A 72,089-nucleotide genomic window follows, 5' to 3' on the forward strand; every position below is an offset into this window, starting at 1 on the left:
TTATGCGATGGCCGTCAGTCCGTCAGTCTGTCCGTCAGTCTCTCCGTCCGTCAGTCCGTAAACACTTGAAACTTCTTCTCCGAAACCGCTGATGGGATTGCGACCAAATTTGGTACAAATTATATTTGTTGTGTTGTGAACAAAGTTTGTTCACGGCATTAAAAAAAGGTCTGGGTCCAAGGGGGTTTACCGGGGGTGAAAGTGGATCCAGGTTTGACCCCCCAAAATAGGAATTTGCTTTTTCCTTTGAAACTACAAACACTATTTCGATGAAACTTTACCACAACCTTCATCATCCATGATCTACCAATGTTTGTTCAAGGCCTTAGAAAAAGTGGGGTCTTAGGAGGTATTTAGGGGCATTACCCCCCAAAATAGGATTTTTTTTGTTTGTTTGTTTAAAGTCTTCTGATTATGTCAGTATGATTCTGCATGCTGCCCTGTCTTCTAGCAACCATTGAAATTGGTTTTAAATACCGTTAGCCAGTGCAGTATACTGTTTACTCCACCAGGTGAGCACCAGGGGTATTTCCCCTATGTTTAAAAATGTTGGGGATAACAACCTGGAAAAAGGGGTTCATCATATTGGTGAAATTTGGGGTAGACGACATCATGAGGATGGATGGGGGGTGACTAGGTACATTGAAGCCTTGGAAGGAAGAAAGATTGGTCCCACAGGTGAGAGAAAAGAGGAACAAATGAGTGCAGGTGAGCTGGGTTTCTTTTGTTTTTGCATACATGGTCGATGCTCATGGAATAACTAGAGCATAATGGAACCAGGCATGTTCTTTTTACTCGTTAACCAAAGGTGTGCTTCCCCTTCACTCCAACGCACCTGTGCACAAGGCCGCCGTTTGTGACCGTGGCTTCAGATTCTGTAGCACCTGCTGTCCAGCCATGACCGATGGGACACACACCTAGCGTCTGCCACCACCAGTGACTTATTACCTGTTTTGACAGTTGAAGTCCCACCTGCGTAACTGGATATTTGATGAGGAACTGAGTGAATGAACCGAGACAGGACTGAACGAGCACATCCTGCGAACTTATATTGATGTAGTAAATCGACGTCACGTGACACCCGATTGAAAAGTAAATAGCATCGATCAGCCGTCGTTGGGAATCCATCTAAGTCAAGTGACACCCAATTTAAAACTAAATACCATCGAGCAACCATCGTTGTGAATCCATCGAAGTCACGTGACACCCAATTTAAAACTAAATACCATCGATCAGCTATCGTTGGGAATCCATCGAAGTCACGTGACACGTCATTGAAAACTAAACATAATCGAGCAGCCATCGTTGTGAATCCATCGAAGTCACGTGACACCCAATTGAAAAGTAAATAGCATCGATCAGCCGTCGTTGGGAATCCATCTAAGTCAAGTGACACCCAATTGAAAACTAAACATAATTGATCAGCCATCGTTGGGAATACATCGAAGTCACGTGACACCTGATTGAAAACTGAATACCATCGATCAGCCGTCGTTGGGAATCCATCGACGTCACGTGACACTCAACTGAAAACTAAACATAAATCGATCAGCCATCGTTGGGAATCCATCGAAGTCACGTGACACCTGATTGAAAACTAAATATCATCGTTTAGCCGTCGTTGGGAATCCATCGAAGTCACGTGACACCTGTTTGAAAACTAAACATAATCGATCAGCTATCGTGGGAATCCATCGAAGTCACGTGACACCCAATTGAAAACTAAATACCATCGATCAGCCATCGTTGGGAATCCTTTGAACAGCCATCCTATGTCAACAGATTAGTTTGATAGGGAATGGGACAATGGGTTGATTATGTGTCTGCATTGTCCCATGTCAATCCCATGGCCATAAATTGAGTTTGTTTGTCTTTTCATTGCTAAACCTTTTCTTTTGTGCCAAAGGCTCATTAGAAATGAATATATAGTTTGTGTTCATGGTAATTGAGGTGCATTCCCCCACCCCCCTCTTTCATTTAACCCCCATTCTTATAGGACACACCGAGGGAGCCATTAAAACTCACAGCCGGACGCCATGGGAAAGACACTTTCAAATTGCCCGGGAATTGGACATTTACAATTCAGACAACTGAGCGAAGGTACATGTCGGTTTACTGGTCGTGGTGTGGAAAAAGTGTGTGTGATGTACCGTGTTGCAAAAGGTGTGTGCGATGCAACGTGTGAGCTTTGGGATGTACCGTGGACGGTCTATGGTGGAGCATTTGGGATGTAAAGGATTCGCCTAACATTGTATATTACGTACATTGTAAGGTATTTGGTATGTAAAGGATCGAGCTTAGTAAAAGATACATGATTTGGGATATAAATAAGGGATCAAGTGTACTGACGTATAGGAATTGGGATGAAAGGGATTTGGGATGTAAAGGATCGAGTTCAGTAAAATATATAGGATTTGGGATGTAAGGGATTTGGGATGTAATTGATCGGTTATATTACTAAGGTATAGGTTTTGGGATGTAAAGGATTTGGTATGTAAAGGATTTGGGATGTAATTGATCGGGTATAGTCCGAAGGTATATTATTTGGGATATATTTGATCGGTTATATTACTAAGGTATAGGATTTGGGATGTAAGAGATTTGGGATGTAATTGATCGGTTATATTACTTAGGTATAGGTTTTGGGATGTAAGGGATTTGGTATGTAAAGGATTTGGGATGTAATTGATCGGATATAGTACGAAAGTATATGATTTGGGATGTAAGGGATTTGGGATGTAACTGATCGGGTATATTACTAAGCTATCGGATTTGGGATGCAATTGATCGGGTAGTAAGTACTAAGGTATAGGATTTGGGATGTAATTGGTTGGTTAAACTCCTAAGGTATAGGCGTTGGGATGTAATTGTTTGGGTACAGTCCAAAGGTATAGGATTTGGGATGTAAGGGATTGGGATGTAATTGATCGGGTATATTACTAAGTTATTGGATTTGGGATGCAATTGATCGGGTAGTAAGTACTAAGGTATAGGATTTGGGATGTAATTGATCGGGTAGTAAGTACTGACGTATAGTATTTGGGATGTAAGGGATTTGGGATGTAATTGATCGCGTCGTTCTAAGGTATAGGATTTGGGATCTGAAGGATTTGGCATGTAAAGGATCAAGATTAGTGATAGATTTTAGGATTGGAGATGTAAAGCTTATCCCCTTTTTGTGAGCAGTTCCGGAAGTTTTAGCGGTGTTTTTGTTGTGGATAAAACTTTAATTCCTTCACACGCGCGTTTTGTTCTTTCACCGAAAGACTCAAGATCGTTTGCATCAATCAGCACGCACCGGGGATAGCCGGCTAAAAGGCGTGTATCCGTGTATTTGTTTAGGCATGTTTTAACGGAATAACCAAACGAGCTGCAGACCATTTTCCACAAAAAATGGGTTCTGAAGGAATTCTCGAATTCGTTCCATTGTGAATGTTTCCTGCATCCTTCCCAGGTGTGATGAACACGACACGGACTTTGGTCGTTTCGCTGTGGGATGTCATTTGGACGAGGTGCTGGCGATGAGTGCGAGGTGTAAAGCTGTGAACTCCCCCCCATTTAGAGCCCCGGGTTGTCGGGATTCCCGCAAATTGGAGCGGAATCTTTAGAGCTCATGGAGCTGCACTGTCTATGTCCCACGCCGGGTCTCCATTCGTGTCCCGTCTTGCGTTTCCTTCCATGTTGCACTCCATGTACGCTAATGGCCCCGTTCGGCGTGTCCCATTCCATGTCCTGTCCCATATTCCATGGACGGCCAGATTCCCATCCCGCGTGTCCCTTCCCTCGCCCCGTGTCGTGTTACATCCCACATGCCATTCATTGTCACATTCCGCATCCCTTCCCTAATCGCATTCCATGTCTTGTCCCATGGACATTTCTCATGTTCCAATTCCATGTTCTATCCCATGGACATTTCTCATGTTCCAATTCCATATTCTATCCCATGGACATTTCTCATGTTCCAATTCCATATTCTATCCCATGGACATTTCTCATGTTCCAATTCCATATTCTATCCCATGGACATTTCTCATGTTCCAATTCCATGTTCTATCCCATGGACATTTTTCATGTTCCAATTCCATGTTCTATCCCATGGACATTTCTCATGTTCCAATTCCATGTTCTATCCCATATACATTTCTCATGTTCCAATTCCATGTCCTGTCCCATGGACATTTCTCATGTTCCAATTCCATGTTCTATCCCATGGACATTTCTCATGTTCCAATTCCATGTTCTATCCCATGGACATTTCTCATGTTCCAATTCCATGTTCTATCCCATGGACATTTCTCATGTTCCAATTCCATGTCCTGTCCCATGGACATTTCTCATGTTCCAATTCCATGTTCTATCCCATGGACATTTCTCATGTTCCAATTCCATATTCTATCCCATGGACATTTCTCATGTTCCAATTCCATGTTCTATCCCATGGACATTTCTCATGTTCCAATTCCATATTCTATCCCATGGACATTTCTCATGTTCCAATTCCATGTTCTATCCCATGGACATTTCTCATGTTCTAATTCCATGTTCTATCCCATGGACATTTCTCATGTTCCAATTCCATGTTCTATCCCATGGACATTTCTCATGTTCCAATTCCATGTTCTATCCCATGGACATTTCTCATGTTCCAATTCCATGTTCTATCCCATGTACATTTCTCATGTTCCAATTCCATGTTCTATCCCATGTACATTTCTCATGTTCCAATTCCATGTCCTGTCCCATGGACATTTCTCATGTTCCAATTCCATGTTCTATCCCATGGACATTTCTCATGTTCCAATTTCATATTCTATCCCATGGACATTTCTCATGTTCCAATTCCATGTTCTATCCCATGGACATTTCTCATGTTCCAATTCCATATTCTATCCCATGGACATTTCTCATGTTCCAATTCCATGTTCTATCCCATGGACATTTCTCATGTTCCAATTCCATGTTCTATCCCATGGACATTTCTCATGTTCCAATTCCATGTTCTATCCCATGGACATTTCTCATGTTCCAATTCCATGTTCTATCCCATGGACATTTCTCATGTTCCAATTCCATGTTCTATCCCATGGACATTTCTCATGTTCCAATTCCATGTTCTATCCCATGGACATTTCTCATGTTCCAATTCCATGTTCTATCCCATGCTCCATGGGCAGACAGATTCCTATCACGTGTGTCCGTCCCCTCGCCCCACGTCGCGTTACATCCCACATGCCATTCATTGTCACATTCCGTGTCTCTTCCCTAATCGTATTCCAAGTCCTGTCCCATGTTCCATGGACAGCTAGATTCCCATCAGGCGTGTCCCTTCCCTCGCCCCACGTCATGTTATATCCCACATGCTATTCATTGTCACATACCGCATCCGTTCCCGAATCGCATTCCATTCCATGTCCTGTCCCATGTTCCATGGACACTTCCCATGTCCCATTCCATGTCCTGTCCTATGTTCTATGGACAGCCAGTTTCCAATCCCGCGTGTCCCTTCCCTTGCCCCGTGTCGTGTTTCATCCCACATGCCATTCATTGTCACATTCCCCGTCCCTTCCCTAATCGCATTCCGTGTGCTGTGCCATATTCCATGTACACAGTGGCCCTTCCCATTTCCCATGCCCCATTCCATGTCCTGTCCCATATTCCATGTACACAGTGGCCCTTCCCATTTCCCATGCCCCATTCCATGTCCTGTCCCATATTCCATGTACACAGTGTCCTTTCCCATTTCCCATGCCCCATTCCATGTCCTGTCCCATATTCCATGTACACAGTGTCCTTTCCCATGTCCCATTCCATGTCCTGTCCCATATTCCATGTACACAGTGTCCTTTCCCATGCCCCATTCCATGTCCTGTCCCATATTCCATGTACATAGTGTCCTTTCCCATGTCCCATTCCATGTCCTGTCCCATATTCCATGTACACAGTGGCCCTTCCCATTTCCCATGCCCCATTCCATGTCCTGTCCCATATTCCATGCACACAGTGTCCTTTCCCATGTCCCAATTCCATGTCCTGTCCCATATTCCATGTACACAGTGTCCTTTCGCATGTCCCATTCCATGTCCTGTCCCATATTCCATGTACACAACGTCCCTTCCCATGTGCCATTCCATGTCCTGTCCCATATTCCATGGGCACACTGTCCCTTCCCAGTTCCCATCCCCCATTCCATGTCCAGTCCCATATTCCATGTACACAGCGTCCTTTCCCATGTCCCAATTGGTTCATCCACCGGTATCTACCTGGACACCATGAGCAGTGTTGGACAGGATGGTCGGACATTTATGATGTAGAGCAGTAGTGAAGATCCTCACATTTACCTTTCACACCTCATTGACACTCACACACCTGAGCATTAAGCTCATTGTAATCCGGTGATTATAAAACATTAATATCGGGTGGCAGCATCACCTACAGGTATGCATATACTCACCTGTGAGCCATGCAGCCTGGGTTTGAACCTCGGACAAGCTAGCTACAAACTGCCGTCTTGGTGTCTCGCCCCGGTGACCTCCCTCAATCAACGATGCTACTCCAATTCATCTGACACATGGGAAAGAATAATAATAATAAGAAGATGAAGAAGAAGAAAAAGAAGAAGAAGAGGAAGAAGTGAAGAAGATTGACCCATGGGGTTCCCAACTAAGCTTGTTGCGGCGGATTTTGTCCCACAGACGAGCTAAGTACCCACTTTGACGGACTCCTCAAGCACAGGTGATGAAAAAGACTTACCTGAACTACAGGTGAGCTCATCGCGCGCCCTCTAATCGGCGTGACACGCAACACCTGCCATGCGGACACCGTGATGGGATTTGTTGAGAGGGGTCCATGGTCTGGGAGGGAAAACATGGCAGCTCCTTCCTTTCCTCCGACATTAATCCCCAAATGAGGATAAGCCCTCTTACTGCGCATTATGTAGTTAGGGGGTAGCGAAGCATTTGATAGATATTTTTTTACATTCACCTGGGCTTCATGGAGGAGTTTGTCCCGTTAAAGACAGGTTTGTGAGGAAACCTGAAATTTCCAAGATGGCCGCCGCGGACATGTTGGAGGGGATATCGCATCACGGAGCACCCTTCCCATGTTCCATATGGGACATGGGAAAGTCCTTGTATGCTCCACAATGTGGAGCATGTGCTCATGGGACATGGGAAAGGACACTGTGTACATGGAATATGGTATCGCATCACGGAGCACCCCGTACATAATTTGCACGTTGGAGGGGGTGTCGCATCACGGAGCACCCCGTACATCGTTCGCGCGCGTTGCTATAAGCCGGATGTCCATTCTGCTAACGTTTGCGCATGTGCATTTCAAACAGGTGTGTGAAGGTGAGAAACGCAGTCGGTGTTAATTGCGACATATGAGGTCCTCGTTGTCTTCGGGGTCTCACCCTGCCCGACCCGGTCCTCTCGCATTCTCATACCAACTGCTCGCCTCATTTCAAATGCATACCTGGTTGGGCAACACCTGTGGCACGTCCTGCCCCGCCGGGGTGTGAACCCGGCTTGCATTTTACGAGCTCCACCATCGTCAGGTGATGAGTCCCGAGATCGATCATTAACTCACTCCTGCATGGTGCATCCTTCAACGAGTCACGTGACGACGACTGTCCTGAGAGGAACGAATGAATAATGACCTGCTCGCACCACCCTCACTGACCGCGACATCACCAGCTCAGGTGGTTGGATGGACCTCCTTGGTTCCTACCTGCTCAGGCACATGATCTCTCCCTTTTGGCCTTTCCCACTTCTGAGCCTCACCTATGACCCCAAGATGCCCGTGATGTGGTTCATCCGATTGTTGTCCCATTGTTTCCCCATTGTCCCCCATTTTCACCGTCGATCTATGCTCTCCCATGAGCTTCCAATACCTGTATTAAAATCCTAAATTAGATGTTTTTTTGTTTTTTTCTCGTACTAATCATTGTACAATTTTTTTTTGTGTTTACTCCAGAAATTAACCTTCAAACCGCAAACACAAACAGGGACAAACGGCTGTGGAGGACGCAGCGTCTTGTCCCGCGATTGGCTGAAATGCACGTGACGTCACCTGCAAGTTCCGTAAGACTTGCCCGCTCTGTCTCGAGTTCCATCAGCGGTAGAGAAAGGACTCTGAAAGTGCCGTCACGTGCCGGTGCAGCGCAGGGTGCCGCATTGTGGAGCATACAAGGACTCATTACAAACCATCCAATCACAAGCAGTCATTACGAACGTCTTTTGGCTCTCGAGGTCTTTTTAACTCTCAAGCAGGTTCTCCTCAAGGATTTGCCTGTATTTGGCTCCATTCACTTTTTTCTAGAAGTCTCCCAGTCCCTGCTGCTGAAAAGCATCTCGATAGCATGATGCTGCCAGCACCATGATTCACGTGAGCGATGGTGTTAGATGGGTGCTCGGTTTTCACCAGACCGTGTTCCTTTTTTCTCAGGAGTGGCTTCCATCAGGCCCACTTCCAGAAAGCCTAGATTTTTGAACTGCTGCAGGGACTGTTGTCCTTCCGGCACGTTCTCCAATCTCTGTAGTTTGGTCAGAGTGGTCATTGGGTTCTTGTTCACCTCCCTGACCAAGGTCCTTCTCTCCAGGTTGCTCAGTTTGGTCGGACGGCCAGCTCCAGGAAACATCTGCGTAGTTCCATATTCTTTCCATTTCCTAATGATGGAGCTCACTGTGCTCTTGGGAACTTTCAACACTCCAGAAATTGTTTTATACCTTTCCCCGAGATCTTTTCCTCCTCACAATTCTATCTCGGAGTTCTACGGACAGTTCCTTGGACTACATGGTAGAGTTTCTGCTCTGACATGCACTGCCGACTGTGGGACCTTATATAGAAAGGTGTGTTCTTTCTAAATGAGGTCCAATCAATGTAATTGGTCACAAGTGGATTCCAACCAAGTTGTGGAGACATCTCAAGGATGAGCAAAGGAAATTGGATGCACCTGAGCTCAATTTGGAGTGTCATAGCAAAGGGGTTGAATACCTATTTGCTCAAGAAATGTCAGCTTTTAATTTTTAACTAGAACGACACTCAGTGGAGAGCAAACCTCCGCCTGGTTGGCCCTATCACCCAATGGTGAAGAATCACTTTAAAAATTCTAGTAGCCGGATCCGGATCTGAATCTTCACCAAAATCTAATCATTTCGTCCTTGTGACATACACTAAAGCTCTGCCAAATTTCATCTGAATCCGTCTACAACTTTTTGAGATATTTTGTTCACAAACAAACAAACGGACAGACAAACAGACAGGGGTGAAAACATAACCTCCATCCACCTTTGGTTTCGGAGGTAATTATTTTGTGAGGAATTCTAAAAATAAACAAAACACTCCACTTTAACATTATGGGGTATTGTGTGTAGATCAAGGACAAAAAAAAACTCAATTAAAACAATTTTAAATTCAGGCTGTAACAACAAAATGTGAAAAATGTCAAGGGGTGTGAATACTTTCTGAAAGTGCTTCACATACATATATGACTTATATGTATTGGACGAATTATATTTATTGGGAGGGTTGTTGTAGGGTAGTGGGGGGGTGGGGTATATTATGGGAGGGTTGTTGTAGGGTATTGGGGGAGGGGTATATTATGGGAGCGTTGTTGTAGGGTAGTGGGGGGAGGGATATATTTTGGTAGGGTTGTTGTGGGGTAGTGGGGGGTGGGGTATATATTTATGGGAGGGTTGTTTTAGGGTAGTGGGGGGAGGGGTATATTATGGGAGGATTTTTTAAGGTAGTGGGGGGAGGGGTATATTATGGTAGGGTTGTTTTAGGGTAGTGGGGGGAGGGGTATATTATGGGAGGGTTGTTTTAGGGCAGTGGGGGGAGAGGTATATTATGGGAGGGTTGTTTTAAGGTAGTGGGGGGAGGGGTATATTATGGGAGGGTTGTTTTAGGGTAGTGGGGGGAGGGGTATATTTTGGGAGGGTTGTTTTAGGGTAGTGGGGGGAGGGGTATATTATGGGAGGGTTGTTTTAAGGTAGTGGGGGGAGGGGTATATTATGGGAGGGTTGTTTTAGGGCAGTGGGGGGAGAGGTATATTATGGGAGGGTTGTTTTAAGGTAGTGGGGGGAGGGGTATATTATGGGAGGGTTGTTTTAGGGTAGTGGGGGGAGGGGTATATTTTGGGAGGGTTGTTTTAGGGTAGTGGGGGGAGGGGTATATTATGGGAGGGTTGTTTTAAGGTAGTGGGGGAGGAGTATGTTATTGGGAAGGTTGTTTTAGGGTAGTGGGGGGGAGGGGTATATTTTGAGAGGGTTGTTTTAGGGTAGTGGGGGGAGGAGTATATTATGGGAGGGTTGTTTTAGGGTAGTGGGGGGAGGAGTATATTTTGGGAGGGTTGTTTTAGGGTAGTGGGGGGAGGGGTATATTATGGGAGGGTTGTTTTAGGGTAGTGATGGGGAGGGGTATGTTATTGGGAAGGTTATTTTAGGGTAGTGGGGGGAGGGGTATATTTTGAGAGGGTTGTTTTAGGGTAGTGGGGGGAGAGGTATATTATGGGAGGGTTGTTTTAAGGTAGTGGGGGGAGGGGTATATTATGGGAGGGTTGTTTTAGGGCAGTGGGGGGAGAGGTATATTATGGGAGGGTTGTTTTAAGGTAGTGGGGGGAGGGGTATATTTTGGGAGGGTTGTTTTAGGGTAGTGGGGGGAGGGGTATATTTTGGGAGGGTTGTTTTAGGGTAGTGGGGGGAGGGGTATATTATGGGAGGGTTGTTTTAAGGTAGTGGGGGAGGAGTATGTTATTGGGAAGGTTGTTTTAGGGTAGTTGGGGGGAGGGGTATATTTTGAGAGGGTTGTTTTAGGGTAGTGGGGGGAGGAGTATATTATGGGAGGGTTGTTTTAGGGTAGTGGGGGGAGGAGTATATTTTGGGAGGGTTGTTTTAGGGTAGTGGGGGGAGGGGTATATTATGGGAGGGTTGTTTTAGGGTAGTGATGGGGAGGGGTATGTTATTGGGAAGGTTATTTTAGGGTAGTGGGGGGAGGGGTATATTTTGAGAGGGTTGTTTTAGGGTAGTGGGGGGAGAGGTATATTATGGGAGGGTTGTTTTAAGGTAGAGGGGGGAGGGGTATATTATGGGAGGGTTGTTTTAGGGCAGTGGGGGGAGAGGTATATTATGGGAGGGTTGTTTTAAGGTAGTGGGGGGAGGGGTATATTATGGGAGGGTTGTTTTAGGGCAGTGGGGGGAGAGGTATATTATGGGAGGGTTGTTTAAAGGTAGTGGGGGGAGGGGTATATTATGGGAGGGTTGTTTTAGGGTAGTGGGGGGAGGGGTATATTTTGGGAGGGTTGTTTTAGGGTAGTGGGGGGAGGGGTATATTATGGGAGGGTTGTTTTAAGGTAGTGGGGGGGAGGGGTATATTTTGAGAGGGTTGTTTTAGGGTAGTGGGGGGAGGAGTATATTATGGGAGGGTTGTTTTAGGGTAGTGGGGGGAGGGGTATATTATGGGAGGGTTGTTTTAGGGTAGTGGGGGGAGGAGTATATATTGGGAGGGTTGTTTTAGGGTAGTGGGGGGAGGGGTATATTATGGGAGGGTTGTTTTAGGGTAGTGATGGGGAGGGGTATGTTATTGGGAAGGTTATTTTAGGGTAGTGGGGGGAGGGGTATATTTTGAGAGGGTTGTTTTAGGGTAGTGGGGGAGGAGTATATTATGGGAGGGTTGTTTTAGGGTAGTGGGGGGAGGGGTATATTATGGGAGGGTTGTTTTAGGGTAGTGGGGGGAGGAGTATATTATGGGAGGGTTGTTTTAGGGTAGTGGGGGGAGGGGTATATTATGGGAAGGTTATTTTAGGGTAGTGAGGGGAGGGGTATATTATGGGAGGGTTGTTTTAGGGTAGTGGGGGGAGGGGTATATTATGGGAGGGTTGTTTTAGGGTAGTGGGGGGAGGGGTATATTATGGGAGGGTTGTTTTAGGGTTGTGGGGGAAGGGGTATATTATGGGAGGGTTGTTTAGGGTAGTGGGGGGAGGGGTATATTATGGGAAGGTTATTTTAGGGTTGTGAGGGGAGGGGTATATTATGGGAGGGTTGTTTTAGGGTAGTGGGGGGAGGGGTATATTATGGGAGGGTTGTTTTAGGGTAGTGGGGGGAGGGGTATATTATGGGAGGGTTGTTTTAGGGTAGTGGGGGGAGGAGTATATTATGGGAGCGTTGTTTTAGGGTAGTGGGGGGAGGGGTATATTACGGGAAGATTATTTTAGGGTAGTGGGGGGAGGGGTATATTATGGGAGGGTTGTTTTAGGGTAGTGGGGGGAGGGGTATATTATGGGAGGGTTGTTTTAGGGTAGTGGGGGGAGGAGTATATTATGGGAGGGTTGTTTTAGGGTCGTGGGGGGAGGGGTATGTTATTGGGAAGGTTATTTTAGGGTAGTGGGGGGAGGGGTATATTTGGAGAGGGTTGTTTTAGGGTAGTGGGTGTTGGGGTCTTTGCGGACATTGTGACCCATTGTCGGTGATCTACACACAAATAAGGGTCCATTCATTCTCGTGTACCTATAGCACTATTCACCATTAACTGCTCCGTGATTGGTCGAATACCGTTTTGTTTTCTTTGGTACAAAGTTGTTTTTAAAATGAACTATTTGTCCTTAAACTGCTTCTCCGTACGTGACGTAGTTACTTACCTCGTTGTTACCTTTACTATCAGTACAACACACTGTGATAACTTATCAGCACCCATGTTTGTCGACTCGTTGTACTCTAACTCTAACCCGCACCGAAATCCCACGATAGCGGACGCTTAACCCCGGGGTATCGCATCACCGATTCACGGACCCGACCTGGAACCCCTCGGAAACATTCCCGCCGGCTCGAGGATCCCGCATAAACCCCACGTCACGCGTCCCGATCTCCGCGCTTGAAACTGGGTGGGGCGTTCGTGTGGGTGGGCGGGGACTCTGAAGTTATGGGCGGGGCCACCGAGCATTCTCGGCCAGTGTCGCGGCCGTCACGTGACGCGTTGCGAGCACTATATAATCGCCGATCCAGAATGTGTTTTCACTTAAAGCAGCAGGAGGTTCGACGCGAGCGAGCCATGTGTGCGGTGGCTTGAGTCGAGGCTCATATAAGACTTTGGGATTTATTCGCCGTGGACAAGCCGGTGGACGCTGGACAAGAGCGAGTCGGACAACCCTGGTCCTCCTGATCCATGGACTCTTCCCTTGGCGCCGAGTTGCTCCCCGTATCCCGGCAAATGCCCTGAGCCTCTGTCTTTTGGGACCTCGTGGAGCCGCAGGTAAGACCTGGACGCACAATCGGGTCGAACTCGTTTACAAAGTCTTTACGTGAAGTCGAGGCTCATGGGAGAGTTCCAGCTAACTAACTACAGGGACCAAGTTGTATCCAAACTTGTGGTTTAAATTAAATAATACAGAACCGCTCCATCTGATCGAGCTGGAGCTTTTATTTATTTATTTATTTATTTATTTTTGTGCTGGAGTTTCTCCGTACCTGTGCAGGTATAATTCACCTAAGCCACGTCACGTGCACATTCCCTGTGCGCGGGTCCACCCCACCCCCCCGGTGTCCAACAAAACGATCTGGATTGCTCTCTCTCGGTGTTCCCATCTGAGCACTTCACTCATGACACTTGGGGACCCCAGATTCGAATCCCAAACGCTAACGGCCCGAAACCTGGATGAACACCGGTCGCAGATTGTTCGAGCATTGATTGTACATTTACTTGCTCAAAGTCGTCTCGTGTCTGTGATTGTCCGCGGGACATGACCGAACAAGAGTACCTGTTCACCTGGGAGCAGCCAAAATGTAAGGTATGATTGTCCCGAGGCTCCGGTCAGAGTCTGGCTCTTGTAAAGGACATTGGGAGACATGATTGTACCTTTCCATGAAATACATGGATGTTGGGAGTCGACGCGGGACGTGTGCAGCGATTTGGATCTGGGTTTCCAGAGTCGTGACGTCATACACCTGGAGTTTGCACCTTTTTGCTCTCTCTACTCGAGCTCGATCACCTTTCCACTCGCACCACTCGTGGCAAATGGAGGGAATTGCTGAGGGATAGTCGGTACAGTGAGGCGTGACCTGGAGAGCACGTGACCGCACCACCTGGCAGGTAGGACTCGGACCTCGGATCGGGAATGTCGGAGCGAGTTCTCCCATACGGTAAATGGTCTGCAGGTTGAGGCTTTTGTGACGTGCACCGTACCTCGGCGATATACGGGTCTTGCCCACCTGCACGGTCCACGTCGGTGTGGCCGTGGCCAGGTGATTGGTTAGTCGCTCTTCTCTGACATTCACGTCATTCCTCTCGCATCACCTGTGCTTTTCATTCTCGTCTTGTGACGCACATGATCCCTTCGTACGTCATCGCAAGTGACGGGGCAGTACGAATCCGTGGATTTGGTTTGTTGGTTGCATCATCTCCGTGGGATCGTGGTGGCTATCTGTATTTCGAGTGGGTTACCTGCACACAGGTGGCTACTCATGCGAAAGGTATACCGCGAGATGTTTAACTTGCACCTGAGGGTGACGACAAGACAGCCAGCTTAACGCTCATTGGTGTAACCGCACTACTGGCGAAGCACCAGGTGAAAGTCGCATCGGTTAAATCGAACCCTCACTAGACTGCTTGTAGGTGAGTTTGTTACCTGTGAGGTGCTGTGGCATCCATTTTGTGGGCTATTAATGCTCTGTTCTTTTGGATGCTTGGGGTGAGCTTATGACGAATTACAAACCTGTGATGTGTAAGGAGAGGGCTTGGGGAGGAGGGGCTAATATAGGGTATACACTTTGAAAAATGGTGAGGGGGGATACAAGTACAAACCTGTGATGTGTGTTTGGTGTAAGTATAACCATGTGATGTGTATAGTGAATGTACAATGTTGTGATGTGTAAGGGGTGTAGGTAGAATGTTGTGATGTGTAAGGGGTGTAGGTAGAATGTTGTGATGTGTAAGGGGTGTAGGTAGAATGTTGTGATGTGTAAGGGGTGTAGGTAGAATGTTGTGATGTGTAAGGGGTGTAGGTAGAATGTTGTGATGTGTAAGTACAATGTGATGTGTAAGGGTGTAGGTAGCGTGATGTGTGAGTACAATGTTGTGATGTGCGAGTACAATGTGATGTGTAAGGGGTGTAGGTAGAATGTTGTGATAGTACAATGTTGTGACGTGTAAGGGGTGTAGGTAGAGTATTGTGATGTGTAAGTACAATGTTGATGTGTAAGGGGTGTAGGTAGCGTGATGTGCAAGTACAATGTTGTGATGTGCGAGTACAATGTTGTGATGTGCGAGTACAATGTTGTGATGTGTAAGGGGTGTAGGTAGAATGTTGATGTGTAAGGGGTGTAGGTAGAATGTAGTGATGTGTAAGTACAATGTTGTGATGTGTAAGGGGTGTAGGTAGCGTGATGTGTAAGTACAATGTTGTGATGTGCGAGTACAATGTTGCGATGTGCGACTACAATGTTGTGATGTGTAAGGGGTGTAAGTAGAATGTTGTGATGTGCAAGTACAATGTGATGTGTAAGGGGTGTAGGTAGCGTGATGTGTGAGTACAATGTGTGATGTGCGAGTACAATGTGATGTGTAAGGGGTGTAGGTAGAATGTTGTGATAGTACAATGTTGTGGTGTGTAAGGGGTGTAGGTAGAGTGTTGTGATGTGTAAGTACAATGTTGATGTGTAAGGGGTGTAGGTAGCGTGATGTGCAAGTACAATGTTGTGATGTGCGAGTACAATGTTGCGATGTGCGACTACAATGTTGTGATGTGTAAGGGGTGTAAGTAGAATGTTGTGATGTGTAAGTACAATGTGATGTGTAAGGGTGTAGGTAGCGTGATGTGTGAGTACAATGTTGTGATGTGCGAGTACAATGTTATGTGCGAGTACAATGTTGTGATGTGTAAGGGGTGTAAGTAGAATGTTGTGATGTGTAGGGGGTGTAGGTAGAATGATGTGATGTGTAAGTACAATGTTGTGATGTGCAAGTACAATGTTGTGATGTGCAAGTACAATGTTGTGATGTGCGAGTACAATGTTGTGATGTGTAAGGGGTGCATGTACAATGTTGTGATGTGTAAGGTGTGTTAGTACAATGTTGTGACGTGTAAGGTGTGTAAGTACAATGCTGTGATGTGTAAGGGTGTATGTGCAATGTTGTGATGTGTAAGCACAATGTTGTGATGCGTAAGGGTGTATGTGCAATGTTGTGATGTGTTAAGGGGTGTAAGCACAATGTTGTGATGTGTAAGGGGTGTATGTACAATGTTGTGATGTGTAAGGGGTGTATGTACAATGTTGTGATGTGTAAGGGATGTATGTACAATGCTGTGAGGATTTTAATGGGTGTAAGCACAATGTTGTAGGGGTTTTAAGGGGTGTAGGTACAATGCTGTGGGGTTTTTGAGGGTGTAAGTACAATGCTGTGGGGTTTTTAAGGGTGTAAGTACAATGCTGTGGGGTTTTTGAGGGTGTAAGTACAATGCTGTGGGGTTTTGAAGGGTGTAAGTACAATGCTGTGGGGTTTTTAAGGGTGTAAGTTAAACCCTCGAAGGCGATGGTTGAACAGTACTTGATGTCGGACTGTTTGTGGTTTTCCGCCTCCATCACTCCCTCCTCTTCCCTCACATCTTGTGTTCGAAAGTTCCTCCTCGACCTCGTGTCGGTTTTCCTTCGTCCCACCAGTACAACCACCATTCCACCACCATTGAGGAGCATGGCTAAAACGAGGGCTTTGTGCATTGTGGTTGGTTTTGGTAAGGATCGACAGAGTGGTGGTGGAGATGGTGGTGGGGGGGGGGGGGGGAGGGGCGGAAAGGTGGTGAATGAAATGTCACCTACTCGAGCATGATATTTAGTTCCCATGGTAACACTTTGTTACATCACTACTGAGGTATTGCCGGACAACTATACCAGTTCATGGTTTGAGTCGTCCAACGAAAGTGCACACCTTTGGCCCATTTTGGGTTACCTGTAAGACTGAACCAACGCTGAGCCACCTTGCCTGTTGTTTGACCCTCTGCCCAGTCCGTGGCCTTGTTGTAGTTATCAGGTTGAGGTAGTGTGCCGCCTTTAGGGAATGAATAAATGTGAAGGTGTGCAAGAGTCTTCAGGGAATGAATGTTTATTTCCCTCACAATTGTTGTGCTTAGGTTGCCTTTGTTTAGCCGGAAATTGCTCTCCGGCCCCCTATCCCTTGCCCCCTTATCCCTTGCCTCCCACCAACCTTTTCCTCCTATGAAGCTTGTTTATGGAGATGTTGTTAAATTTGTTTTACTCTTTAGTTTATTCCTCTGCTGCAGCCATTTGTAAATAGAGTTGATGTTAGCCCACCAATCAGGAACTTGAGACCTTTCCTCCTTGGCCAGCGATGCCCCTCATCCTCCACCCTCTCCCATCCCCCTCCTCCTCTGTTTGTACCCACGGCCATGTTGCCCCTGAAAATGTATTTTTGACCAAAGGCATGACCCAATTGACATCCAGCCCATAGTTTCTTCAAACTGCATTCTCTCACAAAGGTGATCTTTCTAGGCCTTAGGCCTGTGGCCATTGGCCACACCCATGATGGACGTACTAGAGCTGGTGTTTGTTTCTCCCTGCAGGACAAACTGCCTGGAACTTCGTTCATTTGGAGAGGATATCCAGAGTCGTGGGAGGGGCGGGCAGGGGAGGGGTCGGGTGGGCGGGTGGGTGAAGACACCGCCATGGAGAAGGCCGTTGGAGCGTTGACCTTCGAGCTGCACCGCAACTCCGTGTCAGACGACGACTCGGGCTGTGTACTTGAGGAATACACCTGGGTTCCCCCCGGGCTAAAGGCAGAGCAGGTACCTTGACCCCACCGGTCTCTCGCCCTCTCGCCCCCTCTCTCTCTCTCTCTCTCTCTCCGGATTACTGCATTGGACCCTTGGGCTGCCCCATTGATGCTGTAATTGCGAGGTTGATTTTCGTCGTTGTGTAAACGCGACTTAGCCTAAAGCTCACTGCAAATGGTTTTTAATTGTGGGAAAAATACGGGATTCTTGTCTGGGTTAAACAGCCAAAAGCAAAGTGATGAACGTCAATGGAAGCTTTCGCTTCGGGGAGGGAAAGGTCACCGTTTCGTTTGGATCTTCGTTTTAGGGCCGTGGTCATGTAGGCCTCAACTATTCGATCCATTTGAAAGGAAAGAGGTTGCAGCGTTGACCTCGGATCTGGGCATGCAATGATGAGCTTACAATTTGGGGTTCTTCTTCTTCCTCAGAGGTTCTTGGCTAGCAAGGTGTTGAAACGCTGAGACCATCTGAAAACCTCAATGCGATTTGGTCTTGGCCTTGTTCGTTGGGTGTCCCGACTTGTTTAAAATCATCGGGAGACTGGATCAATGGATCATGCTCGAGGGTAGGAAGTTGTTCATGTGCGGTCCAAGGAGCACCACCTTTTATGCCTTAAGAAATGCGTAATGCTTCCACCTTAAAGCTTTCTTACAACTTGATTCCACTGGAAATTGAGACGATGCATACTTATCCCCAGGAAGACTCTAAATCCCAGACTTATCCCCGGAGAGATGCTTGGCCTCAAATCGGAAACCAACAAAACTCCCGGATCTCTGTGCTTCCTATCTTCGGCACCCTCTGTGGTGGTGTGGTGGTGGTGCTGGTGGTGGTTACTTCGGCTTATCTGTCTGACATCAACTGCCCATCCTCCCATCCCCACCCCTAGAGCTTGGGGAGATGGTGAAGGGTAAGGGGTGGGGGGTCTTTTCCTTTTGCCTCCCCTGACCCTCGAAATTTGGATCAAATCTCTTCGGGCCGAAATTAGCTTTGGTTCAAGGAGAGTTCGCCATGCGCGCAAATGTAAAACGCGAATGCGGGGAAGCGGCGTCTGAAAGAGAATGGGATTGTTCTTTTGTCCCAGAACATGACCTCCTATAACTGTCTTTCAAGGTGGTCCTCTTCATGAGTCCAACTTTGAGTGGAACGTCCGTGTGAACAAGCAAGCATTGCGTTATCGGAGTAGGAGCAACAGGGATCTTCAGGTAGCCAAGGCTTGGATGATTTGAAGTGATGTACCTACCACACCTGCAAATGGAGTAGAGATCGTTTTGGGAGCTTTAGTCATCCCATATCTATCGTCATCTTCTTAAAACGAGGAGTGGTGGACCATTTTGGATACCAAAGTGGTTCAACGAGTCAGGTGATATCGTGCATCCTCTGCGTCCAGGAAGATGTCACGCGATGTCTATGTCCAACTAGGCCAAGGCCTTATTATTATCCTTCAAGCAATCTCGCCATTTTATGGGCCTGGAGGGTCCTCGTGATATGGAAGCGAGAGCAGATTTTATTAAAAAATCCAAACTCTTCGAACTCCTTAGCGATTGAAGAATCCTTTTGAAGTTTGTTTGGTGGAATCAACGGATCGACTTTAATCGTGTTTATTTGCCTCGCTGCCATATGGATACGGTTTACGGACTAATGGTACGAAGATGCTTGCGCTCGACTCCCAAACCACAAGAGTCGAAGGCGGCACGGCGACGGCACACCGGTGTTCCTCGACGCACGCACCACGAGAGTTGAACATCGGGCATTTGGAAGCACTTGGGCCCGCTGTCTAATCGTACTCTTAATTGGTCGTTTTGCTTTGAGAAAGGCTTTTCCTCCCTAAAGGTTGGCAAGACTTTGCCTGAAAGGTCAGTGGGGTCTTTTTATTGGGTGTCGTCTTGGTGCGTCTTTTCCTGATCATCATTGATGGCTGTCTAGGAACCAGGAACCAGCAACTGGACAGCTGTAAACTGCTTCCCCCCTTCTAATCCCCCACCACCCTGCCCTCAGCCGCATTTAAAAGTTAACTCTCATTCCAGGTTGGGCCATGGTAAATGGACCGACTGTTCCTGACCAAGGCCGTGTTTGGCCATCAGTGGCAGTAAAAATCCACAAATTGTTATTGCAGAGCCCAGAAACAAAGGGGCCTTTGGTGGAAAGGAGTTGCTGGACGTGATCGGGTGTTCACCCAGTGCAGCCTGGTTAAAGTTTATTCTGAGATGTTGGGAGAATTGTGGTGGTTTTTGTGGTGGTTTTTCTTGGTAAACGACGACAAAATCATGGCATTCTCCATGGGAGAGCGATGGCTCCTACTCCAAGATCCTCCTCCACCAAGCTTTAAAGAAGACGCTACTCCATAGGACATCAACAGGACCACTGATGGTTAGCAAAGGTGAGGGCAGGTATCCATCTATTGTCCTTTTGTTTATTATTGAGGTGAGAGAAGGAACCCATGAGAATTTTTGTGGTGGACAAGATGCAAAAAATTGTTGTAGTTCAGAGTTGAACAGGAAGGGATGATACCGTTTGGTGGTGGTGAACTGAGGAATGGTTGGGCCTGGGAGGTAACAAAGGAACAATGGTTGTTGTAGGTGCGAGGAAAGGATGTCAGTTGTGGTTGTGGTTGAGGACGATGAATTGGGGTATGGAGGAGTTGGAAAAGGAAATTATAAGTTGTAGTTGTTGAACAGATGAGGCATAAAGGTTTATTGTTGTTTTTATTGTGGGAAGAAAACCAAAATGCAAACCAAGTGTTTACCCTTTGCACCTGAAAGGTTGTGGCCCTAATGCGTAGTGATTGACGGTCCCACAACCTCTTTGTGAAGAGGTTGTCGGGCCGTTCACGTCAAATTGAAACGAACGTTACCTGTTTGATTCGTTCCGTGTTGTTTGATAAAGGCCGCTTGTAGCCGTTATTTTTTGGACGAATTCCTAAGCAACTGTATTTGCCTATTTGGCGAGCACAAGAACAGGCCCTCCTTATGATCGAGAGCGTAAAAGGCCGTTTGTTACGTGACCACGGAGCAGGCCAAATTGTCCACAACGAGGCAGCGCGGGTCTCGTTTACCTTTTTGCGCAGGTAATGAGCTGCTGCTCTGGGAATTCGGTTGCCCCACGTATTCTGGACAGCCTGGTGTTGGCTTAGCGGTTAGGGTGCCGGCTTGGGATGCTAGGATCCTGGGTTCGAATCGCGGTCGATCGCTGAATTAACGCCAGGTGGGTTGACTCAACCTGTTCTTCCTTCAGAGGTCGGCAAATTGAGTACCTGTTCACTGGTAATTCCCTGTGTGTCGCAAGAGGCGACTAACAGGGTTGGCGGCCTGGAAAGACATCCGGCCATAAAACATTGCTTCAAAAAAGGCCAACCCCCTCTCTGTGGGGAAAAATGGCCTCTAAAAGCGGTTCCACGTATTCTGGACGATGTCGCACGGTTGACTCGCTCGCTTCCACCCGCAGGTCCATCAGTACTTTTGCTGTTTGCCGGAGGAGCGCGTGCCTTATGTGAACAGCGCAGGTGAGAAGTACCGCGCAAAGCAACTGCTGTACCAGCTTCCACCGCAGGATAACGAGGTGAGACGTCGGTTCACGAACTCGAGCTGTGGCTTTCCAGGGCAATTAATTTTACAATTGCAATCATTTATTGCTCACTTCCTGTCTTGCACCTGCTTTGACTTTTTGTGTGTTGTTACCTCCGCCACCAAAGGTGGATGGAGGTTGTTTTCACCCCTGTCTGTTTGTCTATCCGTTTGTTTGTTTGTTTGTTTTTGTTTACAAAATATCTGGACGGATTCAGACGAAATTTGGCAGATAGGTAGCGTATGTGACAAGGACAAAATGATTCGATTTTGGTGAAGATCTGAATATGGATTCGGATATGAGAATTATTTAATTTTTTAAGTTATTCTTCACCATTGGGAGATAGGGCCAAAAACCATACATTGCGGGATATCTCAAAGTTATGGATGGATTTGGCCGAAACATGGTGGACAGGTTGTGTGTGTTATGAGGAAGAATCGATTCGACTTTGGTGAAGATCTGAATATGGATTCGGATTTGAGAATTATTTAATTTTTAAAGTTATTTTTCACCATTGGGAGATGGGGCCAAAAACTATACATAGTGGGATATCTCAAAGTTATTGATGGATTTGGACGAAACTTGGTGGACAGGTTGTGTGTGTTACAAGGAAGAATCGTTTCGATTTTGGTGAAGATCTGAATATGGATTCGGATATGAGAATTATTAAATTTTTTAAGTTATACTTCACCAATGGGAGATAGGGCCAAAAACTATACATTGCAAGATATCTCAAAAAGTTCTGGACGGATTTGGACGAAACTTGGTGGACCGGTTGTGTGTGTGACGAGGAAGAATTTATTATATTTTTGTGAAGATCTGAATATGGATTCGGATATGAGGATTATTTAATTTTTTAAGTGATTCGTCACCATTGAGTGAAATGGCCAACCAGGTGGAGGTATGCTCTCTACTGAGTGCCGGTCTCGTTGTTGATCTGCGTTAAACCTTTTCGGCGTTCACCCTTTCCACCATCGGTGATTGTTTTGTCCCGATATACAATGGTAAAGGTCTGTGCTGCTCTTGGGGATGAACCGTGCCAGCTCTGATGATTAAAATGATTTGATAAAGGCCAGCTCTGCGGTTAATCCCTCTGTTGGGAACAAGAATGCGGTTGAGTAATAATTTATAGGAGCTGAGCCGGTGGAGCGAGCCATGGGGGTTTCCCGTTTCATCTGCGGGTTGAATCCTCAGGCGCAGCTGATCCTTGTGCCATGCGTGCGTGCGTGTGTCCGTGTCTGTGAAGGCTCGATTTTGCAACTCGCTGAGTGAGGAGGAGAAGAAGGAGCTGAGGCTGTTCAGCGCGCAGAGGAAGCGCGATGCGTTGGGCCGAGGCTCTGTCAGGTCGTTCCCCATCACTGCCGCTGGGGTTGCCTGTCAGCAGGTGATTCATCAATGCTGCTGGACGACTGTCCACAAAGCTTCACCTGTTTATGCACCTGGATTGTTATACCTGTAGAAAATGCATAACTTTTATTTTATTTATTTTTTTAATTCCAAGTTTGGGCAATTGTGTGACCTGCAGCATTTTTCATCTCAAAACGAATTTCCACCAACAATGGATTGCTGAGATCTTTAATTGTTGGTAACTTTGGATGGTGATGAGCTCTTTGCTTGGTGATGGTTGGTGGTGAGCTTTTTGCTTGGTGATGGATGGTGATGAGCTCTTTGCTTGGTGATGGTCGGTGATGAGCTTTTTGCTTGGTGATGGTTGGTGATGAGCTCTTTGCTTGGTGATGGTTGGTGGTGAGCTTTTTCCTTGGTGATGGCTGGTGATGAGCTCTTTGCTTGGTGATGGCTGGTGATGAGCTCTTTGCTTGGTGATGGATGGTGATGAGCTTTTTCCTTGGTGATGGCTGGTGATGAGCTCTTTGCTTGGTGATGGATGGTGATGAGCTTTTTCCTTGGTGATGGATGGTGATGAGCTCTTTGCTTGGTGATGGTTGGTGGTGAGCTTTTTCCTTGGTGATGAGCTTTTTGCTTGGTGATGGTTGGTGATGAGCTCTTTGCTTGGTGATGGTTGGTGATGAGCTTTTTGCTTGGTGATGGTTGGTGATGAGCTTTTTCCTTGGTGATGGTTGGTGATGAGCTCTTTGCTTGGTGATGGATGGTGATGAGCTCTTTGCTTGGTGATGGATGGTGATGAGCTCTTTGCTTGGTGATGGATGGTGATGAGCTTTTTCCTTGGTGATGAGCTCTTTGCTTGGTGATGGATGGTGATGAGCTTTTTGCTTGGTGATGGTTGGTGATGAGCTCTTTGCTTGGTGATGGTTGGTGATGAGCTTTTTCCTTGGTGATGGCTGGTGATGAGCTCTTTGCTTGGTGATGGATGGTGATGAGCTTTTTCCTTGGTGATGAGCTCTTTGCTTGGTGATGGATGGTGATGAGCTTTTTGCTTGGTGATGGTTGGTGATGAGCTCTTTGCTTGGTGATGGTTGGTGATGAGCTCTTTGCTTGGTGATGGATGGTGATGAGCTTTTTCCTTGGTGATGGTTGGTGATGAGCTCTTTGCTTGGTGATGGATGGTGATGAGCTCTTTGCTTGGTGATGGATGGTGATGAGATTTTTCCTTGGTGATGAGCTTTTTGCTTGGTGATGGTTGGTGATGAGCTCTTTGCTTGGTGATGGTTGGTGATGAGCTTTTTGCTTGGTGATGGTTGGTGATGAGCTTTTTCCTTGGTGATGGTTGGTGATGAGCTCTTTGCTTGGTGATGGATGGTGATGAGCTCTTTGCTTGGTGATGGATGGTGATGAGCTCTTTGCTTGGTGATGGATGGTGATGAGCTTTTTCCTTGGTGATGAGCTCTTTGCTTGGTGATGGATGGTGATGAGCTTTTTGCTTGGTGATGGTTGGTGATGAGCTCTTTGCTTGGTGATGGTTGGTGATGAGCTTTTTCCTTGGTGATGGCTGGTGATGAGCTCTTTGCTTGGTGATGGATGGTGATGAGCTTTTTCCTTGGTGATGAGCTCTTTGCTTGGTGATGGATGGTGATGAGCTTTTTGCTTGGTGATGGTTGGTGATGAGCTCTTTGCTTGGTGATGGTTGGTGATGAGCTCTTTGCTTGGTGATGGATGGTGATGAGCTTTTTCCTTGGTGATGGTTGGTGATGAGCTCTTTGCTTGGTGATGGATGGTGATGAGCTCTTTGCTTGGTGATGGATGGTGATGAGATTTTTCCTTGGTGATGGTTGGTGATGAGCTCTTTGCTTGGTGAGGGATGGTGATGAGCTCTTTGCTTGGTGATGGTTGGTGATGAGCTCTTTGCTTGGTGATGGTTGGTGATGAGCTTTTTGCTTGGTGATGGTTGGTGATGAGCTCTTTGCTTGGTGATGCTTGGTGATGAGCTTTTTGCTTGCTGATGGTTGGTGATGAGCTTTTTCCTTGCTGATGGTTGGTGATGAGCTTTTTCCTTGGTGATGGTTGGTGATGAGCTCTTTGCTTGGTGATGGTTGGTGATGAGCTCTTTGCTTGGTGATGGTTGGTGATGAGCTCTTTGCTTGGTGATGGTTGGTGATGAGCTTTTTCCTTGGTGATGGTTGGTGATGAGCTCTTTCCTTGGTGATGGTTGGTGATGAGCTCTTTGCTTGGTGATGGTTGGTGATGAGCTTTTTCCTTGGTGATGGCTGGTGATGAGCTTTTTCCTTGGTGATGGTTGGTGATGAGCTTTTTCCTTGGTGATGGTTGGTGATGAGCTCTTTGCTTGGTGATGGTTGGTGATGAGCTCTTTGCTTGGTGATGGTTGGTGATGAGCTCTTTGCTTGGTGATGGTTGGTGATGAGCTTTTTCCTTGGTGATGGTTGGTGATGAGCTCTTTGCTTGGTGATGGTTGGTGATGAGCTTTTTCCTTGGTGATGGTTGGTGATGAGCTCTTTGCTTGGTGATGGTTGGTGATGAGCTTTTTCCTTGGTGATGGTTGGTGATGAGCTCTTTGCTTGGTGATGGTTGGTGATGAGCTTTTTCCTTGGTGATGGTTGGTGATGAGCTTTTTCCTTGGTGATGGTTGGTGATGAGCTCTTTGCTTGGTGATGGTTGGTGATGAGCTTTTTCCTTGGTGATGGTTGGTGATGAGCTCTTTGCTTGGTGATGGTTGGTGATGAGGTTTTTCCTTGGTGATGGTTGGTGATGAGCTTTTTCCTTGGTGATGGTTGGTGATGAGCTTTTTCCTTGGTGATGGTTGGTGATGAGCTCTTTGCTTGGTGATGGTTGGTGATGAGCTCTTTGCTTGGTGATGGTTGGTGATGAGCTCTTTGCTTGGTGATGGTTGGTGATGAGCTTTTTCCTTGGTGATGAGCTCTTTGTTTGGTGATGGTTGGTGATGAGCTCTTTGCTTGGTGATGGTTGGTGATGAGCTCTTTGCTTGGTGATGGTTGGTGATGAGCTCTTTGCTTGGTGATGGTTGGTGATGAGCTCTTTGCTTGGTGATGGTTGGTGATGAGCTCTTTGTTTGGTGATGGTTGGTGATGAGCTCTTTGCTTGGTGATGGTTGGTGATGAGCTCTTTGCTTGGTGATGGTTGGTGATGAGCTCTTTGCTTGGTGATGGTTGGTGATGAGCTCTTTGCTTGGTGATGGTTGGTGATGAGCTATTTGCTTGGTGATGGTTGGTGATGAGCTCTTTGTTTGGTGATGGTTGGTGATGAGCTTTTTGCTTGGTGATGGTTGGTGATGAGCTCTTTGTTTGGTGATGGTTGGTGATGAGCTATTTGCTTGGTGATGGTTGGTGATGAGCTCTTTGTTTGGTGATGGTTGGTGATGAGCTTTTTGCTTGGTGATGGTTGGTGATGAGCTCTTTGCTTGGTGATGGTTGGTGATGAGCTCTTTGTTTGGTGATGGTTGGTGATGAGCTATTTGCTTGGTGATGGTTGGTGATGAGCTCTTTGTTTGGTGATGGTTGGTGATGAGCTATTTGCTTGGTGATGGTTGGTGATGAGCTCTTTGTTTGGTGATGGTTGGTGATGAGCTTTTTCCTTGGTGATGGTTGGTGATGAGCTTTTTCCTTGGTGATGGCTGGTGGTGAGCTTTTTCCTTGGTGATGAGCTCTTTGCTTGGTGATGGTTGGTGATGAGCTCTTTGCTTGGTGATGGTTGGTGATGAGCTTTTTCCTTGGTGATGAGCTCTTTGCTTGGTGATGGTTGGTGATGAGCTTTTTGCTTGGTGATGGTTGGTGATGAGCTTTTTCCTTGGTGATGGTTGGTGATGAGCTCTTTGTTTGGTGATGGTTGGTGATGAGCTTTTTCCTTGGTGATGAGCTTTTTGCTTGCTGATGGTTGGTGATGAGCTTTTTGCTTGGTGATGGTTGGTGATGAGCTTTTTCCTTGGTGATGGTTGGTGATGAGCTTTTTCCTTGGTGATGGTTGGTGATGAGCTCTTTGTTTGGTGATGGTTGGTGATGAGCTTTTTCCTTGGTGATGAGCTCTTTATTTGGTGATGGTTGGTGATGAGCTTTTTCCTTGGTGATGAGCTATTTGCTTGGTGATGGTTGGTGGTGAGCTTTTTGCTTGCTGATGGTTGGTGATGAGCTTTTTGCTTGGTGATGGTTGGTGATGAGCTTTTTCCTTGGTGATGAGCTCTTTGCTTGGTGATGGTTGGTGGTGAGCTTTTTGCTTGGTGATGGTTGGTGATGAGGTTTTTGCTTGCTCATGGTTGGTGATGAGCTTTTTGCTTGGTGATGGTTGGTGATGAGCTTTTTGCTTGGTGATGGTTGGTGATGAGGTTTTTGCTTGCTCATGGTTGGTGATGAGCTTTTTGCTTGGTGATGGTTGGTGATGAGCTTTTTGCTTGGTGATGAGCTTTTTGCTTGCTGATGGTTGGTGATGAGCTTTTTCCTTGGTGATGAGCTTTTTGCTTGCTGATGGTTGGTGATGAGCTTTTTGCTTGCTGATGGTTGGTGATGAGCTTTTTGCTTGCTGATGGTTGGTGATGAAGCTCTTTAAAGTAAAGATTACCTCTTTGGGCTCCTTGATTGATGTGATTGGTGATGGGCCCCTTGATTGGTGATGGGCTCCTTGATTGATGTGATTGGCTACATGATTGATGTGATTGGTGATGGGCCCTGTTGAAGAACAGGTGATGGGCCCCTTGATTGGTGGTGGGCTCCTTTTTTGATGTGATTGGTGATGGGCTCCTTGATTTTAGCTTCTTGTGATTGAGCTTCTTGATCGATGTGATCAGTGATGGGCTCCTTGATTGGTGATGGGCCCCTTGATTGGTGTGATTGATGGGCTCCTTGATTTGTTTTGCCCCCCCACCCTGATTGGTGTGATTGGTGATGGGCTCCTTGATTTAGCTTATTGATTGATGTGATTGAGCTTCTTGATTGGTGATGGTCCCCTTGATTGATGTGATTGGTGATGGGCTCCTTGATTTAGCTTCTTGATTGATGTGATTGGTGATGGGCTCATTGATTGGTGATGGGCCACTTGATTGGTGTGATTGGTGATGGGCTCCTTGATTGGTGATGGGCTCCTTGATTTATGTGATTGGTGATGAACCCTTGATTGATGTGATTGATGGGCTCCTTGATTGATGAGCTTCTTGATGTAATTGAGCTTCTTGATTGATGTGATAGGTGATTCATCTCTTTGTGATTGGTGATGGGCTTTTTGATGTGATTAGTGATGGGCTCCTTGATATGATTGATCTCTTTGACATGATTGGTGATGAAAGGATATCCACTTTATAATGGGAGAGCTTGACAACAGGATGCGTCATTCTCTCAAAATTCCATAATTTCTCAAATATCCCAACGTGAGATCTTTTCTACCCCAATTACCCCTCCCTTGTCGAACCCTCTTACTTGCATGTTACCGTTTCATTCCCTCACTTCCCTCTTTTAGTGTTCATTCTTTTGCTTGCTTGCTGTGTCCCTTTGTGTCCCACTTTACCATTTTCCCCTCTGTCCCCCACTCTTCCCTGCGCCTAGATTTTGGATACAACGATAACGATTCGACAGACACAGCTTTCTGACACTGGGTTGAACATTGCGCTCCAAAATGTCTTCGCAATTGCCTGATTCCATTATGCCCTGCACACATTCAAGGTACCCAGTGCCAGAGGCAGCACAGCAACCCCAAAACATCACTGAACCTCCTCCATGTTTGACTGCAGGGAAGGTGTTCTTTTCTTTGAAGGCTTCATTTTGTTTTCTGTAAACATAGAGATTATGTGCTTTACCAAAAAGCTCTAATCTGGTCTCATCTGTCCACAGGACATTCTCCCAGAAGGATTTTGGCTTGTTCAGGTGTGTTTTGGGAAACTCCAGTCGGGCTTTATTATGTCTCTCTCAGCAGTGGGGTCCTCCTGGATCTCCTACCATAGAACCCCCTTTCATTGAGTTGGTGACGGATTGTGCGAGTTCAAACTGTGGTTCCTTGTGTCTGAAGGTCATCTTGAATCTGTTTGGCAGTTGATCGATGTCCTTTCTCCACCATTCAAACAATCCTTCGTTGCAATCTTCGATCAAGTTTTCTCTTGCGGCCACGTCCAGGGAGATTGGCTACAGTGCCATGGGCCTTAAACTTCCTGAAAACATTGCGTGTGGTGGACACAGGAACATCAAGGTCTCTGGAGATGGACTTGTAGCCTTGAGATTGTCCATGCTTGGCTACAATCTTGTGTCTGACCTCAGACAATTCTCCGGTTTTCTTTTCTCCATGCTCTTTGCGATACACACAATCACACAAAACAGCAGAATGACTCCTTTTCTCTATTCAAACTGGTTGAATGGGTGATTTTAATATTGCAGGCACCTGCAACTCACCACAGGTGAGTTCAATTCCAAAGTAAAGGAAATTACCTGCTTGAAATATAATAATTTCTAACAACTTCTAAAAGGTGCCAATAATATTGTCCTGGCCATTTTCGGATTTCTGTGCGGAATAAGCTAAGATTTAGTATTTCTTTCAGTTTTTTTGTTTTGTTCCACTGAAAACCAAATAAATACAAATGTAGATATAAAAATATTTTTTTAATTTCAACAATTGGCTGGAAGAAATGGTGCATTATTTGAAAAAAGTGCAAGGGTGCCAATATTTTTGGCCACGACTGTACATAGTGAATGAATAATTAATCTATCCATTTATTCAATGTCTCGAGGGATGGTTTGAACATGTGGAGAGCAAAGCGGGTTTTCATTTATCTTGGGATCATGTTTTTTAGCTAATGAGGACGACAGCTTGCGTCAAAGGAGGTTTGGGGCAAAGCTGCGCAGAGGGGACAAAAAATGAGGATCGAAATTTGGATGCGGGAGACAAATTCGAAATCTGCTGCGAGACAAATCGAGCATGGAGACGGCCCAAGGTTGCCTCTCCAATTGTGACGTCATAATGATCTTCGTGGTAGCGTCGCTGGGGAGAAGCGAGTGGTGAGTTAATGTCGCGCCGCGGTGACTCGGCGGTTAATGGTTAAACCCGAGCGTTATGGAGGGATGTTTGTGCAGCAAACCACACACGAACAGTGTTTATTAATCCCAAGGAAAACATTGCCATTGGCAATCCACGCCACTATCGCCCGATCGTTCGACGACCCTTTTGTTGACTTTGGCGGCCGAGACAATCTGCGTGGGGGGAACAAAAAAACCTTGGGAAGTTTTCAAATCTATTTTGTATTTATGGTGAATGGGCGTTGACGTTGCACAAGCAACATCTTCGGGGACCAAGGCGATTGCAATTGTTTTGGCGATGACGTCACCGGCATCTCTAAACTGGAGACAAAGTTCACGACAGTTGGCCAGAAACCGTCTCGGCGTTTCACCGACTTTCGGAACACTTGCCCAGCAGCATTCGGGTCACTGAACCCGTTTTCAGGCCGAGTTACACTTCATCGCTTTTAAATGTGGATGGTATGGAAGGTAACACAAAGGTGAGGCTGAGCTTTGCACCCTTACCCTGTGAACTTTGTGCATTTTTGCTCACATTATGGTGAACACATCAGACTGTCCGAATTACCTCCGCCACCAAAGGTGGATGGAGGTTATGTTTTCACCACTGTCTGTTTGTCTGTCCGTTTGTGAACAAAATATCTCAAAGTTGTGGACGGATTCGGACGAAATTTCGCAGTGATGTAGCGTATGTGACAAGGACAAATCGATTCGGTTTTGGTGAAGATCTGAATATGGATTCGGATATGAGAATTATTTAATTTCTAAGTGATTCTTCACCATTGGGTGATATAATAGTGATATTCCAACCAGGTGGAAGCATGCTCGCTACTGAGTGCCGTTCTAGTTGTGTTTGTATTGTCCTAAATAAATAAATCCCTTGAGCAGGTGATGTCCAAGCGATGCTTCTCCTCCCAGGAAGACCGAGAACCAACATTTATTTATTATTTTCAAAAGGTTTATAAACTGCCACCAGTATTCGATAATTATGTCCTTACCTTTACAGCAGATAGAATGTGTTTAGGTTTACCTTCGTTTTTAACCTTAAAGGTTACAAGGTGGTGCACCAAAGGTGTATTTGTCACATGGTACAAACAGGTTGTCTATTGGCTTCCCCATTGTTGGGTGAGCACCCTATTAGTCACCACTTTGCGGATCCGAGGTGCGATACTTCCCAGAGCGTGCCACGGCACATGCAATGCCTCAAAGCATTGTGGGTAAATTGTAGTCTAAGCGTTTCCACTGGATTCCCCTCGAATTAACCTGGAGAGAAGAATATTTCTCATTGACTTGAGTCTCTCACCGAGTTGTTGGACAATGGACACTTTTTCGATTGTTTGTTTTTCGCACTGAATCACGTCCGATGAATGTTCAACTTGATGGAAATTCGGCCTTCACTGACTCAAAATCAAAACGCAATCGGGATTCTAAGTTCACTCGTTTACTATCAGCTAGGTTGGTTATTTAGTTACCATGAAACAATTTGATTTGCCTAAGGGTGGTACTTATCTTGTATAACATGCTAAGGTTATACAAGATAAGTTTGTGTCTGTGTTGCAATGACGTCATCGGCGTCTAAACCTCAAGATGGAGCCAAACGATAAGCTTGAGCCATCCTGGGGTTTCACTTGATCAAGGCCTTTGCAACATGCTACTCCATATCTCAGCAGTTTTCAGCTGGTGAAGGCCAAGTACTCAAAGTGGTTACTTATTTCAGGGATAGTGTTGTGGCAATCGTTGGATGTACCCCAAGTATGTGGCCAACACCTGTACCTTCGGGTAAAGGTAGGTAGACTATTGTGGATTGGGATAACTTTGCTTTCGTGTGTCGTTTGCTTCCCGAGCAACAACGCCGGTACTTAAACATCTAATGTCCTCCAGTGTGGCGGAACCATTGGTGGTGGAGAGATGGCGGTTTTTGCTTCGCGGACGTCTCTGTACTGGCACCCTCGCTGCTTTGTCTGCACCACCTGCCGGGAGCTGCTGGTGGACCTGATCTACTTCTGTTTGGATGGGAAGCTGTACTGTGGACGCCATCAAGCTGAGCGGTTAAAACCGCGCTGTGCCGCGTGCGATGAGGTGAGATCCATCCCGCCGGTTCCTGTACAAAGAACCAAGACTGCCATTGGTGGTTGATACGAGTTTAAAATGTAGGCCTCACATCCAGTGCAGCGTTCTTTATTATAACATTGAAAGGGAATGGTAAAACCGAGTTGTGTTGGCTGACTCGTTGTTGATAGTCCTCCACGCAGTTATGCATACAGCTCGTACTTCTTGGTACTTCCTGGTACCGCAGTGTACTTCCTGGTACCGCCTGCTCTGTTCGGAGACCAGTGTTTCCCAGAAATAATACCATATTAAGATAGATTTATTTGCTGGTGAGGAAACACAAATATCTGAATGGAAGATGGCAAATCACATAAAAACTGAACTTGCGCAGTACCTTCCCGGGAATGACAATCTATCGCTAAGTGTTTTTGGTAATGCTTCTTTGGGATCGATGTGACTGCCTTTTGAACCCTCATAACAGCTTCCATGAACAAACCATCTATGCCTGGCTTGGGATTGAAGCCACTCATTGGACAGCTAAAGCACCGCCATTTTTTCCTGTTAGTTCAGCTCTTGTGAAGCACCACCCCTTTTTCCTGTTGGTTCAGCTCTCGTAAAGCACTGCCCCTTTTTCCTGTTGGTTTTGCTCTCGTAAAGCACAGCCCCTTTTTCCTGTTGGTTTTGCTCTCGTAAAGCACCGCCCCTTTTTCCTGTTGGTTTTGCTCTCGTAAAGCACAGCCCCTTTTTCCTGTTGGTTTTGCTCTCGTAAAGCACAGCCCCTTTTTCCTGTTGGTTTTGCTCTCGTAAAGCACCGCCCCTTTTTCCTGTTGGTTTTGCTCTCGTAAAGCACCGCCCCTTTTTCCTGTTGGTTCTGCTCTCGTAAAGCACCGCCCCTTTTTCCTGTTGGTTTTGCTCTCGTAAAGCACCGCCCCTTTTTCCTGTTGGTTCTGCTCTCGTAAAGCACCACCCCTTTTTCCTGTTGGTTCAGCTCTCGTAAAGCACTGCCCCTTTTTCCTGTTGGTTTTGCTCTCGTAAAGCACCGCCCCTTTTTCCTGTTGGTTTTGCTCTCGTAAAGCACCGCCCCTTTTTCCTGTTGGTTTTGCTCTCGTAAAGCACCGCCCCTTTTTCCTGTTGGTTCAGCTCTCGTAAAGCACTGCCCCTTTTTCCTGTTGGTTTTGCTCTCGTAAAGCACCGCCCCTTTTTCCTGTTGGTTCTGCTCTCGTAAAGCACCACCCCTTTTTCCTGTTGGTTCAGCTCTCGTAAAGCACCACCCCTTTTTCCTGTTGGTTCTGCTCTCGTAAAGCACCGCCCCTTTTCCTGTTGGTTTTGCTCTCGTAAAGCACCGCCCCTTTTTCCTGTTGGTTCTGCTCTCGTAAAGCACCACCCCTTTTTCCTGTTGGTTTAGCTCTCGTAAAGCACTGCCCCTTTTTCCTGTTGGTTTTGCTCTCATAAAGCACAGCCCCTTTTTCCTGTTGGTTCAGCTCTCGTAAAGTACCGCCCCTTTTTCCTGTTGGTTCTGCTCTCGTAAAGCACCGCCACTTTTTCCTGTTGGTTTTGCTCTCGTAAAGAACCACCGCTTTTCCTGTTCTTTTTTCCCTCAGTAAAGCACTGCTCCTTTTTCCTGTTCAGCCCAAGATAATTAACTGCTCCAAAGACTGCCCATTAACAAAATAATTCCTATTGGAATTCCTGGAATAAATCATCTTCTTATTTTTTTATTTTATTTTGATTTTCATTGCTTTTGAGGTTGTGGCTTTGAACAAAGATTTTAATTACCAGGGTAGCTCATTCATTCTTTTCTTTTGCACCATTGCTGTGGGCGAGGGTGTGCCACTACTGCAGTGCCCCCTATAGGTTAGAATAGGAATTTTAAGTTTGTTCAGGGTACCAGTGATAGCTCGCCTCTTCATGAAGGACACCGTGGGGTCTTCAGCACCCACCAACTAATGCTAGTAGACAAGACGCCCAATTTAATGTCCATCTTATGGACGGTGTACTTTGATTGTGATACATCTTCCTGCTTGCGAAGCACTAATCCGACAGTTTACAGTAAAGTCGGGAATCAAACCCAGACTATGTGCTGCCCAAAGGTGTGTGCTAGGTGTCAGGCCCTAAGATCCATATCTCTCAGCACTTCCTGGCTTGAAACAGTTACTGGGACCAAGGAAGCTTTTCAAGAACACCATTGCATCATCCTAAAATGTTCATCAACCTTTTGGTGATATCGGGAATCCATTGTGCAGAAAGTCTGTGGCTTGTGGGCAGGTGGGTGTGTGTGGATGTGCACCTGCACGCATACTCTCATTTGGTCCACTCGCTGTTCCAATCCAAGCACTGTGTAATGATATAGATCCCGAGATCAAATCAAATGCCCCATACTGTACGTGTTTGCACACTGTACACACAATGCCCTTGTCGTTTGACTGAAGTTCATTGATTATTTAATAATTTCCTGCTTGCATTCTATAAAGAGTGGCCTGGTGTTGGCTTAGCAGTTAGGGTGCCGGCTTGGGATCCTAGGTTCCTGGGTTCAAATCCTGGTTGACTGCTGAATTAACGCCAGGGGGATTGACTCGGCCTGTCATCCCTCCGAGGTCGGCAAATTGAGTACCTGTTCACTGGTGCTTCCCGGTGTGTCGCAAGAGGCGACTAACAGGGTTGGTGGCAGGAAGAGCATACGGCTGCAAAACATGGCTTGAAAAAGGGGACCACGGTGCCCAAAAAAAGGCCAACCCCAGCTCTGCGGGGGAAAATGGCCTCTATAGGCCTTGAAAAAGGGGACCATGGTGCCACAAAAAAAGGCCAACCCCCGTTTTGCGGGGGAAAATAGCCTCTAAAGGTGGTTCCATTCTATAAAGGGTCCAGTAGGCCAAGAATGTTTTCAACAAAGTGAATGTAGTTTTGAACTATTTGAAATGAGAAACTGCAAAGGCCAATGAGGCCACGGATGTTGTGACCTTTTAAATTTAAATTCTGATTTTGGCACCACATGTCACATGATTTAATGTCCCCTTGCTATCAGGCTTTCATGATAATGCACAAAAAGAAACCAACTTTAGAGGCCATTTTTTCCCCACAGAGCGGGGGTTTAGCCTTTTTTTGGGCACCATGGTCCCCTTTTTGAAGTAATGTTTTGTGGCCGGATGCCCTTCCTACTGCCAACCCTGTTAGTCGCCTCTTGCAACGCACCGGGAAGCACCAGTAAACTGGTACTCAATTTGCCGACCTCGGAAGGATGACAGGCTGAGTCAACCCCACTGGCGTTAATTCAGCGATCGACCGGGATGCGAATCCAGGATCCTAGGATCCCAAGCTGGCACCCAAACCGCTAAGCTAACACCAGGTTTCAGGAGTATGCAGACAGGGATAAAAAAAAATTCCATTAACCACCAGATTATTTTATTGCTTCTTCTTCCTCTTGTGTGCCATTTTGCTGTGCACACACGAGTGATGACGGGGCAGCGACGCCATCTCCCCCGGGTGGGTATAACATCCCTACAGGTGAATTAAATGTCGTATGGAAGCCGAAAAACAGGCTGCATCAGCGTGACTAAAGCAGCCAACATGGGGCACATCTTGGTTGTTGTGGGCCTTGTTAATCTTTTCCAGAACATTCTAAATCATCCTGTAACTGCTTTGGTTATCATTGCCAAGACTTGGGAATTTTTCCCTCTTGTGCACGAGCACCATCTTGCTTGCTTTGAAAAGACCCACGCGCAGCCTGAAGCAATTATGGATCCACTTTCCTGAGAAGACCGTAGGATAAGTGCCCTGTGAAGGGGGGCACCATTAAGATGAACCATGATGGACGTTTTGTTGTTTCCCTAACTTGTGCTGCCAGACTTGGAGTCTAGGCCCTCGCTGGCATTTCCCCAGAGTTGCCTTCTCGCATCAAAATGTGATATTGCGATGAGGTGAGCAATGAGCATGCATCTCGCCCCACAGATAATCTTCGCCGACGAATGCACGGAAGCAGAAGGTCGTCACTGGCACATTGCGCATTTCAGCTGCGTCGAGTGCCAGATCGTGCTTGGAGGGCAGCGCTACATCATGAAAGATGGCCGTCCGTTCTGCTGCTCGTGCTTCCAGGTGCGGCACACCGTGCCGTGCATCGCCTGCTATCAGCACATCGGTGAGTTCGTATTTCATTCTGCTCTTCTTGTCATGCTGAATGACCAACTTGATGTCGTCATTGCATCATTTTGAAGCACACTTGTGGTCGGTTATCACCATGACTACGGCAGCTCATTGGCACTGCATCTGGCTGTGCTTGCTGCCAGCGCATTACGATGAATAAAGTGAGCCGAACGTGTTGTAGTTTCTCATCCAATGAGAAGCCTGTATTTAACAAGCCAATCAAAACGGGTTTCTACATGGGGGCTTGGTGGGTCTGGTGCTCACACATCGCATGATAGTCATATGGCACAACGTTAGTAGGCCTTTTCGATTCTGCAACATATCATGGGCGGGTATGAGGGTTTTTTTTTTTTTTTTTTTTTTGTATACAAGATCGAGGCTCGTGAAAGAGCGAACATTAATCACACAGAAAGACAAACCGACACATAAAACATATAACATCGGGAGCGGTAGACAAGATGGGGAGAGAGGGGGAAGGACACAAACACAACATTTGAGAGCAGGGACCGAGAGACATGGAGACATGGAGACATCGAGAGATCTGAGAGAGGGCGAGGGCTTTGGGGGGGGGGGGGGGGCATGGGAAGGGGGCGGTGGGAGAGGTATAAAACATATGGACACTGCCAGGACTTCCAGGAAAGAAGTTGGAATTTCAAACAAGGTGGATCTGGGGTGAATTAGCGGGGGTAGAAAAGATCAAGGTTTTGGATGGGGGAAGATAAGAGATGGTGGTGAACAGCTGTTTTAAAGACCTGGAGGGAGGAGTGGGATTGAAGGGAGTGAGGGAGTTTGTTCCAGAGGCGGGAGAAAAGAGGAATGAAAGAGTGAAGGTGAGCAGAGAGCCGAGATTTCGGCAGTTTAACCATCAGAGGGTTGCTGGCAGATCTTGTGCGACCTGTAGGAATATTTGGGGGACAGAGCACAGAGAGAGCTGGGGGTGCAAGGCCGGAGAGGAGTCGGTAGAAGACAGAAAGACCACCTACCTGCCTGCGGTGAGTGAGTGAAAGGCCCTCAGAGATAGCTTCATCGCGGGAGATTCCAATAATTCTGAAAGCTTTGGTTTCAACAGCGTGAAGCCGAGCTAGGTGTGAGGCAGGAGCACCGGCCCATAGGGGAGAACAGTATTCCATTGAGCTGCGGATGAAAGCCTTGTATGTGGTGAGGAGCTCAGGTGTGCCGAGGAAGGACTTCGCACGACGGAGGATGCCCAGTCGGCGACTGGCTTTGGAGGCCAGCTTGGAAATGTGGTTTTCCCAAGAAAGATCATGGCAGATAGTGAGACCCAAAATCTTGAGCGACAGAACTTCTTGGAGAGGATTGTTGAGAAAGTAGATGGGAGGGTTGTCCAGTCGATCTTTTCGGAGAGACATAGTAAGAGTGTGAGATTTGTCAGGATTGAAAGACATGTTCCACTTGTTTGACCAGTCTGTGATTTTGTCCAGGTCTTCAGAGAGTGAGGAGGCAGCAGACTGCCTATCTGAGGGAAGAGGAATGGAGCGGCAGAGAGTGGAGTCATCAGCAAAGAGATAGAGAGGATTTTCGAGAGAGTCAGAGAGATCATTGATGAAGACCAGAAAAAGCACGGGGCCCAGAACACTGCCTTGGGGAACTCCAGCCTGAACAGGAAGAGGAGATGAGAGAAACCCATTCAGGGCCACACGTTGACGACGACTAGAGAGGAAGTCCGCCAGCCATGCGTGGAGATTTCCATGGATACCAAAGGAGGAGAGTTTGGTGAGCAGAGCGGGGTGCCAGACCGTGTCGAAGGCACGTGATATGTCGAGGGTGACAGCTCTAATTTCCTGTTTGGCATTGAGGACCTCCATCCATTGTTGAGACAGCAGAAGCAGCATGTCCAGAGTAGAGTGACCTGGTCTGAAACCAAATTGATGATCAGAGATCAAGCCATTGGAGAAGAGGAAAGATTTCATATCCGAAGCAATGATGGATTCCATGACTTTGCTGATAATTGGGAGAAGGCTGATTGGTCTGTAGTTGCTAGGATCTGTTTTTGCACCTTTTTTGTGCAAAGCGGTGATGTTGGCTGATTTCCAAGCAGATGGCAGTTGACCTTGAGCAAAAGAGAGGGTGAAGAGAACAGAGAGAGGGTGAGATAGAGCAGCAGAGCAGGATTTTAGGACCCGTGGGCTGATGCCGTCGGGTCCAGTTGCAGAATCAGTCGAGGGTTGACAGAAACTTTTCCACCTTGTCAGGAGGAAAGGACACGGAGTCCAGGAGCAGCAGGGTACGACTGGGTATGGTGGGTACAGAGAGGGATGGGTTTGGGACACAAGATTTAGACGCAAACACAGAGTTGAGGCATTCAGCTTTTTCACGTGCGGAGTCAGCTGTGTAGCCGTTTGAGGTAAGGGAGGGGATGGAGGGGGAACAAACACCAGAAACGGATTTGACCAGACGCCACCAGGATTTGGAAGAGGGAGACAGATAAGAGAGTTCGGTCTTGAGAACGGAGAGATATTGTTTCCTGGCTCTCCTGAGGGTGGACACACACTTGTTTCGGGCTTTGTGAAAGGAAATGAGATTTCCTTCCGTTGGATTTGCTTTCCAGGAGACGAAGGCAAGTTGTTTCTGGGCAACAGCCTCACCACAAGATTCCGTGTACCATGGACGGGAGGAAGGGTATGACAACTGAAGACGAGATGGGATAAATCTGTGCATGAGAGAGAGCAATTTACTTTGGAAGAATTCCCAGGATGAGTTGATGTCAGAGGTGGTAGAGATGGGAGACCAGTCCAGATGATTGATGGCTGCTTGAAGACCGTGCCAGTTGGCCTGAGTGAAATGCCAGACTCGTCGACGCTGAGCAGGCTCCCTGAGGATGGTCAGAGAGATGTCCACTTTAACAAGGACATGATCAGATGATCCGATCGGAGCAGAAGAAGAGCAGCAGACATTTTCAGGGAAGTTAGTCATAACCAAGTCCAGAAGAGAAGATGTTCCGTTGACTGAGATCCGGGTCAGGAAATTGACAGATTGTGTCAGTCCCAGTGAGTCGCAGAAGTCCTTTGCTGAAGAGCCATGGCTGGTGAGAGAGGTACCCACACCCAGCCAACTGGCATGGTGACAATTGAAATCACCACATATGAGGAAGAGAGAGTTGGGATGAGTAGATAGAAGTTGGTCCATATCATCAGACAGCGAGATGTAGATGGAGTCATCACTGTTTGGTGGACGGTACAACACACATATGAACAAGAGGTGGGAGCGAAGGGGAAGCCGTAGCCAGAGGTATTCCTGGGGGTGAGGTGGAGAGAGTGCAGTGCAGGGCGAGTGAGGAAGAGAGTTTTTGATAAAGATAGCAACCCCGCCTCCAGGACGAGGCTCAGGTCTATCATACCGGAGGAGGGAGTAGCCCGGGAGAGATACTATGGAATCAGAGACATCATAAAGGAGGAAAGTTTCTGTTAAGCAGATCACGTCTGGTTTGACAGAAGCAACCTGTATGGAGAGATCAGTTAAGTTTGAACGAAGGCCCCGGATGTTTGAGGTCCATACCGTTAATGAAGAGGAAGGGGGAGCATCAGATACAGAACAGGGGGGAGGAGGGGTAGGGTAAGATGTGGAAGAGGTGGAAGAGATAGGGAGAGCTGTTGAAGGTGTGTCAGAGATTTCAGAATAGCTCGGAGAAAGGGAAGGATGGGGCGGACAAAAGGTTTGATGGTGATTGGGTGAGCCACAATGAGGTGTTATTTGAGGAGGGGGAAGAGCGAGGCAGAAGGTTGGGGGAGATGGAGGTGAGAGTTTGAAGGGGGAAGAAGCGGGGAGGACGCTTTGAGGAGGGGGAGTGAGAGGGGGGAAATTGAGAAGCAATGAGGGTGGGGAGATTTGAAGGGGAGGGGTGAGGGGGGAGTTTGGGAGGGAAGGGACAAGGGGAGGGATTTGAAAGGGATGGGATATGGGGGAGATTTGGAGGGGAGGGGTGAGGCAGGAGTCTAGGAGGGGAGGGGCGAGGGGGCGTCTTGGCGGGGAGGGGTGAGGGGGTAGTTTAGGAGGGAGGGGGCAAGGGGGGAGATTTGAAAGGGATGGGTGATGGGGAAGATTTGGAGGGGAGGGGTGATGGGGAAGATTTGGAGGGGAGGGGTTATGGGGAAGATTTGGAGGGGAGGGGTGAGATTGGATTTTTGAAAGTGTACGATTTATGGGAAACGAACATTTATTGCAAAATGAGTTTCTTGTGACCTTCGAGTTAAAAATACGTTTAAGGACGCTGGATGGAGGATGGAGTGCAGGAGAGTTTAGGGAATGTAGAAAAAAGGCACTATAGGAGATGGATATTTTTTTTGGGATGAATTGATTTGGTGAGCAAGTCGAAAGCAGCCTTTTAAAGAAGAAGAAGAAAAAGGTGTTATAAAATATGACGGAATACATAACTTGAGGGGAAAGTGTAAACATTGAAGGTTAATGAGTGAAAACTATCTGGGGAAATGGGGGAGAAACACGTGGTCGAAGAACGAACGAACGAATAAGAATGAATAAACGAATGAGAACAGAGAAGGAAATGTTTTTTTTTTTTTTTTTTTTTTTTCCCCCCCCCCCCCCCCGAGTTGAGATTTACACAAGGAAGTCGGCTATGGGTGAAAAGCCTGGGAATACAGAGAACGAAAGTTATTGGATCACAAACGACGGACCGCTGAGAGAAAAACAAAGCCTCAAGGTTGTACAGTGCACACTGTACAAGGCCTCAAGACATGACACGGCAAACAGACGATCAATTTATGAAAGATAAACACCGAGAAACAACCAAAGTTGCACACAATAACTTCACACACCGAAAGATAAATACAGTTTCGACAAAATACAATTGTGAACAGACTTAACTTCGAAAAACGTGGAGACCGTGTGGAGCTTCGAAAATCCCTCCCACCGTCTCCGAGATCTCGCGAGATCTCCCCTTGGTGAGAATGAAAGGCCGAGCAGTGGGACGGCCGTTCTAGGTATCGGTGTATTACCTGAGCTTTTCGATTGATTTTGGGGAGTAGTGCAACACCTTGTATTCTGAAGTGCAAATCTTCCATAACATTCAGTTCGAGGAGAGCGTTGTCCAATTGGAGTTACGGCCCATTAAATAACTCCAAGCAACTCATTCCCAGCATCCTACTGCTAAATGCGCCCCTGTGTCGAATTGTCCATCCTGCTCCCAAATACAAACGTGCCAATAAATCTTCAGGAATGGTAGCTCATACATGGAGAATTGCAATGCCACGTGTGATTGTTGTTAAACCTAGCTGGCTAACGGTTGACCTTCATAGGAGGTGGAAGGCCATGGCCTACTCTACAGGTGGCACGAGGTCCTATTTTGTGTTGGACTCTTTATATCCTAAGAGCGGCTTGGGAATTTTCAAGAAGCTACCCATGAAAAGGTTTTGTGGCCCATATTTCCGGTTGCCTACTTTTACCGAGTGCCCTTTAAGCTTGTGAGTACTTTCTAGACCCTGAGCAGCTGTTTTTGGTGGGATATTATTGATGTACCCGGATGTAGCGTCCCATGCTACGGTATCCTCAAATTACATTGGCTCAGCAAATTCTGGGGAACCCTTTTTGGCATGAGATTTGGTCCGGGGCTCGACGCCAAACATCTGGACAAACCCGCTGTCATTTATCAATAACACTTCGCTAATGACCCTAACATGTGGGAATGGTACGAGCAGCCAAGAAGCAGTACTGTGCAGTGACGTAGAGCAAGTCCCGACAGTGTAGGCCTAGCACATTGGATTGGCCACCTGTGGGTCAAATTTGATGGCAGTCCTGTTTAAATCCCCAAGACACTTTGCGAGGAAAATAAATGGGTTCCTCCTTCGTCGGACTTGGTCACACCTTACACCGCACAAAGAATGCAATGTTTTCACAATGGCGATATCATTGTAATTCATTTGTGCTCGGCGATTGTTGATGATTCCTTGCTGTGCTTCCATAAGGTCTGGAGGAAGAGCGGGTGACGTATGGAGGACAACACTGGCACGCACGGGACAAGTGCTTTAGCTGCGCACGCTGCAAGAGCTCCTTGCTGGGATTTCCCTTCCTTCCACAACAGGGTCAGATTTTCTGTTCGAAGGCCTGCAGCCTGGGAGATGATGGAAATGCCTCGGATTCTGAGGATTCGGCATTCCAGAGCGCACGTTCTCGTGACTCTCACCGCAGCTTCCGCAATGGATCCGAGGTGTCCCAACCCAAACCGGCGGCCTACAGCCTCGACCCGACTCCGTTCATCCTCGAAAACACCTCTGGAAGCTCCATGTATGGGCTGTCGGAAGGTGGAAAACGAACGGTCTTTCGTTTATCCCCAGGATCCTTTGTGGACTCAAGTTTAGAGAGATCATGTCCAACAACCCACCTGCCATTTTCCGACCATGTGCAGCTTCAAAAGAAAGATGATGTGAGTGAAGAGATGCCTCACCAAGTTATCATCCCCAGTGAGTCTTTGCAGAGCTTGGCAAAGCAACTCCGTGATGAAATTAAGGCAGAGGGTCCATCGTCGCTGTTGGGCTTCATCGAGAGAGTGGGCCATTATTCACCACAGTGCATGGCGAAGCACGAATCTCCAAAACCTCACAATAGTCCGGACTCTTACTTCCAGGCAGACACGGCCACCAAGGTGATCGACAGACTTGTGAGTGTCCCAGAGGCTGCTGCTTGCTCGGAACCTGAGAAAGGTCATCACTTCCGGCACTTAAAGGTTCAGCTTCCTCATGGTGGGGCCTGGGGCCGGATGGAAGGAAGGACAAATCCCCAATGTGCTCTACACGGCTCGACGGAATCTCTTTCCAACATCACAGGTTGGTGAAGGTCATTTTGCCACCTGTGCTGTCATGCCATACAGAAAGCTTTACCCCAAGGCCATTGGACTCTCCTCCACAGTGATAAACTTGAGTGACTTATTTAGTCGATACATCTATCGGTGCAATAACTTAGTTAATGATTCTAGTTAATTTACTGAAGGTGGATGGAGGTTATTTTTTCACCCCTGTCTGTCTGTCCGTTTGTCTGTCTGTCCGTCCGTTTGTGAACAAAATATCTCAAAAAGTTGTGGACGGATTCGGACGAAATTTGGCAAAGATGTAGCGAATGTGACAAGGACGAAATGATTAGATTTTGGTGACAAGGACGAAATGATTAGATTTTGGTGAAGATCCGGATTCGCCTCCGGCTACTAGAATTTTAAAAAGTGATTCTTCACCATTGGGAGATCAGGCCAAAACGATACATAGCAGGATATCTCAAAAAGTTATTGATGTATTTGGACGAAATTTGTTGGACAGGTTGTGGGTGTGACAAGGAAGAACCTATTCACTTTTGGTGAAGATCCGGATCCGGCTAGTAGAATTTTTAAGTGATTATTCACCATTGGGAGATCAGGCCAAAACGATACATAGCAGGATATCTCAAAAAGTTATTGATGTATTTGGACGAAATTTGTTGGACAGGTTGTGGGTGTGACAAGGAAGAACCTATTCACTTTTGGTGAAGATCCGGGTCCGGCTAGTATAATTTTTAAGTGATTCTTCACCATTGAGAGATAGGGCCAAAAACGATACATAGCAGGATATCTCAAAAAGTTATGGATCGATTTGGACGAAACTTGTTGGACAGGTTGGGTGTGTGTGAGAAGGAAGAATCGATTCGATTTTGGTGAAGATCTGAATATGGATTTGGATACGAGAATTATTTAATTTCTAAGTGATTCTTCAACATTGGGAGATAGGGCTAAAACCGACATATAGCAGGATACCTCAAAAAGTTATTGACGGATTTGGACGAAACCTGATACACAGGTTGCGTGAGTGACAAGGATGAATCGATTCGATTTTGGTGAAGATCTGAATATTAATTCAGATACGGCAATTATTTGATTTAAAAAAAAGAAGTGATTCTTCACTATTGAGAGATCGGGTGAAAAGCGACATATAACATGATATTTAAAAAAAGTTATTATCAAGTTATGACTAAACTTGGTGGACAGGTTGGGTGTGTGATTAGGACTAATCGATTCAATTTTGGTGAAGATCTGCATATGGATTCGGATACGGGAGTTTTTTTTAGTTTTTTTTTAGTGATCTTCACCATTCAGAGAAAGGGCTAAAAGAGATACATAGCGGAATATTTAATAACGTTGTGAACGGGTTATAAGTAAACTTGGTGGATGAGCTGGTTAGGTGACAAGAACAAGTCGATTAGATTTTGGTTCAGGTCCGAATCCAGATCCGGCCTATCATTGGGATAGAAACCATAAACTGTTCAGCCTGGCGGAGGTGTGCGCTCTACCGACTGACTGACGTTCTAGTTTGAATATGTGAATGGCACCCTGGTACACTTGACAAATTCATAACTTGGGAGTGGAATGCAATAGATTTGCTTTTGCCTTGCTCTCATGAAGACTGGTCTCAGACGAAATTTGTTTAAAATAATAACCAATAGAAAAACATCTGAAGGGGCAGCCAGACAACAATAGCACTAAACACAACTCCATGCATGCATGTCTCTGTCCTATTTGTTTCAGAATAGGTAGCGTAGTGCTCCGTACTATTTGTTGGTTTGGCAGAATCTGTAAAGTAGCTCTCTGTCCTATTTGTTTCAGAATAGGTAGCGAAGTGCTCAGTACTATTTGTAGGTTTGGCAGAATCTGTAAAGTAGTTCTCCAGTACTATTTGTAGGTTTGCCAGAATCTGTAAAGTAGTTCTCAGTCCTATTTGTTTCAGAATAGGTAGCGAAGTGCTCAGTACTATTTGTAGGTTTGCCAGAATCTGTAAAGTAGTTCTCCAGTACTATTTGTTGGTTTGCCAGAATCTGTAAAGTAGCTCTCTGTCATATTTGTTTCAGAATAGGTAGCGTAGTGCTCAGTACTATCTGTTGGTTTGACAGAATCTGTAAAGTAGTTCTCGGTACTATTTGTTGGTTTGACAGAATCTGTAAAGTAGTTCTCGGTACTCTTTGTTGGTTTGACAATCTGTAAAGTAGTTCTTGGTACTATTTGTTGGTTTGACAGAATCTGTAAAATAGTTCTCGGTACTATTTGTTGGTTTGACAATCTGTAAAGTAGTTCTCGGTACTCTTTGTTGGTTTGACAATCTGTAAAGTAGTTCTCGGTACTATTTGTTGGTTTGACAGGATCTGTAAAATAGTTCTCGGTACTATTTGTTGGTTTGACAATCTGTAAAGTAGTTCTCAGTACTATTTGTTGGTTTGACAGAATCTGTAAAGTAGTTCTTGGTGCTATTTGTTGGTTTGCCAGAATCGGTAGAATAGTGCTCGGTAGAGCTTGGATCGCCAGAATCGGAAGCATAATGCTCGGTGGAAAGTGGTTCGCCAGAATCGGTAGAGTAGTTCTTGGTCCTATTTATTGGTTCACCAGAATCGGTGGAGTAGTTCTTGGTCCTTTTGGTCCTATTTATTGGTTAAGCAGAGTCAGTAAAGTAGTTCTTGGCCTTATTTATCGGTTCACCAGAATCGGTGGAGTAGTTCTTTGTCCTATTTATTGGTTCACCAGAATCAGTAAAGTAGTTATTGGTCCTATTTATTGGTTCACCAGAATCAGTGGAGTAATTCTTCCTCATATTTATTGGTTAAACAGAATTAGTCGAGTAGTTGTAGGCCCTATTTATTGGTTCACCAGAATCAGTGGAGTAGTTATTGGTTCACCAGAATCAGTATGGAGGTGCCCGGTACTATTTTTGTGGTCTGTGTGTCTTTATATGTTTGAGGAAATTATTTTTTGTGAAATTTGTTCTCAATAAGGAGACTATAGTAGGTCTTGGTGAATGTTTGTGTGGTCTGCGTTAATTGAGTTATTCAATCACACAAAAGTTTCTTCACATTTCATCCACAAAGACGAGACCCTGATAAATGATGCGATCATTTATCTTGTTTCATAGATAAATGATGTGATCACTTATCTTGTTTCATATTAAATATTGGAGTTCAGGAATGGGGTTCCGCGCTGTGGAACATGGCTCCCTTGCGTGAAGTCAGCTGTCCCATCCGATAGATGTAAAATATTTCCCAAGAGTCAATCCATTGAGTCATGATCCAAATTCATCCAATTCCAGGTAGGAGTTCGGTGAAGTTTTCACTGCATATGCATTCAAACCCTTCATGGTCTCTAAATGTCATGTTGGGTTGAGGAAGCTCAGACAATAGCCAGCTCCCAACAGGAAGTAGGATCAATTCATGATCTATTGAGGACCTTGGGTCTTCAGGTGATTACTGGTGTAAAATGCTCAAGCTCTACTCAAAATGAGACAAATTGCACGTGTCAAAGTCTGTTTTACTTTCGATAACTTGATTTGTGTGCTTTATCAGGCCTGACGGTGGATGTGGAATACAAGTCCATGGAGAAGCACACAAAATTAAACATCCCGCATGGAATCAAGGAAGTGAACTGCAAGAAGGAAAAGTTCAAGACTCCTTGTTCGCTGTACCCGGCCATCCGGTACCAAAGCACCGATTCCATTTCAAGCCTCAATCTAGCAGTGGAAAACGAACCCATCAATATCATTAGGCAGCGGATGTTGGGCCCTGTCCGTCGATCGCTGTCGCAGCCTCGCATTCAATCCAGAATTGGGCGAGAGGCCTCCGAAGCGCCTGCATCTCTTCCCGCGATGGCGTGTCGCCCGCCATTGAGCGAGCGTCTCAGACGGCGTGCATTTGACTCCGAGGAAGGGCGCCATCAGCATCACCACCGCGGCCATCACCACTCCCGAAAATCTCGAAAATCGCGCTCCGAGAACGCTCTGAACCGACTGGCCGTATCTGAGCAACGGAGATGTCGCTTTAAGGAAGAGCCGGAGGTGCACACGCACGAGGAGTATGAGCAGAGGATGCAGCAAAGGACCGGGAAACCAGGAGACGATGGCCGGCCCCGTGCCAGGCCGATATATGCGCCGCAGAATCACATCACTGTCGAAAGGTTCCCAAACCGCAACGTCCTTGACTTCTTTGAGGATGATTCTGTGGATTCCGACGGTTGCTGTTCAACCTGCTCTTCATCGTCGTCAGATTCTGAAGAGGACGGATATTTCCTGGGACGACCTATTCCACATGCAACTCTTCCAAGCAAGCTTCCACCTCATATCATCCCTGTGGCCTTCGGTCGAGAAGCATCATTGGCAGCCAAAGCGAACACCGTTGGGGGTAAAAAGAGACGGCAAAAGGGCAAGAACTGTATCATTTCATAACGCACTGTTTTGTCTGTCTCTGCTCGCTTGGTGAGTCTGTCTCTGCTCGCTTGGTGAGTCTGTCTCTGCTCGCTTGGTGAGTCTGTCTCTGCTCGCTTGGTGAGTCTGTCTCTGCTCGCCTGGTGAGTGTCTCTGCTCGCCTGGTGAGTGTCTCTGCTCGCCTGGTGAGTCTGTCTCTGCTCGCCTGGTGAGTCTGTCTCTGCTCGCCTGGTGAGTGTCTCTGCTCGCCTGGTGAGTCTGTCTCTGCTCGCCTGGTGAGTCTGTCTGTGCTCGCCTGGTGAGTATCTCTGCTCGCCTGGTGAGTGTCTCTGCTCGCTTGGTGAGTGTCTGCTCGCTTGGTGAGTGTCTGCTCGCTTGGTGAGTGTCTGCTCGCTTGGTGAGTGTCTGCTCGCTTGGTGCATCTCTCTGCTTGCCTGGTGCGTCTCTCTGCTCGCCTGGCGAGTCTGTCTGCGCTCGCCTGGTGAGTCTGTCTGCGCTCGCCTGGTGAGTCTGTTTGCGCTCGCCTGGTGAGTCTGTCTGCGCTCGCCTGGTGAGTCTGTCTGCGCTCGCCTGGTGAGGCTGTCTGCGCTCACCTGGTGAGTCTGTCTGCGCTCGCCTGGTGAGTCTGTCTGCGCTCGCCTGGTGAGTCTGTCTGTGCTCGCCTGGTGAGTCTGTGTTCTCTCGCTTGGTGGGTCTGCCTGTGCTTGCTTTGTGAGTCTGTCTGCGCTTGCTTTGTGAGTCTGTCTGCGGTTGCTTTGTAAGTCTGTCTGTGCTTGCTTTGTGGGTCTGTCTGCGCTTGCTTTGTGAGTCTGTCTGCGCTTGTTTTGTGAGCCTGTCTGCGCTTGCTTTGTGAGTTTGTCTGCGCTTGCTTTGTGAGTCTGTCTGCGCTTGCTTTGTGAGTCTGTCTGCGCTTGCTTTGTGAGTCTGTCTGCGCTTGCTTTGTGAGTCTGTCTGCGCTTGCTTTGTGAGTCTGTCTGCACTTGCTTTGTGAGTCTGCTCGCTTGGTGAGTCTGTCCGCTCGCTTGGTGAGTCTGTCTCCTCCCGCTTGGTGAGTCTGTCTCCTCCCGCTTGGTGAGTCTGTCTCCTCCCGCTTGGTGAGTCTGTCTCCTCCCGCTTGGTGAGTCTGTCTCCTCCCGCTTGGTGAGTCTGTCTCCTCCCGCTTGGTGAGTCTGTCTCCTCCCGCTTGGTGAGTGTCTCCTCCCGCTTGGTGAGTCTGTCTCCGCTCGCTTGGTCTGACCTGCCATTAATATCGTGAAGAATTTGCTCTGCTGCCCCATTGTTGACGTTATTGTTTTTATTCCTTTGTTTTAAGTGTCGTTTGAACGCTTGTTGATATTATGTAAATATATATAAATTAAAATTTTCAACTCAGCATTTTCCTGCAGTACACCACTCACCTTTTGGATTGCCTTCCAAGGGAAGTCTGTTTTGCATCCTTTGTTGATTGTAATTTTCTTCATTTTTTTTTTCATACAAAATGGTTTAAAAGTTATTTTTAAGCTTCTGAATGATCTTTTTAGGGGAGGGGATGGAGAGGTGGTTATTTGACTCTAAAATTTGCTTTCCAAGGTTTCTTTAAGATTTAATTCGGCCTGCTGGTTGCATCATTACTCTACCGACGCACAACAGGTGGGCCTGCAAGATAGCCTGGGTTAGAATCCCTACCCGGCTGGTATTCTGCATGCAGGGCAAGGCAGCAATGTGCGTGCCGTCCTTTGGAGGGACGTTAAGCTGGACGTCCCATCTGCCATCACTGGCCGTAGTGGGCATTAAAGATGGCACGGTGTCCAGCAGCACCCTGAGTAAATTACAAATCGCCTTCGGTCGAACGTCGTGCCTGGCCAGCCAGTTGGTGAAAGACTTGGGCTGAAATTGGTTCCCTGGCCCACCCCACAAGGTGGGAATACTCGTATTTGGTGCCATCAGACACGTAGCTGTCGTAGTAGAGAGAGAGTGGCGCACAACACAACCACATCAAATTGTTTAACCACAGAGGCCTTTATTGGTTGGATTATGATTATCATTTTGCCATTATCATCGTTTATAAAACTTATCATTGAGATGTACAACCTAGTTACGTCTTAACAAGGCTCGTTATTATTCCCTTTAAGATGATTGGTGAATTTTATTTATTTATTTTGCCTCATCATTCAAAACTACTCTTCCGTCCGTCCGTAGTCCCATTTGGTGCTTTCGGATTTGTAAATGTCTGTATTTTCTAAATTCTCGATCCGAAATAAATTTTTGTACTGAATTTTCATCTTTCATTTTGTCATTTATTGTCCCCCGTCGCACAGCGGAGCGAAACGGGGACTATGGTTTTCCCCTCCGTCCGTGTGTCCGTCCGTTCGTGCGTGCGTGCGTAAGCGAAGTACCAACTTCTAATTTGGTGTGTGGGTGTATCTCGGCATAAGGAAGAACGCTGTTTAAAATTGGGTCGCCACGTCAAAATCCAAGATGGCCGCCACCATATATATGTCTGAACCTTGTGAGATGAATATCTTGAAAAATAAGCGAAGTACCAACTTCTAATTTGATGTGTGGGTGTATCTCGGCACAAGGAAGAACGCTATTGTAAATTGGGTCGCCACGTCAAAATCCAAGATGGCCGCCACCATATATATGTCTGAACTTTGTGAGTGAAATATCTTGAAAAATAAGCAAAGTACCAACTTCTAATCTGGTGTTTGGGTGTATCTCGGCATAAGGAAGAACGCTATTGTAAATTGGGTCGCCACGTCAAAATCCAAGATGGCCGCCACCATATATATGTCTGAACTTTGTGAGTGAAATATCTTGAAAAATAAGCAAAGTACCAACTTCTAATCTGGTGTTTGGGTGTATCTAGGCACAAGGAAGAAGGCTATTGAAAATTGGGTCGCCATGTCAAAATCCAAGATGGCCGCCGCCATGTATGTCTGAACCTTGTGAGCGGAATATCTTGAAAAATAAGCGAAGTACCAACTTCTAATCTGGTGTGTGGGTGTATCTAGGCATAAGGAAGAACGCCATTGAAAATTGGGTCACCACGTCAAAATCCAAGATGGCCGCCTCCATGTATGTCTGAACCTTGTGAGCGAAATATCATATCATGGCATGTTTTCTGCGTCTTCCACTTTGTCTACTCACATCACTTCACCGACAGGGGACCTAGGCGTAACGCTTGTTAGTATTTGATATTCAAGGTATCGACTCGAATCACAATAAGGAATATACAATTTGACATTATTCAGTGGTTTCTACTTGGAGGCTGTTCGATCGCTGGGCTCCAAGCAGGCAGTGCACCACCAACTCGGGTCTTTCCCCACCCCTACGCATGATGTTTTCTACCCCCATCAATACAACCGAACTCGACCTTCCTCCTTGTGTAGGTTTGCTGCTCATCTCTGACGACTCTTTCCCTCCCTCGTTTGGTCTAACTGGTGCCCTTGACCCATTGTCTGTTCGGTGCCTTTCTGCCCTCGGTCTCGTCGCTCGTTCATGAGCCTTGCTCAGTGTCCTTTATGAAGAGCAGGCGAGCTATCGCCGGCACCATGGCCAAATTAGAAATTCCTGCCCTGTCATACAGAGGGCGTTGTATCAGCGGCACAGCTGTGCCCTCAGCTAATGATGTTACCCACAGCTTTGTGTCGCTATGAAAGAAGAAGAAGAAGAAGCCTTTAATTTGTATACTGCAATTATTTTTCTTAATTATCAAATATTATTCCCGAGATGTCATAATGACTATCCAGTGCAAGACCAAGCAGCTTGATTATGATTCCCGGCACCTATTGGCTGATACCACGTTCTAAACGGACACGCAATGGCCGATGCCTCGTTCGAAGCGGAAACAATGGCCGATGCCTCGTTCTTCGCGGACACACAATGGCCGATGCACTGATCTCTATACTAACTGGATTGGGGGTCATGCAACAGTAAACGAAGTCAATGAGCCGCCATCTTGGGACCATCAACAAAACATCACTTTGTCCTGTGTGCTGTGTTATAATCAGAGTATTGATTGTTTTTGTTAAGTTAAATCTTCAGTTTTTGTACTTTTTCTTTCCCAACAAGACATATTTATCCTATTTTCACATGTAGAGCAACTCTACCTACCTACATACATACTACCTACATACATACATACTACCTACCTACATACATACCACCTATAAACATACTACCTACACACATACCACTGACATACATAATACCTACAAACATACTACTTACATACATACTACCTACATACATACTACCTACATACATAATACCTACATAAATACGACCGACATACATACTTCTTACATTCTTACTACCTACATACATAATACCTACATATATAATAGCGACATACTTACTACCTACATACTTACTACCTACATACTTACTACCTACATACATAATACCTACATACATAATAGTGACATACATACTACCTACATACATGCTACCTACATACTTACTACCTACATACTTACTACCTACATACTTACTACCTACATACATAATACCTACATGCATAATAGCGACATACATACTAACTACATACTACTACTACCACTACATGCATACTACCTACATACATAGTACCTCCATACTACTACTACCACTACATACATACTACCTACATACATACTACCTCCATACTACTACTACCACGACATACATACTATCTACAAACATACTACCGACATACATACTACCGACATACATACTACCAAGATACATATTAGCTGCATACAACTACTACAACTACATACTTACTACTAACATACTACCACTACATACTTACTATCTACATACTTACTACTAACATACTACCACTACATACTTACTATCTACACACTTACTATCTACATACTTACTATCTACATACTTACTACCTTCATACTATATACTACCGACATACTTACTACCTTCATACTTATTATCTACATACTTACTACCTTCATACTGCATACTACCGACATACTACATACTGCCTTCATACTACATACTGTAGCGGTTACCGCTGGATGCACACAATCGCCTTGCACCGGCCAGAACACGGCCAGACGCGCCTCTCCCGGGCATGCCCGGACTCACTGTTCCCGGGCACGCCCGAACCTCCCGGGCACGCCCGCTCTCGCCTTTCCAGGGCTCGCCCGCTCTCGCCTTTCCAGGGCTCGCCCAGAGCGTCCGGGCATGCCCACTATCGCCTTTCCAGGGCTCGCCCAGAGCGCCCGGGCATGCCCGCTATCGCCTTTCCAGGGCTCGCCCAGAGCGTCCGGGCATGCCCGCTCTCGCCTTTCCAGTGCTCGTCCAGAGCGCCCGGGCACGCCCAGCCTCGACTTGCCAGGCCGCAGCCAAACACGCCCGGGCAGGTCCAGACTCGCCTTTCCAAGGCTCGCCCTTGATACCCGGGCATGCCCGGTATAGCTTTTGCCGGGCAAGCTTCCCGACATAAATGTGTATATATATTGCTGCCCGATAAACGGGCTTGTCAGAATACCTGAGCTGTTTTGTTTCAATAAAGCAACTCGGACGAATTCCGTCTTTGGTCGCGTCAATTCTTTCGACTCGCGTTGGAGCGCAGCTCCCTCAATACTACCTTTATACTTACTACCTTAATACTTACTATCTACACACTTACCACCTTCATACTTACTACCTTCATACTGCATACTACCGACATACTACATACTGCCTTCATACTACATACTACCTTTATACTTACTACCTTAATACTTACTATCTACACACTTACCACCTTCATACTTACTACCTTCATACTTACTACCTTCATACAACATACTACCTTAATACTACATACTACCTCAATACTTACTGCATTCATACTACATACTACCTTCATACTACATACTACCTTAATACTACATACTACCTTAATACTACATACTACCTTAATACTTACTACCTTAATACTTACTATCTACATACTTACTATCGACATACTTACTGCCTTCATACTACATACTACCTTCATACTACATACTACCTTCATACTACATACTACCTTAATACTTACTACCTTAATACTTACGATCTACATACTTACTACCTTCATACTACATACTACCTTCATACTACATACTACCTTCATACTACATACTACCTTCATACTACATACTACCTTAATACCTACTATCTATATATTTACTACCTTCATACTACATACAAATTTAATGACCTCAATTATTTCCACATTATGTGTCGGTCTGCGATTATTTCAGGTCAAAGTCTTTCACGAACTGGTTGGCTACGCCTGATGTTCCACTGACCGTGATTTGGGAAGGAATCTGTAATTTGTTCACCGTCCCTGTTTTAACTCACTTGCTCTTCGAGAAAGATGACGTGGGGTTTTTACAGTCGACTGGCTGCCAGAGCTTGCAGACAGGACACCTGACGGAACGTGCAACTGAGGGACGGTGAACACATTTATGTCTAGCAATGCATGCGAAACGCATTTTATTAGCTTTTTGATGGTCCCAATATGGCTGCCGCTTCGCATCGGCAGCTTCACTCTAGATTGTACAAATAGTGCACAGCACCCAATCCAGTTAGTATAGAGATCAGCGGGCCGATGCCATGGTGCTGTATCAGTCCTTTGTCCCTCGATAGACTTTTCCTGGGTTTCCTGTCTGCTACCTTCAAATTGATGGACGTAAAAGATCCCAGTGTCTATTTGGAAAAATAGGCGGGTTGTCCCTGGCACCCTGAACAAATTACGAATTGTTGCTGGAGATCAATGGAGCCAACTCTCAATTCCTCTTGATGATAATTCATTTTTCAGAAGAACCAATGGGCGTGTCTAGGTGATTCGAGCCAATCAAGAGCAGCCAAAGCGCATCGTCTTGCATCATGCCCTTCATTGGCTCGAATCACATCACGTGATGAGCAAAGAACAACCTCCGGGAAGGATGAATCTCAGGTGGAAGAGCTTGAGAAGGACCTCTATGCCACCAGAGAAACTAGAGCAATGCGACAGTGTCGCCCATATGCCTCCGCATAGTCTCACAACGGGTAGATGCCAAAAAATAAACAAGTTTGATTTAAATCCCATCAGCTGTTTTCAAGTATCACATTTTTACCAGACATGACAGGTTTCATATCAATCGGTGAAGCGGTTTCAGAGAAGGGATTGTTTTTTTTTTAAATCACCGGCCTTCAAGCTAATATGGCTGACTGCCATACCACGTGACATATTACCTTAAAAATGTACACTCTGCATATGTATGGGTAGGGGATCACGTTTTTAAAGTTTCATGTTGATCGGATAAGGTTCACTTTTCTATCCATGATGGCTGCCAAACCACGTGACCTACGACATCATTCTCAAACTATATGCAAAAAAGGTGTTAGATGATATTTGTAAAACTTCTCATCGATAGAGTAAGCGGTTTCAGAGATATAATTATTTAATATACTAGCAGAAGTAACTGGCGTTGCCAGGCGGGGGAGGGGAGGGGAACGGGTGGAGGGGAAAGAGGAGGGGAGGGGAGGAGAACGGGGGGGGGGGGGGGAACGGGGAGGAGGGGAGGGGAGGAGAGGGGGAGGGGGACGCAGGACTCTTCCTCGCCTCCTCCCCCTCGCCCCCTCACCCCCTCCCCTCCCTTCCCCCTCCCCTTCCCTTCCCCCCTTCCCCCCCCCCTCCCCACCCATTTCCCTCCCCTCCCCTCCCTTCCCCCTCCCCCTCCCCCCCTCTCCTCCCCTCCCCCCCGTTCCCCTCCCTTCCCCCTTCCCTCCCCCGCCCGGCAATGCCGGGTACTTCTGCTCGTTCTATATATTTTCAGTTCAATGGTCTGGGGTAGAGTCCCTGTATAAAGAGAGTTGTGCCATGCGATGACCCGAGATTTCTGGTCACGTGATTTCGTGGCGCCATTTTGTGTCTAACTTCACCGTGCGTGAACGTCAGCTTGGTACGGGAATGTTGTTTATTGCCAAACAAAATGACTGGTTGTTCTGCTTTTGGTTGTTCAAACCAATCTGGGAAATATAAGATGTATAGATTTCCAAGTGATAAAGTCAGAAGACAAATTTTGGAAGCGAAAGTCAGACGAAAGAGCTGGAAAGCGATCGACTCCTCGAGACTCTGCCAGGTAGGCCCACGCCGCTTGATGATCGATGTTCAAAAGCAATTCTATCTGCTCGGTTTTTTTTTTGGTTGTCTGTCCGTTGAAAACCCTTTTAAAGGGAAGTGATTTGTGTTTGTTTATAATCTTCAAGGAGCTGACCAAAAATGCATTTCCGTGGGAAGAACCCTGCTCAATATTTTTCGGGTAGTCCTAGCGGACCGCATATTGTCATTGATTGATGAAATGTCCCGGTACAGTGACATTGCCTGGTCTGCGGTTGGGTAGTCTGCGGGCAATGTCACTGTACTTTTTCAGAGGGAATTAATTTTGATTTTATAGGGGTGGGAAACCCATGGTCCGTTTTGTTTTCAGTTGTCTGTCCGTCCATTCAAAACTTATTCCGAGGCAAGTTATTTTTTTGGTTTAAAATCTTTAGCCTAATCGGCAATCATAAAAGCAATTTTAGGGGGGGACCTGCTCAATTTTTTTGCGGGTTGTGCAGCCATCCATACGTCCAAAATTTGACGAGTTATTGTTTGCTTTGTACAGTGCTCATGCGTCTTGTGGCATATTTGCTCAAATATTTCCCACCCCGGGATTTATGGCCAAATTGTAGTGATGGAAGATTTTGCACATTGGACAATTCCTATATTTTTAACCTGGTGACAGCTATCGTTCCCAAAACATACAATATTTCTAGGTGATTAATGCAGTAAAACAGGTGTATTTGTGAACCCACATTTAAAACTGGCTCAACTTTCAAAAGCTGTTATCCCTGTTTGATATCAATATACATGTGGTCGATAGAGCTAGCGATTTGTCTGGCCATCTTCCGGAAGATTGTCCATGTGATTTTCTGTTGTGGAAGTACTAGTACATGACAGCTCATTAAAATTAAACTGTGTTGGTTATGCCCACACTCCTTTCTTATGGAGAGGATTAGATTGGATTTTGGGATTTTGCCCACACTCCACACTCTTATGTTATGCCCACACTTTTAGAAAAGAGTGTGGGCAAAATGCCCACACTCCTTTCTAAAAGTTATTAAAATTCAGAGAACGACAGCATTGGTTTGTCTTACTTATAATGTTAGCTCTTATATGCAGTGTTGGCTTGTAATATGCATTGCCATACCACTTTTAATATCACCACACAGCTCTTTTTCACGGCAATAGCTGAGTTTTTGACAAAACAAATATCACCTGTATGTAATAATAAGACTAAATATGTCTAGTAAATTTTTTTTAGCAGGTTTAGAATATATCACCCCATATCGCGAATGTACATGTATATCTAATCCGACACACTTAGACACAAAATGGCGTCCAAATTTGAGTTGACACAACTCTCTTTATACAGGGACTCTAGTCTGGCAGCGAGGATGGAACATCACGTGATCGCTCTGAGCGAATCAGCGAGCTGCTCTGGCACATGCTGAGATTCAGTGTATAATGTTCCTCGCTGAAATGCGCTGAGGTAAATATGAATAAAAAATATGGATCTCGTCAAATATTTTTAGGTAGGCCATGTCCTTCCCAGGCTCAATGGCCATGTCTATGCCAAATATCAAGTACGTGAGCCTCTCCGTTTAGGAGTCTATAGGTAACACACACACACAAACTGTTTTATTTATATAGATTTCTTCAATCCAATATGGCTGCCAAACCATGTGACCAATGATGTTTTCGTTATCCTCTTAATCGCCATGCCTGGTCAATGACGCATGTAAAGTTTTGAGCCAATTCATTTGGTGGTTTGGGAGAAGATGTTTTTTTTAAAGGGTTTAGGTTAAATCCAATATGGCTGCCAAACCATGTGACCTATGATGTTACAAATTTAATATTTCAATACAAATGGGTCATATATCATGTGCATGCAATTTCAGATTTTCAGGATAAGGAATTCGATTAAAACATTTTTGGCTGGTATACCACTTCAGCTATGACGTCATCATTATCATGCTTTTTTCCCCCCATTGGAAGTACTTGACAATGTGCCAAGTTTCAAATTTTTACATTCAGCAGTTTCTGAGAAATAAAATTTTAAATATTTGCGTTTATTCCAAGATGGCTGCCATACCACGTGACCTATGATGTCACAGTTATCACAAAACATTATGCGTGGGTGTCACTCCTACCCTGAAAGTTTCGTCTCAATCGGACATGTGGTTGCTGAGAAAAACTAGGTTTGGCCCGGATGGACGGACAACCCGATAACAATGTTTCCGGCCACCTTCGGGGGCGGAGTCAAAAAAAAACTGTATTGAAAAGGTAAACCTTCACTTGTAGTCTAATTCACATTCAGATTCGATGGGAGACCAGCGAACGTAAACGACACCTCGTCTATTACACCACCTTCGTCACCAATGAGCGAGCAGGAGGGACCCACAGATCAGTTATGCGTGGAAAAAACCCTCCCTTCATTTGGGCGGTGTATAGGTAACGAAGCGTTGCCTCGCATGCCCTCGGAAGTTTTTCTTTACTGCTCACAACCCAGCGTTTTTTGGATTTGGTAAGGTTGATAAGGAACGGCTGGCTTGGCAAGCGATAGCAAGCTTATTGGTAATGGAACACGATTGGCTTGAGAACGACAGAAAGATAAAATGTTCAATAAATTACATAAATGTGTTTGAGTTGATGTTGGGGAAAAAAATTCTGTGGAACCAGAAATCCACAAAATATCATTATATGGAGTTTTATTGAACCAATATCAACCAGATGGAGTTAAATGACCAACACAGGCAAGAAAGTTTAACTTAAGCCAGACTTTGTGGCCTGATGGTGATGGTTAGAATAAAAATGGGACGTATTAATATGCTCAGAATTTGAAGGGTAGAGCATGGATAAACAACCATAGGCTGGTAATAGTAGCGCAGACTTGGCTGGGCCCAATAGCTTCCTCCTGTGTTGAAGTTCCTTGTAAAGAAACTCGTATTATTCTTATTATTATTATTTATTAAAAGTTTCACTTTCAGGGCTCGTGCACGAAGAGCGTTAAAAACAGAACAGGAAGTGACGTCATGCAGGCGTTGCTACGTTACGGTTTAGCGTGAAACAGTATCGAGCTTCAATCGCATCCGTGCTCGTTTCCGAGGACTTTCGAGGGGCAGAGACAAACGAAATGGCTTTAAACATGGACGATTTCATCAAAGCAATGTTTGAAGACAAAATGATAACGTGAGTTCGTCTTTAGGGAAGCAAATTATTAATGATCAGGAGCTTCGATATTTAATAATACCGAACCGGTATTATTAAATATTGATCGATGTATATACTACATATGATTTAATATGGTCGTACTGAATGTACATTTTACATTGTCGTACTGTATGTACATTTCACATATGGTTGTGCTGTATGTACATTTAACATATGATCATTAACATATGGTCATGCATTAACACATGGCACATTTAACATATGGTCATGCTGTATGCACATTTAACATATGGTCATGCTGTATGTACATTTAACATATGGTCATGCGGTATGTACATTTAACATATGGTCATGCTGTATGTACATTTAACATATGGTCGTACTGTATGTACATTTAACATATGATCGTACTGTATGTACATTTGACATGGTCATACTGTATGTACATTTGACATGGTCATATTGTATGTACTTTTGACATGGTCATACTGTACGTACATTTGACATGGTCGACCTGAATGTACATTTAACATATGGTCGTGCTGTATGTACATTTAACATATGATCGTGCTGTATGCACATTTAACATATGGTCATGCTGTATGCACATTTAACATATGGTCATGCTGTATGCACATTTAACATATGGTCATGCTGTATGTACATTTAACATATGGTCATGCGGTATGTACATTTAACATATGGTCATGCTGTACGTACATTTAACATATGGTCATGCTGTATGCACATTTAACATATGGTCATGCTGTATGTACATTTAACATATGGTCATGTGGTATGTACATTTAACATATGGTCATGCTGTATGGACAATTAACATATGGTCGTACTGTATGAACATTTAACATATGATCGTACTGTATGTACATTTGACATGGTCATACTGTATGTACATTTGACATGGTCATATTGTATGTACATTTGACATGGTCATACTGTACGTACATTTGACATGGTCGACTTGTATGTACATTTAACATATGGTCGTGCTGTATGTGCATTTAACATATTGTTACAGTTCTCGCTGCCCTTACCAAGGGGAGATTAAGCCCCTTGTTCTTTCTGGGTCGGCGCAACCGAGAGACTTGAAACGCCCCTCCCGGGCAAACGCGAGGTAGGGTTTCGGGACAATTCTCACACGTACCTAAATACCTGCGCCACCGCAGAAGCGGGGAATCGAGCCTCGCACGAGCCACGTGTAATTTAAGTACACCGAGCGGATTGCGTACCACGTGGTCCGTGCAGTTTTCTAGTATTGGAACCCGATTTGAGCGGTTCTATTCGTACCACGCTTAGTCAATGATGGAAAAGATGAGACAGTCGAATAAAGGAAGAACACAGGTTTAATTACTATTATGTACAATGATCAGTAGAAGCACAGAGACACAGAGCAGCCTTAACCAGTCTTATGTTAAGCCCAGACACGGGCCCGATCACACTCACAAAGGGGAAATGCAGGTAGAATTGTGTTCACGCGCTGCCTTGGTCGTCCAGGAATGGCCCCGCCCGACGAGGCTCTCCACGGTCACAGCACGTCCCACGATGAAGGCAAGCAGGTAGTGGAAGGGATCCTTGTTGTGCGTCTCTCGAACAAAGGGCATAGCAGGCAGAAGGGAAATGTACGCGTCTCTCGCCGGCTTGGCGGTTTTCCCCAGCGCGTTTATTTGCCGGCGTGCTATCACTCGCGTAACCCAATAGAGGCTCGGCCTCAAGCTCAACCGAGCGTCCAATTTGGTAAGAGCGCTTATAACTTAGTTAATGCACATCTTCTCTCTTGTACAACACTCAACTCTCACAGAACTTAGTCAAGCGCCTCCCTTCGCAGAACTCCTCAAGCTCAACAGGACTTTAATAACTTGCAAGCTCACCCCTTCGCAGAACTGCTGTGAGGGCTTCGCGCAACGGGTTTTATTGCCATGCCCTGAGCCCTCTCGAATGTTCCAACCACACCCTGTGACGCCGCAGCCACTCCCTTCGAGCCCTGATTGGCGGCTCACGCTTACCGTCAGCTTCTCCGCCGCCCTCATTCGGTCTTGCCTTGATTTGCCAGGCCTGCCTCGTGTTAATTCGCGCCAAAAAGCCAAAGGCAGCATAAGGAGGCGTAAGGCAATGGAGGTGGAATAAGGCAATGGAGGCGGCATAAGGCAATGGAGGCGGCATAAGGCAATGGAGGACCTACTCTCATTATTATACTCAACGCAAGACGAACACAGGAAAAGGACTATTCTCACACATACTAAGAAATAACTGAACTATCGCGAGGCTACATGTTGTTGTGTGACTAAACTATGAGGGGGAAATTTAACCTTTATTGTACAAAATGCAAAACCGCAACACTACCCCCTCTCCCTCATCAGACTCGTCCCCGATTCAAACCCAACAAAAATGGAACGACCGGTTTTGAGAATGATCTGGAAAATTAACTTTTACTTTTACATGTGACATATAGATGTGGTTCCCCCTAACATTTACTCTAACCCGTGTGTGCGACAGTTTTAAAACACTAAATATGTCCCCCCTATTGCGTTGAGTAGCTAATCTAACAGAATCACGCCCACAACTAACCGAATCCGGAATTTGTCAAACTAAACATATAGCCGGTGGGCAGCATTTTTATATACAAGCACAGAAAACTTAACCTTATTTACAGTTCTATGCCCCAGGACCTGTCCTTTTGAAAAAAAGATTGGAGGGGAGAGAAAGCACAGCAAAACACAAAACACACTCATAAATTCATTACACTTGCTGCTTGCTTCTTGCATCTTGCATCTTGCTTCTTCTGTGTGCATATATCAAACCGGCTAGCCCCCGGACCGGCATACAGGCCATTCCTGCTCTTCAGGGCTAACTAAACTTACAAATCTTCTCATCCATAGCACACCATAATAAAAATGCACAACAAATGCATTCATTTTATTTCTCTGCCAGGCAGGGCCAACCTTATGTGGTCCGACTGCGTGACATTCATGCCACTCAAAACAAGTGGTCCGAAGATGCAAGGTGATTCTGCAGCAAGGTGTTGCACAGCAGAGGTGCAAGGCCACAAAACTTGTGGTCCATAAGTGTAATATGTGCAGCAAAGTGTTTGTGACAGCAAAGTGCTGCACAGGTGCAGCAAAGTTGCACAAAAGGATATGGCAGCAGAGTGCTGCGCAGTTCGGCTGCACAGATGTAGCAATGTGCAGCAGGGATGCTGCACAGGTCGATGGTGCTGCACAGTCCACCTCCAAAATGGTCCTGGGGTGGGGGGAGAGACAAAGCACGACCAGCAAAGTGGAAAGGGCACAACAGTACACAGCAAAACAAGGTAATGCAGCGCGTGGGCCGCGGAGGAGCGAGCAGAGCAGGCTCGTCCCTATCCGTCCTTACCCCCCATCATCGGCTTACACTACCCGAGCCCTTCTTTGTATTTACAAATTCGTCTCTACGTCTCGTCTCCCATATCCCCCTTCTAATCCAAATTCATCTCCCAATCCCTCCCAGGAAGGAAGGAATGGAACAAAACACAATGTCTCATTACGTCATGATGCGTCTTACACTCAAACACTTCACTTGGTCCTGGTGTGGAGCTTCGTCCTCCTTGTTGAATGGCTGTGGATGATGCGAAGGGGGTTTCTCATCCTAACTACAGGACTGACATTTACTTTTAACCTACCCGGGGTCATACCCTGTGAAGCGGCCTCTTTAAACTATGTGGTTCTAAGAACCCGAATTCCCATTGTTCACTCTGCGGTGCCCTAGAAATTTGGGTCTCACTCCCACAAATTTTCATTCTGTGCCCTTGCACAATTTCGGGGCTGGGTCGTGTGGCTCGACTAGCAGGTCTACCTACCTGCGCACCTCCGCCACTGAAGTCGCCACCCGAGCTTACCTGCTCCTGCGACTACCTAAACTGAGGCAGGCCCCTCCTGGCTCTTTACCCCCTGATGCCCACCTCAGCATTGGGCAACCCGGGTCCTTCCTTTGGATCCTCGGGCCCCACTCAAAACCACTCTAACTGGCTCCCAGAGCCTACCTGCGGCCTCACCTGGCCGACAAACTACCAGTGGCGGGGTGCCCCAATAACCATATGCACCAATTAAACCACACGCCCAGCCATTCCACAGTCTCACGCACCCTCCAAAACACTACTTTGCCACTACCTGCACCACAGGTGTCAATATCCATCCAAATTTTGCCTAAGCCCTCTACCTGGCTTTACACCCCCCCCCCCCCGGGCTTTCGCGAATGAGTTCCACTCTTCCCCTATTCACTCCTTCGCACCATGCACTCCACACCACTCATTCCACACCAAGCATTCCACACCAAGCATTTCACACCACATATTCGCACACCAAATATCTCGCACGCCATTTATTTTTCACACCTTTTGTCCCGCACACCTTTTGTGCTCACACACCAATTTATCTCACACACTACTTTCCATACACCTCAACACAATTCCATTTGTCTCCACAATTCCTCACACAATTCCTCACCAAGCACACAGCATCATCTATCTAACTACTTCCCCTACTACTCGTGCTTCCCCGTCGTCCCGTTACATTATGCACTCCCTTCGTCGTTATCAACCATCTAAGCTACCTACGTCCCCACTACAGTTCAAATGTCACTACTTAAATCTCATGTCCTCTACAGTCTGCTAATTCCCTTACATTATCCTAGCCCTCCCTCGGCTAGCTTCGGTGCCCCATGGAGGTAACCATTGCGGCACCCCCATGTGCCTGTCACTGCCATCCCCCTAAACGAATGCTCATGGGCCCTGGCCATGTGAGGAATGGTTAAACTACCATTCCTCCATGTAGGGTACACTCCTCTCATCCGTCCGCTACACTTGAGCCTCTCCGTGTGGAAATACGTCGTCACAGCTCGGCTTCGAAAGGCCGCGCGATCCATGCGGTTGGTTGGTCGCCTGTATGGGGTGTCCGTCCGGCATTTTTGATCCAGGGGAGGAGGCATGGATGGGCCGAGGTTCAGCGCCTCATCCCTGCACGGGGCCTCGCGGTCCCACGCACGATGGCCCAACCGACTGCGGTCGGAGCACCAAACCTGCCAGGGTGCGTGGCTCCGAAATCTCCTACCTACCCTTGAACCTCGCCGATCGCCTTTGCCGCCACGGCACGGCACCAACCATACAGGGCGGGGGCCGGCACGGGTCGTGCATGGCGGTCCTTGTGAAACCGCCGCACCACCGATCCCAGCCGGTCCCTGCCTCGCACAACTCACCGAGGGCTCACGTCGGCTATCCGTCGCGCTAAACGCTACCCCGGTCGGTGTCGATGCTTGAGCCGCGTTCTCACCACTCGCGACCCACTCCGCACTCGCACACCCAGGCGTCCCTGCGTCTCCGATACATTCTGTTACACACTCTTCTTCCACATCCTCTTGTGTGCACTTTTCTCTCTCACACCCGCGCTCCGGTGCTCACTTTTCTCTCACACACGCCAAAGTCGCCCTCGTACACCGCACAATGGACCTTCCGCGACCGCCCGGGTTTCGTCTCTTTCCCAAGCGCGCCAAAAACCCTTTCACGCCAAACACATTCGCGCCATTATTCCTACTCACCTTGGGGACCTCGTTTTCCGCCAGCACCTGTAAACTTTCCATTGAGTTAGCAAGCCCGACATCACGGTGCAAATACAAACTTTGTGCGCATCCCATTTCTTCCCTCTGTGATTTATTTACTTTCTCTCCTGTCTCTTCAATTTCAATTATAATCATTTCTTCGACGACCGTCGGCGCACATAAGATTTTTTTCCAATTCAACGATCGTCGGTTTTTCTACACCCCGCGTTGCGATTTCTATAGCCCCGGTCAACTTAGCTGCGCTCTGCTCTACTTCGCTCCCCACGTGTTCCTCACATCGCATCACCTCGTCGCGTACCAATGCGACCTCCTCGCTCAACATGCGTCCAATGTCCTCCCCTGTTTCTTCCAATTCTCGGGTGAATTTGTCACTTTGGGCATCCATTTTTGCAGTCAATTCACCCGGGTTACACCTTGCTTCGTCCCTCATTTCTTTCATGTCATTGATTTGGGCGTCCGTCCATTCTCCCCGTTATTTTATTCATGTCATTCTTTAGTCCCCGCATATCGTCCTTTTGGGCTTCAATTATTTCCCTTTTTGATTTGTCCCCCATTTCTTTCATTTCTGCCATGAATTGCGTCATGAGTGAGTACAGGTCCGAAACCGCTGGCACCGCAGGCTCGGCTCTCCCCGCCACGTGTGAGGTGCTGCCATTTTCTTCGCCCGCTACTGCCCCCTCATCAATTCTCCCTTCGTCTACCAGCTCTTCCTGTGGGTCCTGGGTCAGTAATTCCTCCTCCTCTTCTACCCCCACCAGCATTCGACCGCCTTGGCTAGCCATGGTACGAATAAAATTTGGATTTGAAACTAAATTTCGTTCGCTCGTAATTTCGAGTGCGTAAAGCACACTCCAGGTCCAATCCCACTCCCCGACACCAAATGTTATGGCCAATTTGTACAATTTGGTGTCCAAAATTTTGGTGTCCAAAAATTTTGTCCAGGGTTCCAAATCCCACTCCTGACACCAAATGTTACGGTTCTCGCCGCCCTTCCTGCCCTTACCAAGGGGAGTTAAGCCCCTTGTTCTTTCTGGGTCGGCGCAACCGAGAGACTTGAAACGCCCCTCCCGAGCAAACGCAAGGTAGGGTTTCGGGACAATTCTCGCACGTACCTAAATACCTGTGCCGCCGCGGAAGCGGGGAATCGAGCCTCGCATGAGCCACGTGTAATTTAAGTACACCGAGCAGATTGCGTACCACGTGGTCCGTGCAGTTTTCTAGTATTGGAACCCGATTTGAGCGGTTCTATTCGTACCACACTTAGTCAATGGTGGAAAAGACGAGACGGTCGAATAAAGGAAGAACACAGGTTTAATTACTATTATCTACAATGATCGGTAGAAGCACAGATACACAGAGCAGCCTTAATCAGTCTTATGTTAAGCCCAGACACGGGCCCGATCACACTCACAAAGGGGAATGCAGGTAGAATGGTGTTCACGCGCTGCCTTGGTTATCCAGGAACTGCCCCGCCCGGCGAGGCTCTCCACGGTCAAAGCACGTCCCGCGATGAAGGCAAGCAGGTAGTGGAAGGGATCCTTGTAGCGCGTCTCTCGAACAAAGGGCACAGCAGGCAGAAGGGAAATGTACGTGTCTCTCGCCGGCTTGGCGGTTTTCCCCAGCGCGTTTAGTTGCCGGCGTGCTATCACTCGCGTAACCCAATAGAGGCTTGGCCTCAAGCTCAACCGATCGTCCAATTTGGTAAGAGCGCTTATAACTTAGTTAATGCGCGTCTTCTCTCTTGTACAACACTCAACTCTCACAGAACTTAGTCAAGCGCCTCCCTTTGCAGAACTCCTCAAGCTCAACAGGACTTTAATAACTTGCAAGCTCATCCCTTCTCAGAAATGCTGTGGGGGCTTCGCGCAACAGGTTTTATTGCCACGCCCTGAGCCCTCTCGAATGTTCCAACCACACCCTGTGATGCAGTGCCGCAGCCACTCCCTTCGAGCCCTGATTGGTGGCTCGCGCTTACCGTCAGCTTCTCCGCTGCCCTCATTCGGTCTCGCCTTGATTTGCCAGGCCTGCCTCGTGTTAATTCGCGCCAAAAGCCAGAGGCAGCATAAGGAGGCGTAAGGCAATGGAGGCGGCATAAGGCAATGGAGGCGGCATAAGGCAATGGAGGCGGCATAAGGCAATGGAGGCGGCATAAGGCAATGGAGTACCTACTCTCATTATTCTACTCAACGCAAGACTAACACAGGAAAAGGACTATTGTCACACATACTAAGAAATAACTGAACTATCGCGAGGCGACATGTTGTTGTGTGACTAAACTATGAGGGGGAAATTAACCTATATTGTACAAAACTCAAAACCGCAACAATATAATCATAGTGAATGTACATTTGACATGGTCATACTGTATGTACATTTGACATGGTCATAGTGTGTGTACATTTAACATATGAGCGTACTGTATGTACATTTGACATGGTCATACTGTATGTAGAGTTGACATGGTCGACCTGAATGTAAATTTCACATTGTCGAAGTGTGTGTACATTTAGCATATGGTCATACTGTATGTACATTCGATATGGTCGACCTGTATGTACATTTTACATTGTCGTACTGTATGTACATTTAACATATGGTCATGCTGTATGGACATTTAACATATGGTCGTGTTGTATGTATATTTAGCATATGGTCGTGATGTATGTACATTTAACATATGGTCGTGCTGTATGTACATTTAACATATGGTCGTGCTGTATGTACATTTAACATATGGTCGTGCTGTATGTACATTTAACATATGGTTGTGCTGTATGTTCATTGTGATATGTTCGTACGTATGCTATAAATCGTTTTTGGCACAAACTCTCAATGGTGAAGAATCACTTGTTAATTGTCCCCCGTCGCTCAGCGGAGCGAAAGGGGGACTATGGCTTTCCCCTCCGTCCGTGTGTCCGTCCGTTCGGCCGTCCGTCCGTGCGGGCGTGCGTGTGTGCGTGCGGTGTGCGTGCGTGCGTAAGCGAAGGACCGCATTCAAATTTAGTGTGTGGGTGCAACCCACGTCAAAATCCAAGATGGCCGCCGCCATGTATGTCTGATGCCATGTATGTCTGAACCTTGTAACCTGCATATCTTGAAAAATAAGCGAAGTACCAACTTCTAATTTGGTGTGTGTGTCTATCTCGGCATAAGGAAGAACGCTGTTGAAAATTGGGTCGCCACGTCAAAATCCAAGATGGCCGCCGCCATGTATGTCTGAAACTTGTGAGCGAAATATCTCGAAAAATAAGCGATGTACCAACGTCTAATCTGGTGTGTGGGTGTATCTCGCCATAAGGAAGACCGCTATTGTAAATTGGGTCGCCACGTCAAAATCCAAGATGGCCGCCACCATATATATGTCTGAACCTTGTGAGCGAAATATCTTGAAAAATAAGCGAAGTACCTTCTGGTGTGTGGGTGTATCTAGGCATAAGGAAGAATGCTATTGAAAATTGGGTCGCCATGTCAAAACCCAAGATGGCTGCCTCCATGTATGTCTGAACTTTGCGAGCGAAATATCATATCATAGCATGTTTTCTCCGTGTTCTACTTTGTCAACTCACATCACTTCCCTGACGGGGGACCTAGGCATAACGCTTGTTAAAAATATATGTCATATCCGGATCCGGATCTTTACCAAAATCAAATCATTTCGTCCTTGTCACACACCCAACTTCTCCCCAAATTTCGTCCAAATCCGTCCACAACTTTTTGAGATATCCTGTTCACAGACGGACAGACGGGAGTGAAAACGTAACCTCCGCCCACCTTCGGTGGCAAAGGTAACAGGTAATTCCTTTTATAAAACGAAGTATGTATTGATCTTCGGATTAAGTGGCGATTGCCGGTGGTACGAAGCAGGGTCATCATTGGCAGCTCCATGAACTTTGGTGAAACCAAAGTCAAAAGAGAAACTACAAAGGGCAATCAGCATTTGCAGACCCATTCCAGGACTTGCTAATCCTCACCCTCTTGCATAGGAGAAGGCTTATTGCTGTTGTAGGTTTTGTTTATACTTTTAGAGCCCCGAATTTTAATGGCACCACAGAGTTTCGTACACCCACCGTACCTTGGAGGGAGAGAAAAAAAATATTCCTGAACTCCCAATTTCCGAAAAGTTCCGAGCTGTATCTCGGAGCTGGCTGGGACTTTCTTCATGAAAATTTGCATCAATAATGAGAGTAACTGTCTCAGAGCCTACAACTTGCAGGCTCATGAGCCTGCATAGCTCAGAGACAGGATTGTGTCGAGGCACGGATCTGGGGAAGCCTACAAAAAAATTTCTGCTGCATTGAAGGTTCCCAAGAGCACAGTGGCCTCCATAATTCTTAAATGGAAGAAGTTTGGAACAACCAGGACTCTTTCCAGAGCTGGCCGCCCGGCCAAACTGAGCAATCAGGGGAGAAGGGCCTTGGTAATAGAGGTGACCAATAACCCGATGGTCACTCTGGCTGAGCTCCAGAGATCATCTGTGGAGATGGGAGAAACTTCCAAAAAGACAACCATCACTGCAACACTCCATCGATCTGGGTTTTATGGCAGAGTGGCCAGACGGAAGCCTCTCCTCGGGGAAAGACACATGAAAGCCCACTTGGAGTTTGCAAAAAACCACCTAAAGGACTCTCAGACTGTGAGAAACAAGATTCTGTGGTCTGATGAAACCAGGATTGAACTGTTTGGCCTCAATTCTAAGCGTCATGTCTGGAGGAAACCAGGCACTGCTCATCACCTGCCCAATACCATCCCAACGGTGAAGCATGGTGGTGGCAGCATCATGCTGTGGGGGTGTTTTTCAGCAGCAGGGACTGTGGGACTGGTCAGGGTTGAGAGAACAATGAACGGAGCAAAGTACAGAGATATCCTTAAGGAAAACCTGAAACGGAGCACTCAGGACCTCAGACTGGGCCGAAGGTTCACCTTCCAACAGGACAATGACCCTAAGCACACAGCTAAGACAACGCAGGAGTGGCTTTGGGACAACTCTGTGAAGGTCCTTGAGTGGCCCAGCCAGAGCCCTGACTTGAACCCAATCGAACATCTCTGGAGAGACCTGAAAATGGCTGTCCACCAACGGTCCCCATCCAACCTGACAGAGCTTGAGAGGATCTGCAGAGAAGAATGGCAGAAAATCGCCAAATCCAAGTGTGCAAAGCTTGTCGCGTCATACCCAAGACGACTCGAAGCTGTAATCGCTGCCAAAGGTGCTTCAACTAAGTACTGAGTTAAGCATCTGAATACTTTTGTCAATGTGATTTTTCCGTTTTTTCTTTTTAATAAATTTGCAAAACTTTCTAAAATCCTGTTTTCTCTTTGTCATTATGGGGTATTGAGTGTATATTGATGAGGGAAAAAATGAATTTAAACGATTTCAGCATAAGGCTGCAACATAACAAAATGTGAAAAAAATGAAGGGGTCTGAATACTTTCTGAATGCACTGTATATGGGTAAAAGTACACTCATATCTCATAATGTCCTTATATATGGGTAAAGGTACACTCATTTCTCATAATGTCCTTATATCAAGGTAAAAGTACACTCATATCTTCTACTGTCCTTATATAAGGGTGAAGGTACACTGATAGAGATGTACATGCTCTTCCATGATCCACTCCCTTTGTGATCGAACGTGGATATTTGCTGTGTTCCTCAATTCAATGTGTCTAATAGAAATTAAAAGGTAATTAATTGTACACCTCTCCTTTCCTATTCCATGTCCTATTCAACACAACCAAATGTGAAAAAGGTGAAGGGGTCTGAATACTTTCTGAATGCACCGTAGATATGTCTGATCAGAATGAAATTGCCTTCACTTGACAGCCAAGAGAAAGTCACATTTACACCAAATTTACGACACACTCCTCCGGATTAAAGTTCAAGGTAAAATGGCAGGTTAAAAAAAACAAGACACGTCTTTTTGTCATCGCTCAATTTTGTCAATGTTGGATCTCAAGGACCGCTTGGCCTTCCAATATGTCTTGCATCATAATCATGTACCTGCACTATTGTTGTGCACCTGATATTTGATTAGTGTGCTTGACCTACCTTTTCGGATTGTGACCTATTTAACTAGAACGGCACTCAGTAGAGAGCATACCTCCGCCTGGTTGGCCATATCACTCAATGGTGAAGAATCACTTGACGAAATTCTACCAGCCGGATCCGAATCCGGATCTTCACCAAAATCGAATAATTTCGTGCTTGTCTCATACGCTACATCTCTGCCAAATTTCGTCCGAATCCGTCCACAACTTTTTGAGATATCTTGTTCACAAACAAACAAACAAACAAACGGACAAACAGACAGACAGGGGTGAAAACATAACCTCCATCCACCTTTGGTGGCGGAGGTAATAACATTTTTGATCATAACTTGAATAATGTTCATCTGATTTTCATGATATTCAGTTTTATTTATAGATTGTAGATAGGGACACATTTTCTTAATTTACACTCTATTACCAAATAATGAAAGTCAAGGCCATGCCGCGGTCTGAACAAAATATGCCATAATTGGCTCGTGGGCCAATGGTAAGTCGCGGGCTTTGGCAATCGCGTTGTGATCACAGATATCTAGTTTTGTGTGATTTCATAGTACACTGGCGGGGTTACATTCATAGTCAATGTACAATAAACCCTTGGATATAGCGGGGTTACATTCCATGACCCAAATGCAATACCCTCTCCTCTGACGAGGGTACTTATGGGAAAGATTATAGAATTCATGAATCAACTTCCCAATGGAATTTATCCAGAAATTAATGGAAAACATTCCAAAACGAATATCTGCTGTTTTTCATGAAAAATGTGGTCACACCAAATATTAGAATAGGCACGAGTGGGATGATGGTCATCTCTTGAGGTTGTAGTTCAGACCTCTGCTGATTTTTGGGAGATCCCCTGTGCGCCGACTAATCCCCTAGGAGGCCCCTGATCCGAAAACAAAAAAACTAAGACCGAACGATTCTGCGGACCATCGAGTAGAAATGCTGTATCAGGTTTCAGAGCAATTGGTTGCTAAATAAGGGACGAGTATTGCTCCAAAGTTTTGGGGTGTAATCCGCCCTTGGGCGCCCACTAATCCACTGGGAGGCCCCCTGATCCGAAAACGAAAAATCTAAGACCGAGTGATTCTGTGGACCATCGAGTAGAAGTGCTGTATCAGGTTTCAGAGCAATTGGTTGGTAAATAATGGACGAGTAGGGATCAAGGTTTTTGGGGGGTATCCTGCCCCAGGCGCCAACTAATCCCCTGGGAGACCCCCTGATCCGAAAACGAAAAATCTAAGACTGAGCGATTCTGCGGACCATCGAGTAGAAGTGCTGTATCAGGTTTCAGAGCAATTGGTTGGTAAATAAGGGATGAGTAAGGATGAAGGTTTTGGGGAGCCCGCATGATCGAAAATGGAAAAATCGAAGCCCGAGCGATTGTGCAGGCTGCTGTCTTGTATCCATGTGTCAAGTTTCAGAACATTCAGCCAAGTGATAAGGGAGGAGTAGCAAAAATAGCAAAAAGTTAACGGACCATCGGACGGACATACATACATACATACATACATACATACATACATACATACATACAGACAGACAGACATCCGGACATCATGACCCATTTTATAAGTTAATCTCTTCGAGAATCGAGATGAGATGTCCGAAAAATGTAATATATTGTAACGGTCGCCGCCGGTCCGGATAACTCTGGGCCGAGTTTGGCGAGTCGCTAGGCGACCATGATAGCCCCTCGTTCCCGGAACCTCCGAGCGAGTATCATGCCAGAAGACAGTCACGTGACAGATCTTACATTTGGCTGAGCATTCCAAGTCACGTGACTGCGGTCGTTTCTACGCATCAATCGCTAGATCAATCAGATCCTGTCTTAGCCGCCATATGCCACTGTTGTGATGCAAAGTTGGACGAGTCAGGTGGCCAAATCAATTTAACGAGTACTGTGTATTTAAAAGAAGAAAATACATGCACATGTTTAAAAGAAAGCAATACAATTCCCCATTGCCCTTACTGAACACTCGTGCCTACGGGATATTCAGATATTTCCAATCAACTTATCGATCCATATAAGGGCGGCATTCGCCCAACAGTGAGATGGAGACAGTTGTGGTGAGGAAAATTCGGACCCCCTAACTTGATGTGACTGCTCTGGGGAGCCGGCGCATCCTTCTGGGAGGTTGCTCGAACCCACGGAG

General features: G+C 46.3%; 2 protein-coding genes across 2 annotated transcripts in view; both read left to right on the plus strand.

Moving 5' to 3' along the window:
• Positions 1-13,009: 13,009 nt before the first annotated feature.
• Positions 13,010-49,320, plus strand: LOC137417501 (prickle-like protein 1-A). Its single transcript, XM_068103425.2, has 8 exons — positions 13,010-13,245; positions 17,567-17,788; positions 21,218-21,331; positions 22,584-22,721; positions 31,594-31,791; positions 35,707-35,893; positions 41,835-42,692; positions 46,213-49,320. The coding sequence occupies exons 2-8, from the start codon at positions 17,669-17,671 to the stop codon at positions 47,085-47,087; spliced, it is 2,490 nt and encodes an 829-aa protein (XP_067959526.2). The 5' UTR covers positions 13,010-13,245; positions 17,567-17,668; the 3' UTR covers positions 47,088-49,320.
• Positions 49,321-54,410: 5,090 nt separating this feature from the next.
• LOC137417521 (coiled-coil domain-containing protein 42 homolog) overlaps positions 54,411-72,089 on the plus strand; it is a 91,576-nt gene continuing 73,897 nt past the window's right edge. Inside the window, exons 1-3 of the mRNA XM_078785588.1 lie at positions 54,411-54,440; positions 57,864-57,909; positions 58,149-58,299. Of these exons, the coding sequence (XP_078641714.1) occupies positions 54,411-54,440; positions 57,864-57,909; positions 58,149-58,299 (227 nt within the window). The remainder of the gene's footprint in view (positions 54,441-57,863; positions 57,910-58,148; positions 58,300-72,089) is intronic.

Source organism: Myxine glutinosa, chromosome 1 (assembly GCF_964187855.1).
Source record: "Myxine glutinosa chromosome 1, kmMyxGlut1.1, whole genome shotgun sequence".
NCBI classification, from domain to species: domain Eukaryota; kingdom Metazoa; phylum Chordata; class Myxini; order Myxiniformes; family Myxinidae; genus Myxine; species Myxine glutinosa.

Excerpts from the sequence above, each read along its gene's own strand:
- LOC137417501 (XM_068103425.2), top strand. The coding sequence starts at position 17,669 with ATGGAGAAGGCCGTTGGAGCGTTGACCTTCGAGCTGCACCGCAACTCC. Across the intron at positions 22,722-31,593 it reads CTGGGGTTGCCTGTCAGCAG|TGTGGCGGAACCATTGGTGG; the intron begins GTGATTCATCAA and ends AATGTCCTCCAG. Across the intron at positions 42,693-46,212 it reads ATCTCTTTCCAACATCACAG|GCCTGACGGTGGATGTGGAA; the intron begins GTTGGTGAAGGT and ends GTGCTTTATCAG.